The sequence below is a fragment of the Pteropus vampyrus genome, unplaced genomic scaffold, assembly GCF_000151845.1.
Source record: "Pteropus vampyrus isolate Shadow unplaced genomic scaffold, Pvam_2.0 Scaffold548, whole genome shotgun sequence".
Lineage (NCBI taxonomy): Eukaryota > Metazoa > Chordata > Mammalia > Chiroptera > Pteropodidae > Pteropus > Pteropus vampyrus.
Genome location: NW_011889329.1, coordinates 364,231 through 436,319, shown reverse-complemented (window position 1 = coordinate 436,319; position 72,089 = coordinate 364,231). Strand labels below are relative to the sequence as shown.

The following is a 72,089-nucleotide window of genomic DNA, read 5'->3' as shown; positions in this document are numbered from 1 at the left end:
CTTGAAGTACATCTGAAAGCAAAATGCATTTATGTACATAAATATATACATATAATTCCTGTTTCGTAGAAAAAATAAAACTTAAGGCATAGGCCTACTTATAAAACCTATGAAAATCACCAGAAGTGTGACGGTGAGACCAAAAGCTGGGGAATTTTAGTCAAAATCTCAAGCCCCATATCTAGATGGAGTCAGGCAGCAGAGAGCTGGAAAATAGCCACATGGTAGCATTGTGAGGTGGATAAACTAGGTCTTTATGGTCTGAAAGTCCTCCATTTGATTCCTAGTTTTGCCACACTAGTAAACATTAACTCTTGAGCAAGGTCTCCTCTCTCAGCCTCAGCCCCCACCCTATCTGTCAAAATGAGGATAATAACCCTTAAACCACCAGGTTTTCTTAAAGAGCAAATGAGATAAAGTGATTTTAAGGGAAATTAGATGGTTCATGGTAGATAACAGTGCTTTTTATTCTTTTTTTTTTTAGAAAAGTAATAACTTCCCTTTCCCACACAGTGATCCTGCAGATATAAAAACAAAACTATCTTGTCACTTTAAAAAGTTTTTAAAATATTTTCATTATTCAGAGTTGATGGTCATTATACCAAAATTAGAAAATACAGATAGGTAAAAATAAAAATTTTAAATCTCTCATAATCCTACAAATCGTAGGTCACAATTATATCTTCTGTAAATTCTTCAAAGGTTTCTAAGCATATATGTAAATTGTATAAAATGGCTTATACCTAATAAGTTGTATTCTTTTTTTTTTCATTTAAAAATTGGAATATCTTCAAGTCAGTAAATATATTCTATCATCCTTATTCGTTACATAATGTTCCATTTTGTGGCTGTACTATAGTTTCTTTAACCATTTCCTTATCATTAGACAGTTAAGATGTTTCTGGGGTTTTTTGTTGCTGTTTTGCTTTTGCAAACAGTTCTGATCTAATCATGAAGAAACAGCAGAGAACCCCAGATTGGAGACTGTTCTACAAAACAACTGACCTGTAGTCTTCCAAAAATGTCTGTGTCTTAAAAAACAAAGACTGAAGAACTGTTCCAGATTAAAGGTGACTAATGAGACATGACAACTAAAAGTAATGCACAATCCTGAACTGGATACTGGTTCAGAAAAATTCTTGCTATGAAGGACATTTGGGGGACTTTTAACTAAATATAAATTTGTATTGTGTATTAGATGATATTGTGTCAATGTTAATTTTCTGATTTTGATCATTGTAGTTATATAAGAGAATATCCTTATTCTTAGAAAAAACATACCGAAGTGTTTAGGTGTAAAAGGTGTTAGGTCTACATTTTAACTGGTTCAGAAAAAAGAGTGTATGTGCGTATAAAAAGAGATAAAATGGGCAAAATGTTGCAAGTTGGTAAATTTTAGTGAAGGAATACAGGAGTTCTTTATACTGTCCTTGGAATGTTACTATAATTTTGAACTTATCATTGTTTTTTAAAAAGTTAAACACACCAGGAGAAACAGCAGCTCTTAACTAAGGGAGCTTGAAGAAGGTCAATGACCTGGAGATAAGTCTTAGGGAGTCATCAGGATATTTTCTAAGGCACCACATCTGAACAAAAAGAGTATAAACTATAATTGGCTTAGGTAGTCTAGAGAGAACTCTGTCCTTCCCCATTCAGGAATTAGGGGATTTGGAATCAGAGTGATTCCCAACCTTTTCCACTGAAGTACACCCCAAATAGGAAATTGAGCTTTTGAGTGGTTTTAACCATTCAGCTGTCACTGTTTTGTTTCGTTTGTATCTCATGTCCTCATCTACCTTAGCTTCTTTTTAAATTTCATTAATGTAACATTCTTTTCTTAAAGGATGCATGGGAAACAAAAGTCTGAAAAGAAAATACTGAGATGACATTCTTATACATATAGTTTTCTGCCCTTTTCTGATTATCTCAAGATAAATTTCTAAACAGAAATTTTCAAGTCAAAGTTCTGTGCACATTTTTTAAAAGTCCATTAATTCATATTGCTAAATGCCCTGTAGAAATATTCTTACCATGAACATATAATCCAGCTTCATGAATAATCAACTAATTTCCAATCTTGTTTCATATATACCCCTACCTATCTATTCTTTTCCCACACCATGATTTATTTTGAAGCAAATTCCAGACATCACATCATATCATTATATATAAAATATATATATATTTATATTTATATATATAAATTTATATATATATATTATATATAATAAAACACGAAGCCTTTTAAAAAATACAATCACAATACAGGCATACCTCAGAGATTTTGAGGGTTTTGTTCCAGAAAACCACAATAAAGCAAATATCCCAATCAAGTGAGTCATGAATTTTTTGGTTTCCCAGTGCATATAAAAGTTATATTTATAATGTAGTCTATTAAGTGTGTAATAGCATTGTGTCTAAAAAGACAATGTACATACCTTAATTTAAAAATGCATTATGCTAAATAAAATGCTAACCATCATCTGAGCCTTCAGCAAGTTGTAATCTTTTTGTTGGTGGAGGGTCTTGCCTTGAAGTTGATGGCCGCTGACTGATCACAGATCATAACAAATATAAATGAATTGTTTGAAATATTGCAAGAATTACCAAAATATGGCACAAAGTAAGCAAATGCTGTTAGAAAATGGAGCCGATAGATTTGGCTCAATGCAGGGTTGCCACAAACCTTAAATTTGTAAAAAACGCAACATATGCAAAGCACAATAAAATAAAGTATGTCTGCACTATTATTGAACCCCCTTGATTTTTAACACCAATTCTCTATTGTCTTCAAACATCCAGTGTTTAAATTTCTCCAATGGTAAGTGCTATTTAAATGTTTGCTATTCTTACTTAAATTTCTACAGATTTGGGGAGCTAGAGGGAGAAGCAAACACAAGTTCTCGAGATTTTGCTTGAAGTCGTCTTAAGGTCAAAATTTACTTTATGTAATTACTTTCCCTATATTATATGTGATACAGGCAATTCTAATAGACTGTAATTAGATGCTTATTAATCTAGTTTTATACTAATTTCATCTCCCCAAATGCATTTAGGAATATGAAGACATACAATGAAAATAATAGAGATAAAATACAATTGCTAAATAATATCACATTTGTCAGCTGGTATGCCTTTATAAGTCAACACACAAAGTTGAGTAGAAATGTTTCTCTACATGTAAGTTTTAGAATTTTACCTGGATTCAGCTAAACATTATGAAGTAGCTGCCAGTGCAAATGAGTTATTAAATTTCTAACAAATGGTGGAAATTAGATGTAGTCTTAATTATATAGTAACAGTCATTATTAACATTATTTATATTCATGCTGATAATATTCCTCCAAAGTAGTTTCCTACATTAGGAAAGTGTTTCCCAAGAAAATCCCATGATACCACATTTTCACTGGTAGCTATTTCATGTAGCCTATGGACCTGGGTGTGGTAGATGCTGTTGATGCTGTGCCCAAGCCCCTTTACACCTGTGACATCTGGTTTCTTACCTTGCCTGATGGGAGCCTAGGAGACTACATTCCCCTTCTTCCTAGGTAGCCAATGATACCAGGATACAAAATCCTTGTTCGTGTCTCAAGGTAGAACTACTGCAGTTTTTTTTTTTCCCCATGTGGATCAGGCCAGGGCTAGATGTTGCCTGAAGCCATATCCTTCCTCAGCTCTCTTCCTTTCTCTATCCTGCTTCTATTCCTCCCTTAGAAGTTTTTCCTTAAGAGCACCCCCTCTACAAATCAGATCATCGAAATAACATACCAGTCAGGGAAAGTTTGCTTTTAGTTTAGAAATTTAGGTTTAGGTTGGAAGTCCACTGGTAATGAATTTCGGAGCAAATGTGTTTATCCCAATGGCACTGATACAGCCTGCTATACTGAGGGTTGAAATGGAGCAAAAAAGTAAGGGGCTTTGTCTATGCCTGTTGGAAAATAGAACATTAAGAACAATTCCTGTAAGATTCTAAGATAGCTGCAACTAAATTTCTCATCACTTTAACTCAGCCCTATTTCATTTTCCACTTTTGCGAAGTCATCTGCCTCTAGGCTAAAATTGTCCTAGAAATCCTGAGTCTTAGGTGCACTGGCACAGCCTTTCAGTTTTATGCACCTGATAGCAATATCAGCTGACACCAAGAAGCCTGCTTCTAATAGAGTCCTTCCTACAGAGGCTCTGAGACTGTTCTTTGTCATTCCTTCCAGAACAGCCACTTCTAGTCCAGAGCTGTCCTACAGAACTTTGTACAGTGATGGAAATGTTCTATGTGTGTGCTGTCTAATACAGTAGTCACTAGCCACAAGTGGCTATTGAGCATTTGAAATGTGGCTGGTAGGGCTGAGGAATCAAATTTTTTATTTTATTTCACTTTAATTCATTTAAGCTTAGATTTAAATAATTGCATGTGGTTAGTGGCTATTATATTGAACAGCACAGCTCTATCTAATAGCAGGGACGTTTAGACAAACGTGAAGGGAGAGCGGAGACCACCTGTTGGAAGACCAAATGGTTGTTTCATTTATTATAGTAACCAAAAGTGTCAGAATGGAGGAAAATGGAATACTTTATTAGAAATAGTACACAAGTGAATGGACCTACCTGTAATTATTTACTTGCTGTATGGTAACCCTGAAGTAAGAACATTGTGAACAGAAAAGGCCTTGGTAAATCTTCGAGATATTAAAATCTGTCCTGTACAGTATGTGCTATAATCATTATCAAGCAACAGAGCTATTTTAAACTCAGCAATAAAATCTTTGGGAGTCAAATTGTTAACAGTCACCTTGTTAGCCCGTACACATGAATATAAATATGTCATTACCCTGCTTGGAAAGACATACAATTTCCTGTAGTCATACTTGACCTATACAAAATTAACCTAAAGTAACTGGAGCTTCTTGTCTTTGACTTACAACTTTCCCAGCACTGTGAGCCTGAACTATAAGACATTTTACTGTTGAGCACATTAAAATATATGAAGCATATTTATCATACATAATTATTTCTAACACATCCCTCCCTCACCCCTTCTGCTTATGATGTCACAGATGTCAGGTTGTGAGTCAGGAGATGAGGGAGCAAGCCTCTGGTGCTAGCTGCCATCTAGGAAAGTGCTAAAGATGGTTTGAGTGTAAGCTACCTTGTCAGTTTTATTCTGAATTTGGGACCTGATCCTAGAGAAGAGTGACATTGTTAGAAAGAGATGTCCTGTTGGCATACGGGTACCTGAGAACCCCAAGTAGCTACAGCCTTAGCTATATTAATAACAAAAGAAGCAATGCTTTCTGAAAACCTCAACAGAAGGTAACATAACCTTAGGGATTTTAGCTTCTCTAGAAGTGAGGAACTCTTACTCTTTATTTGCTGATTTTGCTGATTTTTCTACATTTGTCTGTAGTAGAAACATTCAAATGTAGCATATAAGCAGGAAAGTTGGTAGACCTTTTTTGAGTTGGATAAGGCAACACCTCTGCTTTCTTTGTAGAAAGTAATTCTTTGTTGCCTCACATTGTGAACAAATTGTACACTCAGTGCACAGTTTTTATGAGCTATTAATTCTGTCATACATAAGGTTTTCTTTTCAAAAAGGAATTTAACATACCTCAATATATACATATTTTAATATTTAAATATACAAATGTAAACGTACATAGACATACTAAATAATGATAGATGGGATTATTTAAAATTTAAACCTTAGTTTTAAAAATATCATTACTCTTAAAAAGCTTTACAAGACATTGTTGATTTTTACCATTATGATTTAAATAATATAACCTAGTGCCCAGAGCTCGTTTCTAATACCGGTCTCCAATAAAAGGAATCTGGGCTCTTTGGAAAAACGGCAGATTCCAAGGCTAGGGCAAGGAAAGTACAAGATGAGCCTAGAGTATCATGTGGTGCCAGAAATTAAGGAAATGCACGAAGAATGATAGGCAAAATCTAAGACACAGGAGCCAACATAGAAAGACTCTTAGCCAAAACTTAGGCAATTTGAGCAACAAAGCAGTAATGCTACTAATGGTTCATTACCTATAGGATAAAATTGTAATCTCTGACTCCATGATGATGTGAATAATTTAATAAATAATGGCTAGAAGGGAAAGCTCTTCATTACAGTAACATGCCAACTAATAAATTAAGAAGGAATGATGTTAATGGAAAATCAGCATTAGACAAATGTCTCAGTAAAAGTTATTTCATCGAGAATCATCAATGGATGCTAAAATTAGTGGGTGAGAGGTTGATGAGGAACAGAATATTTACATAGTCTCGAAGTATCATTCCTCATAATCCTTATTAAATTACAAAGGGAAAAATTATTTCTTTATAGTGAAGAAACCTGGCAGACTCTGCCTTAACTAAGTAATCCAAATTAACATCAATAATGAGACTAATCAATAGCATGTGCCTCCTTTGAAGCCCTGTGAAGGACACACCATCACTTACTGTTGTATTTCTGATCCTAAATGGAACCCTTAAAATTTAATGATGTCATAATCTCAGTCAACCCCAAATTCAGGGAAATTCTACAGAATAACTGGCTAGTGCCCTTCAAAAATGTCAAAGTCACGACAGACAAAGACTAAAGAACTTCCAAAATGAAGGAGATGTAAGGAAATGCAACATATACTCCTTGATCGGATCCTGATCCAGGAAAAGAACATTAATGAGACATTTGGTGAAATTTAAATAAGGGTTCCAGATTAGTTAATACTGTTACATCAGTGTTAATTTCTTGATTGCTATCATCATACCAGGTGTGGTTATATTGAATTTTAACACTGGGAAAAGGTATTCTGAAAAGTACTAGAAAGCAAGAAGAAATAGGGAAGTAGGAGAATCAGGAGGGTGGTGTCTCGGAAGTCAAAGAAATAGATTAAAGAACAAAGTGATAAATAGTACCAGATGCAATAGAAAGGACAGTAATGTAAGGCCCCAAATCATGTCTATTGGATTTGGCAAGATAGCAGTCAATGGTGTTCTTTGTTAAAGATGTTTCGGTACAATAGTGGGTGCAGAAGACAGACTGAAATGAGTTTGTTGAGGAGGAAATGAGAGTGATACAATGGATAGAGGAAGTATGGAGGGACTCCTCACCTCTAGGCCCGGAGGAAAGAGGGGAAGATGCAGTATAGATGTGAATAGAAAGAAAATGATGTGATTTATGCCTGATTCCTTCCACCTCTTCATAAGTTAGTGAATCTATCTTTCTAGAGTGAGGATGATAAGTATTAATGAGGACAAATGTTCAAAATGTTAACTGAGGGAAATAAGACGGAAAATTGACCAAGGACTTGTAAAGAATTGTAGAGGTGTTTTTAGGGCCCCGTTGAGGTTTGAGACCATGAGTTTACAGAGGAACCAATCTCCATAGCAGTGGGACTTTTCTCTAGCAGCACTCTGCAGCCTAGTAGGGATAAGACAAAACAAGCCATGGGCATGAACCAGACTGTGGCTTTGCCATCTTGGCAGAGCAGGATTAGAAGAGTACAAAGGACGTCCGGCAGCTGGTGAGAGCGTGGTTCTGGTAGGATCCAAACTGAACTGGGAAATAAGGGAAATAAGAGAAGCCAGGAGCAGGGTGATATAGACTGGAGATTTAGAGGTCTCCCATGAGTCTGAAGCACAATTAGGCTAGGCAGGGTTTGGTCAAAGAGAACTGGAGAGGAAGACAATTGTGGCCAGAGATTAGGATACTGCATTTTAAGAGCAGCCATCAGCAGCATTGAAAACATTCCCCACCCCAGCCCTATAGCATTGTAAGGGAACTATACATTCCAGTTGGCCCAGGACAGTCCCAATTTATGCCTGTTATCCCAGCATCCTCTCCAGTATAGCATTTGTCCCAGATTTTTCATTCTCCCATGAAGTATAAGTATTAACAGTTGAACCGAAATAAACCAGGATGGATCTGTTAAACCACCACTTAAAAAAAAAATATTTCGTATTAGTTTTAGGTATATAGTACATTGGTTAGACATATAGTTTATGAAGTGATCCCCCTGATTACTCTAGCACCCACCTGGCACTACACACAGCCATTACAATAATATCGACTATATTCCCTATGCTGTACTCTCCGTTCCCATGACTATTTTGTAACTACTAATTTGTACTTCTTCATTCCTTCACCTTTTCACCCAGCCTCCCAATTCCCCTCCCCTCTGGCTATCACCAGATTGTCCTCTGTATCTGTAAACCACCACTCTTTAATCCCGGTTTCTGCCTTGGTCACATCTACTAGTTTGTGAGATGCATATACAGAAAACCAAGTTCTCACTTTAGCACAGAGTTAAACCTAACCAACAACCATTGATAACCCTTCTCCCTTTTCCTAATCTTTTCCACTACTATGTAACTAACACATCCCTCTCAAGGACAGCATGCTGGGCGTTCACCGATAAAGCAAGAATACTCAGAAGCTAGGAATTAGAGACTACTGACTCATTCTTGTCCAGGGCGGGGGGAGGGGAAGACTATTCATCATCCTGTTTCTTGCTGGACACTGGATATGCTAGCAGGGTATGCCTATGCCAAAGCTTGCAAGATACATGAAGGTGCCAGGCCATCCGTCACTATGCCAGTGGATGTAGGAAACTACGTAAATTTACATGTACATAAAATATATTCAGGAAATAGAGGCTGAGGAGTCCTGCCATAGAACACACAGCAAGTAGTCTGAATGCTCTTGGTACAGTGGTTATGCCATTCATTATATGGTGCAAATCTACAATCCTTTATTTTTTTAATTTGCAATCCATCCTTTCAGCATGTGAATTCAAAAATTAAAGTGCAAAATTAATGAAAAAAATAAATGCCGAATTTGTCACTCAAGAAAATTGGTCATGAATGTGCAACGTGAACGAAACATTTGATGACATTTATTATCCACACACGTGAGGACATCGATATCACTGACCACACAAAAACCAGAAGACATGAATCTGCGGAGACAGCATCAGCATCTACCTCAAAGATTTGTATTTATTTTACGAAGATTGTACCCAAAGATGATAATTTAACAAGGTGCAGCTGCAAAGAGGGTATATATACATTGCTCTGAGGGACTTTTCTTGCTCGTTTTTGATTTCAAGTTTCTTTGTACACAAGTGAAGTGATAGCTTTTAATAAGTAGCTATATTAGCAGAAGTTCACAAACACTGTTCAATGATGCCAGTTTTATATTGATGTCATTAGATGCTTAAAATAGAAAATCATTTGTATTAGTCAGGGTTCTTCTGAGAAACAGAACTAACATTGTGGGTGGGGCGGAGAGAGAGAGAAATTTATTTTAAGGAATTGGCTCATGCAATTGTGGAGGCTTAGCGAGTCCAAAATTTGATGGGGTAGGCTGGCTGGCTGGCTGGAGACTCTGGGAGAGTTGCAGTTCCAGTCCAAAGGCAATCTGCTGGCAGAATTCCTTTAGAATGCCTTCTTGCTCCAGGGGAGGTTGGCGTTTGTTCTACTCAAGCCTTCAAATGATTGGATGAGGCTCACCCAGATTAGGCAGGTGATCTGCTTTACTCAAGGTCTACTGATATAAATGTTAATCTCCAAAAAAACACCTTCACAGAAACAATCTGAATGAGGTTTGATCAAATATCTGGGCACTGTGGCCCAACCAAGCTGACATAAAATTAACCATCACATTAGTTACTTCCAATACTGGTTCAACTTTTAATCCACTTCATGGAATCAATGTAAAGGTTATGGAAATTTATTCTGATGAAAGTGAAACATCTGACTTTATTGAGAAAGCTACTATAAATTCAATTCAGCATTTAGGATAAGTGTTTTTTTGCAGTGATAATATTTTCTATACAAATACAAGTTTTGGTGGAGCACAGCACCAGGGTAAAAACAAGGTTCTTATAAATGAATAAACACGTGGAGAAGAAATATACTCAGAATTGATTGTGGTGCACAAATAAGTCCTTTTGCGTCCAAACAAGTAAACTACAAAATTGTTTCTGGAAAGACAGGAATGAGAAGGGAATTTTGGGTCGTACTCTTGCTTTCCTTATTTCTTCCTAAATGCAGTAAAGAACAATGGCATACCTATCATATTTGACACCCAGAGTAGATTATTTTTTAACAAAAAATGTCCAAATTAAATGACAAAATTATTTTGTCTAAATGACAAATTTTTTCTGTAACATTTAGTAATAAACTATTTTATTTATTTCATCTTTAACTTTAAAACAAAGCTTTAAAATAATACATTTCCATTTTAAATATATTTAGTAAAATATTTCATATACGAACCAGATTTTCACTTACCAAACAGAATTACTATGCCTTGCAGGTTGCACTCCTTTTGTTGTTTTAAATTTTAAATACAAATAAAAGCTCCAAGTTGTCACACAGAATGACAAGATTGAAATAATAGCACTGATTCTTTGTCTTTACAATTACTGAGCTATTACTGTTTATTTCAAATCTCTGTTAAAATACAGAAGTGTGTGGTACCACAGGGGTTGGAAAAAGAAACTTCAAGCCAGAAGGAAGCTGGAAGGGTTCTGAAGTGTTGGGTACCTAATTTAGAAACAAATATGGGTTGCTGAGTTTGCATGTATCACAGGCCGAATGTATAACTGGAAGTTCTCTGAATTAATTTCCCAGTGGAACACATGCGTGTTCAAAGAATAAGTCATAAAAATATGCCGATATGAACTTCAAAGTCTCTACCCAAATAGAAATGCATTCATATATTCATCAAAAGATATGTAAAACGTGTTCATAGCAGCACTATTTGTAATAACCCAAACCTGGAAACTGCCCATATGTCCATCAACAGGAGGATGGATAAGAGCTCTTAGAGTCCAGAAGGCTAAATAGTGTGAAGAATTGTTTAAGTCAAATTATGGAACACATAACATTGGTATTATCATTTATAGAAACAAGCACTGTGCTAGGCACTTTTGCATTATTTTGTTTAACCTCATCTGTGATGGAGATATTATCCTCATTTGACATGTGAGGAAACTGAGGCACACAGATGTCAAGGATCCTGCCCAAGGCCATAACACCAGTTAGTGGTGAATCCGGAATCTGAACTCAGATCTCAGCCTAAAGCCCACATGTACCTCTTCCATTATAGTCTGTTGCCTCTCCACGATAGATAGGGAAGGCAGAGAAATTAAGGAAGTATGGAGTTCACACATTCATACATGCTAAAATTGGTTACTACTATTTATTGAGCACCTAATATGTGGCAAAGTACTATGCCAGGTGCTTTACATAAAATTTTTACCATTCTCATACTAACCCTTCACAGCAAGAATTATTATTCTCATTTTTTAGAAGAAACTGAGGTTCAGAGAAGTTTGATGACTTGCTCAATTTCACAAATCTTCTACCATCCCATATTCCTCAATGGCTTTCATGGAGACCACCAACTATGTGCTAGGCACTGTGGTAGGTGCTGGAGCTATACAGATGAGTACATTAGCAATGGAACAACTGTTATTTGCTTACCTGACCTATTTGAGAGTAGGAGATTTTTTTCTGGTTCCATGTAGGGAATTTTGGAGGCAAAAATAAAGATCAGTAATAGTGATTTACTGATTGTGCACTGTCCTAATGTTGTATCATATAAATTGTTTTTAAAAAGTGCTGTATCATATATATTGTAAACAACAAGCCAAAATGGAGTCACTTTTGCTAAGCCACACCATCAAACCAAAACTGAATAAATTAACCCAATTGCGGTTTCAGCCTCTACCAAGAATGAAACTTTAAACCAATCAGTCTGGAAATTCCTGATCACTAGGGAGGTAAACTGCCCGATTAGACCCACTGCCTTCCTCTAAGTGACGGTGACGTTACCTGAAATAATCCACTCCTAACTTCGTAGCCTCACCCTCTTTCAGCCTATAAAATCCTTCCATTTTACACAACTCATTGGAGTGCCCTTCTAGTTGCTAGTAGGATCAGTCCCAATTCATGAATTGCTTAATAAAGCCAATTAGATCTTCAAATGTGCTCAGTTGAATTTTGTTCAACAATATATACATATGCACACACATATACATATATTATGTCCTTTAATCCTAACCAGGATCCCATTAATACCTTCATTTTACTGAGACGAAAATAGAGGCTTAGAAAGTCTGCATAAAGTTACAGAGCAGTTTAGAGTTCCCCTCCAATTTGTACTCTGGTCTGGTGGACTCTAGGGCTCTAGGTTTCAACTCTGCCAACCAGTTAAAGATTTTTGTTAGAATTGGGCCACATGTCAGGAAAATGGAAGCCGCAGTGCAGTCCACGGTCTTGGGAAGGGGACGCCGGCGAGTAGATCTACGTGGGGACTGGACCCTAAAGAGCTGGCACCCAGTTTAGGGCCACTAGGAAGAAACGCAGGCAGCGGTAGGTTTGGGATTTGGGAGCCCTCCCGATGAGAAACTGAGGGAAAGAAGTTGCATGGGAGTCTTCTTAGCTTCTTCCGCAAGAAAATTCCCACGGCCGCCTCGTGAACGTGGAAACTCTGGCGGAGGCCCCCAACCGTGTGGGCGGAGCCTCAGGGCGGGGCGGGGCGCCGGGGGGCGGAGCCTGTTTCTCAGCTCCGAGCACCGGCATTTACCGTGAAGAGAGCGCACCACGAACCTCCAGGCTTTCCCGCGCGGCGCCACCTCCTGCCGCGCCTCGGCCTCGCGCCGGCTTCTTCCTCTTCAGACTGCCCTCAGCCCTCGTGCCTGCCAGTTCCGTTATGGCGACTCGCAGCCCCAGCGTCGTGGTGAGCAACTTGGCCCGGGGCGACAGCGGCCGGCCCGCGAGGCGCGGCACCCGCAATGCGGGCTCGGGCCAGGCGTGGCCCGGGAAATCGCCAGGGCTGGTGGCGGCCACAGTTCCCGGGGTTCGGCTTTACGTCACATCAGGGCGGCGGGGGGACGGAATGGCGAGGCGGGAGTGGGTGCCTCTTCTGGAGAACCCTGGGAAAGCGTGTGAGAGGAACGGGGAGAAATGGCGTGTTGGTCGACTTGTGTGCCGCTTGCGAGCGCACTGTGGGGAGCGGCCGTGGGCCAATTTGGGAATGATCTGGCGAGGTGAGGGAGAGGCCCTTCTCGGTACATTTTGGGGATGGTGGTAGGGCCTCTGGGCACCTCTGTAGAAGGCCCAGGCACGGAAACGACAAAGGAGGGCACGTGGGGACTGGCATTTTCATCTAGCTCTACAAATATGATGAATATTTGTTCCTCATTGACTCCGCAACGCAGCCGCGGTAGCGGTAATCATACCTATCTTTTTACATGCGAAAGAAATACCAAAATGAGATTAGCTGATTTTTCTGGCCCCAAAATAGCAGGCCTCGAATTTAGATGCGCTTGAATCCACATCTCTTGCTGTTTGATGCTGCAGGGGACAAAAAATGCGAATCTGATCCTTACCTTCAAGGACATTCATACTCTAACCAGCCTCTCATATCCTGTCTGCAACCTCATTGGTCCTTTTTGGTTGTGGAACAAGCTAAGTTGCTCTCCCTTCCTCCTCACCTTTCTGATCATGCTTGCTGAAGTAGCCAACTCCCTCCCAACAGTTAAATGCCTTAGCCTGAAACATTGCCGTCATTATTATTATTTTAGCAGTTACCTTATTACCTGTTGATTGTCTACTACTAAAATATAAACTTTATAAGGGCAGGGATCACCACTGTAACCCCACCTCATAGTAGTTTCTGGCATGTAAAGAAATTCACAATAATGGTTTGTTGAACGAATAAATAATTAACCACATGAGCTCCCCAAAAGAAAGGATTCTATTTATTAGGCATTGTGACTTAAAGAGCAGTGTTCTAAATAGAGTCTGGCCTGGAATCCTGTGGTGTGGCCTCGGGCAACTTCACTTTTCTGGGCTTAAGTGTTACAGGGAGGGAGGATAAATACTTTTTCTTCTATCTTTCTGAGTTCTTCTGGCTGGACTAATTAAAGTAACATGAAACAGATTTACAGGAGAAAATGACCAAATTTATTATGTATGTACTTAAGGGGTTTCCATAAGAATAGGAATATGAGGACAGGCAGTTGTGGCTTGTGTGTCATCTTGAGCTAAGGAGAAAGAGGAGTTGCGGTTTGGGACTTAAGAGGGTAGGAAGGCAAATCACAGGGAGATGGAAAAGCAAATGTTTTGGTAGATAAACATTTGCTGGGCCGTCTTTAACAGTGGGACACAGCACTGATCAAAGGGGCCTTGACAGCTTCCTCCCTATCACACTTAGTTCATATTAAACTATAGTTATCTATGATGCTAGCTCTTTTCCTGGAACAGGTCCTCTATCTAAATTGTCTTAGACAGTTGGGGGATGGTCAAAGGTTTTTCGTTTCTTGGAAATAACCGGCTTAAAATAATACCCTAAAAGGCATATTCTGAGTCTTTCGTTTCTTGAAAATAACCAGCTTAAAATAATACCCTAAAAGGCATATTCTGAGTCTTTCGTTTCTTGAAAATAACCAGCTTAAAATAATACCCTAAAAGGCATATTTTGGAGTGGCAAACTCTGCTTCACCTGGATGTCCTTAGGTATCAATGAAGTGCTAGCTACCTCATGGTTTTATTGAAAGGGTTATAAGATGGTTTATGTGGATAAACAACCTTTGTGTGGTCCCTGACTAAGAATAGTAATAAGAACTATCATTGCGTCTGCCTACATAGTCCTATTTAGTTCTCAAAACAACCCTTTAACAATAGTATGATTATTACCATTGTACAGTGGAGGAGTCTTTCAAGCATCAGAGAGGTTAAATAATTTAACCTCAACATAGCATACCCACATCACACAGTTATTAGGAGCTCATACTCAAACTCAGGTCTCTCAAGAACCCATGCATTTAACTGTTATGCTAGTAATAGGTACTCCAAAAATGGTAGGGGCTGTTGTTTTTATTCAGATGCTGAGGAAGTTAGATGCTTTTAGCTAGCGGGTATGATGCCTGCCCTAGCATAGGGTGAATTATTGCTAGAGATGGCTGGTGTTAGTTTTGTGTTTTTGGTTTGCAAACTCCTGTTCCTTTTTTTATTTCCTTCCCCAAAATTGCATGTTAGCAATAACAAACTCTTGAACAGTGCTTACTATGTGCTGGTTTCTGTTCTAACTTTACATATATTAACTGGTTTGATATTTTTTTAAAATCGTAGGGTTCAGAGAGGTTCATAAGTAACTTGCCCAAGATCACCAGGCAGTGTTAGGATTTGAAATTAAGTTACGTGGCCCCAGAGTCTGCTCTTAACATCTCCACTTTTAAGTTAGTGGTGACAACAGTTGATAATTATTGAGTACTTACTATGTCTTAGACATCGAGGTAAATATTTTGTAGACTAATTGTCCCAAAGTTACATAATAGGTACACCGTGAGGTAGATAAACACTGGTATGACCTCGGAGGTACAGATTGGTGAAGTAACTTGCCCAATATCACTTAGATGAAATTGGCCCCCAGGTAGGCCTGTTATAACCCATGCTGCTTGTAACTGTCATTGAACTGCCAGGGTAAAACTTGGACACACTTGAACTAAGAACACGCTTCTGGATTTTTGCAAATGAATGTGAAACATCAGATATACATTATTTGGATTTACTATCTTCTAAATTTCAGAATGGTAGTGCTAGAAATGTAATCCTGTACTAACTGGACTTAAATCTTACCCTGCCAATAATTTTCACAGAATTGATAAAATAGTACATTTTTTTTTTGTCCACAACTCTATGATTTTCATCACCAGAGTTCATGCTGACATTAGTCACTGTAGACCAAAATTATTTTTTGTGACCACCAAAAAGTGGTTTGGGGGTTTTATTCTGCAAATTGAGTAATGTGATACATACTATAGATCCGTCTTAATTGTTTTCCACTGTTTGTGTCTGGGTATTGACAGCAGTACCAACAACATCAGTAGATAAGAGGGGTCTTAGAGTTTTCTGTAGTTCATTAGGCAGTAATTGGGCCATGTCATTTTCCCCCATGCGAAGAGATGCTAAAGATGAACTCATGTACTCTTCTTCCTTTCTGTAATTTTGTGTGGATTCAGTAAGATTTATAGGCTCTGGAATTATCGATCACCATTGTTAATGTCAATATTTTCCTGCCAGTAGAGACCAGATTACTAACATTTTGAATAATTTGCTACTAATAAGAATTCAGATACTTCAGATTGCTATGGAACTACCGTCTTCAACATTGATGGGCATATTTTTGTTGTTGTTCAGAATGAGCATGCCTGTTAGTCTACTGTGCACACTAATAAAAAGAAAGATCATAGTGTTGGATAAATTCATGTTCTTGCACATATAGTAGTTATGGGCCCACTTTTACCTAGTAACAGCTAATAATTATCCCTGGGTTAAACAGTCAAGAATGCTGATTTTAATTTTTATAATCCTTACATTGTTGTAAACCTTTTAATTCTTTAACCCTTAGAAGGAAGGGCAAGCAAGCTATATATGTCATTTATTTGTAAGACTGATATAACTTTGGAAGATGGACATACTACTAGCTTAAATTATTTTGACATTTAGGGATATGTATATCAGTAATTCATAATTTTGGTTTTATGCTACCCTAACTTATGACAGATTATTCTAAGGGGATGGCATATTTGCTTTTGGTATTTTTTGAGAATTTTAAAGTATCTGAATATAAAAGGTAAAGGTATGCCACCTAGCAATTTCTGCCCATTCTAGCAGCTTGAGATTGTTGGTTACTAGGAGGAATAAAATAAAATGTGTTCTATCTATTATTATACATCTTTTAATTCACATAGCTCATTTTAAGACTCACTTCCTCACTTCCATGTAGTCTTGTTTGGACCCACAAACGTTGTCATTTTTTGACCACAGAGATTTAAGCAATCCTGGTCACAGGTGATGAATTGATGTTGCAAGTATTGTCTTAACTCGAGTTAAATTCCTTAATTTTAGATAATATATCTTTGTAATTAGAAATTTTATGTATAAACCACATTTTCACATGCGAGAACCATTGTTGACTTTGTCTAGACAAAAGGTAGATATTAATGTTATATTTTTCACTGATCTTTTATGTTAGTAAAAGTGCCTGTATGGATTTTTATCATTAACAAGTATATTACAGGTAGGTTAGAATTCGAGAACTGTGTTTTAAAGCTCTGAGGAGATGCAGTCACATTTCTGAACTGTCTGGGTAAGTGGTAAGTAACTCAGAGCTATTAATAACCCATCCTTTGATTTCCAGTTCAGCCATAAATGGCCTTAATGGGAAAGATGGATCTAGAGAGAAACCATACTTTCTTTTGTTACCACTTCTGGCACCTCCAGAGCTCTCTCCCCAAATATTTTAGGGTTGGGCCCTCCCCAGAGCCATCCAGGACCTTCTTTGTGATCTTCTCTAGCCATTTTATGTTAAGTTCTTGTTACAAACTAAATATTTGCTCCCCACAAAATATCTTGAATCTCTAACACCTCCCCCACCGGCACACACACAATGTGATGATATTTTGGAGATGGGGCCTTTGGGAGGTAATTAGGATTAGATAAGGTCATGAGGTTTGGGCCCTTGTCTTAAGAGAGAGCTCCATCCCCCATCCCCACCCTCCACTCAGCTAGGAGAAGGTAGCCCTGAAGATAGAAGGTATACACTTAAAAGCAAGCAAAGAGATTTCAGAATGAAATCTACTTTGCTGGCACCTTGATCTTGGACTTCCTAGCCTCTGGAACTGTGAGAAATAAATTACTGTTGTTTGAGCTACCCAGTCTATGGTATTTCGTTATGGCAGCCCAAGTAGAGTAATACAGTTCTTTTAAAAGGTGTCAGTAATAACCACATTTGTAACACTAAGTCACAAATAATAAACCAGATGTGACTTATATTCATATAGAAAGTTGGATATTGCTAGGCAACTTAGAAGGCTGTGCTAATTCAGTATCAGAGACGTGCCAGTCTACTTTCCTCAATTTACAGCCTAAGCAACAGAATGTAATGACCACTTTAAGCTTGGTACTGTTTTAGGTGGGAGTCACTGGTGCTGGGTGACCTTGGGTTTCAGGTTTTTCTTTAGTGTATATGTAACCGCTTCTGATAATCAAAAGTTTGTGGAATTGTCAAATTAGATTTGGGTACAAATTATATGCTTTATTGTGCTGTATAGTTCTATGTATGAATGTATGTATGTATGTGTCCTTTCCACTACATTGCAAGCTCTTTGAGGACTGTAAATTTACAATCATCTTTGTATCCCCTTACAAATTATTATGCAGTGCTTTAATCAAGGTAGATGCCGAAAGCATTTTGATGTAATTGAATATATCGCAGTCCCTATGAAAGCAGCCACTGATTGTTAACTAATCCATGTCAGATATAGTTAATTAATGTCAGATATTTACCAATATTAGATGAGACAAATAAAGGCTAATAAAATTAAAGACCACCAAATATACTTCTGTCTAGCTTTTGTAGAGATTGAGGTTATTGGACTTGTTAATATGAAGCTTTTGGTGTTTGGGATGATTGAAACAAGTTCCTGTTTATTGGCTTGTGAATTATTTTGTTATTTCTTCTCTTTGGTCCAGATGCAAAAGAGGCTCTGTGTGAGTTTGAGTGCCCTCTTAAACTCCCATAATACTTTACTTGTATCTTTTTTTCTTTGCAGTTTAACACTCTGTCTTATGGTTATTCATGTACGTGTCATGTCTTTTACTCCACTGTGACCTCTTTGAAGGTAGTTATGTTAATGTTTACCTAATCCTCCCTAGTGTATACACCATAGTACTCAAATATTTGAGTATTAGTAATAAAAATGCAGATTCTGAATAAGGTCCTCACTCTTTTAAAATTAGTATTCTAACTTTGATCATTAACTGTGAATTTAAAAGATTTGGATTTTTCATAAAATGTAAAATTGGAAAAGTTGATGTAGACGCCTTGTCATCATTTAAATAAGTTGATCCTTATTAAACTTTATATTTGAAACATCCACAAGTAGACATAATAGTATAATGAACCCTCATGTACCCATTGCCCAGTTCAGACAACTCTCTGTCCATGGCCAATTATGTTTCTTAAATTAGGACCTCCATAAATATATCCCATTTATTTATAGTGAATTATAACAAAGTTGTGAATTCATGCCTAAAGTGCTTCGAGTAATGCAAATTTTATGAATTCTTATTTTTACCTTTTGGGAAGAGTTATAGTAACGTATTTTTTATGTTTGACATAATAAACCAACCCTTTGGCATTGAATGTGATATATGAATCTAATAGTATTGATTGAAAATAAAAAAATTGAATTGGAAATTAATTGGGTGTGTTGACAGAGGTAGAATTCCTATTTTGAGGTACATCACTTCTGATCTGTCTGTATAAGACTGATATCTGGGGTGGACTCTGGGCAGAATTCACATTGGATTTGATTGAGAGAAACAAGACTGGAAGTTCTTAGGCCATCTTCAAAACCTGTAGCCAGGCACTGACCTATTTTCACAGAAGCAGTTTTTACAAGTGTTGCATATTTTAGAGCCCTGGGTGGGTCCTGGTGTGTGTTTGTGGCAGAAGCAGTGAGTAACTGGGAGGAAGAGGTAAGTGGGTTTCAGGGAGGCCATTTGGGAGCTCTGGCTCTTCCTGATTTTACAGCACTATGAATTGGTGCATTTTCATTCACATCAAGTAGTAGCAGATATATTCTGACGAGTCTGACATGAGTGTTTATTCTCTCATCTTAATAGAATATAGCAAGGTCTTTCTTCTTTTCCCAAAACTTAAACTAAATTTCAGTTTATAAAGTTTATAAAAGATGTACTTGCTTGGTATAAAGTACTCTTGAAATGCTCTTGTAAGTGACAGAAATGCTGCATTTCCACTATTTTTGTAGTAAACGTTCTGAAATAAGCATGATGTGAATGTTTAGCAGATACATTAGCATTTGGTCTTAGAGGATCTGGCATAATCTCCACTCCCCATAGAATTTTTTTCTGCTTATGAAAGTAATAAAGGTTTGTTTAAAAATAAAATCAATATTGACTTCTGACTGCCCTCAGACCAACTGCCAAGCGAGCACCTGTGCTCTGCTGCCGGCCCATACCCATGGGCATGTCCTGGTTTATCTACTTGAATCCCCGCCAGCCTCCTGGCCGTGTGTGCTGACTAAGGTGGTGTGCAGGTACTACCAGCCTGACACGACAGTACCTAAAATTCCCCAAAGTCTGGAGAACTCAAAACAGCTTTAGAGACTAAAGAGAGACAACATCAACCTCAAATTTCTCAGAATATAATTTCATAATTTCTGTGAATAATATTATAAATCTTAAATATATATATTTTTTAAAAAATTATTGAAAGCCAAGCTTCTTGTCCTTAAGCACTGACTGAAAGAGGAGGTGCTCAGTAGATATTAACAGATGCACTGAGATTTAATTATCATTTAACAATATTTCTTGAAAACTGCCAAAGCTCCTGTCATCAGCTTCTTGAATGTGATTTGGAAGATATTTAGTCTTGAATATCATGTGAGGTAGAATATTATAGTTCTGGTTTATTTTTTTGAATAAGCTTTAAATATAATGGTAAGTGGGAATTATAAATCAACTATAGTAAAAAAAAAAAGTGAGATCGACAGTGAAAAATACCAAGTCAATACTAAACTGTGGAAAGTGGCAAGTCCCCACTTCTTATAGTTGACCATTGTTTGGTATATTCTTCCATACCCACCCTTCCTTCCTTCCTTCCTTCCTCTCTCCCTCTCTCCCTCCCTCCCTCCTCTTTTATATTTTGTATTACAGTTTTTATAGATTTTAATATATCTTTAAAATTTTTTCCATACTTTTGCATATATGTATAAAAATACTACCAAAAATGATTTATAAGAAAGACTTACATTTTTTTTAAAAGCAACATATACTCAATGAAGAAAATTTGGAATATATAATGTAAAGAACTCCGTAAAATCTGTATAACTCCTCTCCCCAAGCTAATAGTTTTCATGATTTTGTTATGTTTTTTCTGTGAGTGTACCTGTACATATATTTATAATACTGTAATCATTGTATATTTTACCACCACAGGAGCCACATCATTAATATTATTAAATATTTCGTATGTCAGGGACTGGGCATACCAATATCAAGACAACTAATATGCGGTCCTACTCAAACAGTCTTGGAGTTTCTACTATGAAGGCACCTCATGAGTAGATTATAACAATCTCAGAATTCTAGGAGTTTAGGTTTTTAAGAAATCACTTAGCTTTAAAAGTTTTTTTTTCCCTACTGTGAGATGAGAGAGGGTATTTGGATTTGGGGTGGAGAATACCAGTTTTTCTTGTTCAGAGTGATATTTTAATTTGATAGACTACAGTGTATTAAAATTTTTTTTAGATTTTGTTTTATTTTTTTAAATTCATTTTTAATTAAGTAATTATTTTTTTTAGTGACATTGGTTAATGAAATCCAGTAAGTTTCAGGCGTACAAATTAACAGTATGACATATATATATATTGCATTGTATGTTCCCCTACCATAGTTAGATTTCCTTCTGTCACCACATATTTGACCCCTTTTACTCTATCAACCTCCCGCTGCCCTCCTATCCCCTACCCTCTGGTGACCACTAGTCTATTGTCCATGTTCATGAATCTCTGTCCTGTTCGTTTGTTGCTTTTAGGTTTATATCACACATATAATTGATAGCGTGTGCTTTTCAACTTTTTCAGTCTGGCTTATTTCGCTTAGCATGATTGTCTCGAGGTCCATCCATGGTGTCACAAATGGCAGTATTTCATCTCTTCTTATGGCCGAGTAATATTCCATTGTATATATGTATCACCGCTGCTTTAGCCAATCATCTATCGTAGGACACTTAGGTTGCTTCCATGTCCTGGTCACTGTGAATAATGCTGCTATGAACATCGGTGTGCAAATACCTTTTTGGATATGGGTTTTCAAGTCTTTGGGGGTAAATACCCAGTAAAGGGATTGCTAGATCATATGGTAGATCAATTCTTAGTTTTTTGAGGAGCCTCTATACTGTTTTCCATAGTGGTTATACCAATTTGCATTCCCACCAGCGGTGTACGAGGGTTCTTGTTTCTCCTTATCCTCTCCAACATTTGTTATTACTTGTCCTGTTGATTATAGCTATTCTAAGGTGTGAGATGGTGTCTCATTGTGGTTTTGATTTGCATTTCCCTAATAGCTAGCAATGTTGAGCATTTTTTCATATGTTTGTTGGCCATTTGTATGTCTCGTTGGGAGAAGTGTCTGTTAAAGTCCTCTGTCCAGTTTTTAATTGGACTGTTTGTATTTTTTTGTTATTGAGTCGTATGAGTTCTTTGTATATTTTGAATATTATTAGGGCCTTATCAGAGATGTTGCTTGCAAATATATTTTCCCATTCGGATGGTTGTCTCTTTACCTTGTTGATGGTTTCTTTTGTTGTGCAGAACCTTTTTAGTTTGATGTAGTCCCATTTGTTTATTTTTGCTTTTACTTCCCTTGCCTTTAGAGTCAAATTCACAAAATCCTCTTTAAGTCCAAGGTCCTTGAGTTTCATTCCTATGTTTTCTTCTATGTAATTTATTGTATCAGGTCTTATATTCAGGTTCTTAATCCATTTTGAGTTAATTTTGGTGTGTGGTGATAGGCAATAGTCTAGTTTCTTTTGCAGGTGGTTTTCCAGTTTTCCCAGCATCATTTATTGAAGATGCTTTCCTTTCTCCACTGTATGATTTTGGCTTTTTTGTCGAAAATTATTTCCTCATATAAACATGGGTTTATTTGTGGACTCTCAATTCTTTTCCACTGGTCTGTGTCTCTGTTTTTGTTTTTGTTTTCTGTCAATACCATGCCATTTTGATTATTGTTGCTTTGTAGTATAATGTGAAGTCGGGCAGAGTGATGCCTACAGCCTTGTTTGTTTTCCTCAGGATGGTTTTGGCAATTTGGAGGTCTTTTGTGCTTCCATACAAATCTGATGACTTTTTGTTCTATTTCTTTAAAAAAAAATGCCAATGGAATTTTGATGGGGATTGCATTAAATCTGTATAATGCTTGTGGTAATAAGGTCATTTTAACTATGTTGATTCTTCCAACCCAAGAACACGGGGTATCTTTCCATTTCTTTGTATCTTCTTCAATTTCTTTTAATAGGGTCATATAGTTTTCATTATATAGGTATTTCACATGTTTCGTTAGATTTATTCCTAGATATTTTATTCTTTTTGTTGCAATTGCAAAAGGAATTATTTTTTCCACTTCTTTTTCTGACACTTCATTATTAGAGTATAGGAATGCTATGGATTTTTGAACATTGATTTTTGTATCAAGAAACTTTACTGTACTTGCTTTTTGTTTCTAGTAGAGTTTTTATGAAGCCTTTAGGGCTCTCTATATAGAGAATCATGTCATCCTCAAATAGTGACAGTTTGACTTCTTCATTTCCTATTTGGATGCCTTTTATATCTTTCTCTTGCCTGATTGCACTTGCTAGGACCTCCTAGCAAATGTTATGTTGAATAACAGTGGTGATAGCAGACAGCATTTTCTTGTTTCTGATCTTGGAAGGTTTTTAGTTTTCCACCATTAAGTAGAATGTTGGCTGAGGGGTTGTCATATATGGCCTTTATTACGTTAAGGTATTTTCCTTCTATACCGATTTTGTTAAGTGTTTTGATCATAAATTGGTGCTGTATCTTGTCAAAGGCTTTTTCTGCATCTATTGATAAGATCATATGATTCTTATTTTTTAATTTGTTTATGTGGTGTATCACATGAATTGATTTGCATATGTTGAACCATCTCTGTGCTCCTGGGATAAAGTCCATTTGATCGTGGTGTATAATCTTTTAAATATGTTGCTGTATTTGGGTCGCTAGTATCTTATTTAGGATTTTTGCATCTGTGTTCATGAGAGATATCGGTCTGTAGTTTTCGTTTTTGTGTGTTATCTTTACAAGATTTGGGTATCAGGGTAATACTGGCTTCATAAATTGAGTTGGGAAGTCTTGCCTCCTCTTCTATTTTTTGGAAGAGTTTGAGGAGAATAGGTATTAAATCTTCTTTGAATATTTGGTAGAATCACTGGTGAAGCCATCTGGTCCTGGACTTTTACCTTTTGGTAGATTTTTGATGATTGATTCAATTGCCATAATGCTGATCAGTCTATTTAGATTTTCCAGTTCTTCTTGATTCAGTCTAAGAAGGTTGTATTTTTCTAAGTACTGGTCCATTTCTTCTAGGTTATTAAATTTGGTATTATATACTTTTTCATAGTATTCTTGTATGATCCTTTGTATTCCTGCAGTTTCTGTCATCATTTCTCCTCTGTCATCCCTGATTTTATATATTTGTGTCCTTTCTCTTTTTTCTTTAATGAGTCTAGCCAGGGGTTTGCCAATTTTACCTTCTCAAAGAACCAGCTCTTTGTTGCATTGATTTTTTTCTATTGTTTTTTGTTTGTTTTCAATTTTATTTAATTCTTCTCAAAATAATCGAAATAATAATTTTGATTATTTCTTTCCTTCTGCTGACTTTAGGCTTCATTTGTTTTTTCCTTTTCTAGTTTTTTAAGATGAAACATTAGGTTGTTTATTTGGGCTCGTTCTTGTTTTTGGAGATAGACCGGTAATGGTATGAACTTTCCTCTTATCACTTTTGCCGTGCTGTGTTCCAAAAGATTTTATATGTTGTACTATCATTATCATTCATTTCTATGTATCTTTTGATCTTTCTTTTTGTTTCTTCTATGACCCAGTCATTCTTCAGTAGCATGTTGTTTAATCTCTATGTATTTGTTCTTCTCTTTTTCTTTTTACGATTGATCTCTAGTTTCAAAACATTATGATCAGAGAATGTGGTTGGTATGATTTCAACCTTCTTATGTTTATTGAGGCTATCTCTGTGTCCCAGTATGTGGTCAATCCTTGAAAACGTTACATGTACACTAGAGAAGAATGAATAAGCAGCTGTTTTGTGATGAAAGGCTCTGTAAATGTCCAGTTGGTGAAATGTATCATTTATGGATTTTATTTCCTTATTGATTTTCGGTTTGGATGATCTGTCCATATCTGACAGGGGTATTTAGGTCCCCTACTATGATAATGTTTTGTTCTGTTTCTCCCTTTAGTTCTGTTAGTAAGCGTTTTATATATTCGGGGCTCCCTGATTGGGAGCATAGATATTAATAAGTGTTATGTCTTCTTGGTTTATGCTCCCCTCTATCATTATGAAGTGTCCCTCAGTATCTTTCTTTACCTTTTTTATTTTGAAGTCTATTTTGTCTGATATTAGTGCCGTTACTCTTGCTTTTTTTTCTCTGAATGACATTTGCTTGAAATATCATTTTCCACCCTATCACTTTGAGTCTATAATTGTCTTTGGAACTGAGATGTGTCTCCTGGAGGCAGCATATGGTTGGGTTTTGTTTTGTGATCCATTCTGCAACTCTGCGCCTTTTTTATTGGTGAGTTCAGTCCATTTAATTTTAGGGTGATTATTGAAATATTAGGTCTTCTTAGAGACATTTTATCTTTTGCTTTCTGGTAGCTCGGTGTTTACATTGCTTCCTTGTCCTTGTGTGTCTTTTTTTTTTTAATTTTAGTTCGGTTTTGTGGATTTCCCTCTGGTCCTTCTTGTTTTATGTTATATACTTCAGTTCTGAATCTTTGGCCAAGTGGTTACCATTACAAATATGTAGAGGATAGATATATCCTCTACATATATGTGTATACATATATATACACACACATACACACACACACACACACACACACACACACACACATATATTCATTTTCTTCTGTGTGTGCTTTATCTCCATTCATTTGAGAATTTGGATGTTTGTATCCTCCCCTTGTCTGTTATTGTCTCAATTTGTCCCTATGTATGCTGAATGTTCATTACTATCTTGCAGTAGCAATCCTATTCTTAGTAAGGGTTGTACTCCTGTTTCTATCTGTCTGCTAGTCACCTTTCACCTAATTATGTATTTTTTTTTTGTCATTTTGTTTTAGGTGAGCTGACCACTTTCAATATTTCCTGTAATGCAGGCTTCATGGTGGAGAATTCCCTCAATTTTTGTATGTCTAGAACGGTCTTTATTTCTCCTTCATATCTAAAGGAGAGCTTGCTGGATACATTATTCTTGCCTGGTAGTTCCTTTCATTGAATAGTTTGAATATTTTGAATATTTCATTCCACTCCATTTTGGCTTGTAAGGTTTGTGCTGAGAAGTCCAGTGATAATCTAATGGGTTTTTCTTTATTGGTTACCGTCATCTTTTCCCTGGCTGCCCTGAGAATTATTTTTTTGTCGTTGATTTTTGATAATTTTAATACAATGTGTCTTGGAGAAGGCTATTTTGGGTTGAGATAATTGGGTGTTTTGTTGACTTCTTGAATTCCAAGCTCCAGCTCATTCCATAAATTTGAGAAATTCTTGTCAACTATTTGTCCGCTCCTTTTCTTCCCCTTCAAGAATTCCCATTATTCTTATGTTTCTTCTGATGGTATCAGCTAGTTCTTGTATTTCTCTTTCATTATTTTTCATTCTTTGATTTCTCTCTTCTTCCTTCTGATTTATTTCTAGATTTCTCTCTTTGATATCACCGATCCTCTCCTCCATTTGGTCTACTATATTTCCTAAGCTTGCTATTTGATTTTTTATCTCTCGCAGTATGTTCTTCATCTCCAGAATTATTATTTGGCTCTTTTTGAGGGTTTCATTCTCCTTGCTAAAGAAGTCATTCTCCTCATCTAGTTGTTTTTTCAATTCCTGAAATTGTCAATATGAGTTGTTTTGGATCTCATTGAGTTTATTTCAGAAGTACCATCCTGAATTCTCTGTCATTTAAGTCTTATATTTCTATGTCTTTAATCTTATTTTCTGGATATTTTTCTTTTTCTTTCTGAGCTGCCTTGTCACCTTGGTTGTTCATGATGTTTAATGGACTGTTTCTCTGCCTGGGCATTAATGGACGTGTATTTTACTTTTTTCCCCAGAAAGATTTATTATATAAAGGTTTCTCTTTAGCCTGTTGCAAATAAGGTGTTTTTCTTTTGACTCTCAGTAGGTGGTGTCTAAGCCTCTTGGATCCCTGCTTTATATAAAGTCTTAATAATGCCTTTCTTTTTTTCTTATAGATATTCAATCATACTCGCTACCCTCAGTCTCAGTCCCTGTCAGTGTTAATGACAGTTTCGGTAGCATTTGCTCACATTCCCCTGGGGCTCTGCGATTTTCAGTCTCAGAGGATATGGGGGGAGGGGCCCTCTGGGTTGGGGGATGGGGACTGCAGCTCAGCCTCCCGTTTTGCAGTCGTGGCTAGTAATAATCAACTGTTGCTTCTCTGCCATCTCCACTTCTCTGCTTTCTGCTCTGGTCCCTGGGCACTGCCGCCAGCTGCATGGAACTCATAGCACTTCCAGGCAGGGCTGCTCAGGGAACTCGTTGCATCTTCACTCCTCCCCCTCCTCTTGCAGGGAGCTCCCGCAGCTGCGAGAAGCCGCTTCTTTATTTCTTCTAGTCCACTGCCTGACACCCGGGGTTCTGACCTGTGGTAGCTCTTATGCGCAGATCCCACACTCAGACATGCTGGCGTGCAGTTTGGCAATTTTTTGTTGAGTTTTAGATGTTCAGCTTATTGTTTCAAGGGGAGTTCCAGGGACTTCTCTCACTCCGCCATGTTTATGATGTCACTCGAGTTTTTCAAACTAAATTTTCAAATATACTCAAAAGTAGAATATTATAATGAATCCTTATGTACTCATTACCCATGTTTAAATATTATCAAATTTTGCCACATTTGTCTTAGCTCTTTAAGGTTTTTCTTTCTTTGCTAAATTAATGGATATTTTACATGTCATTTTACTTCTGCAATCTTAACAATTCATTTCTAAAACATGGTTGACTTATATAAGTGTAATTCGTTATCATACCTACAAAGTTACTGAAAGTTCTTGATATCTCATACCCAAATTTCTCTGATAGGGTAAGGTTTTTAACATCTAAATTCAATCAAATGTTTGTATCCTGTAATGCTCTCACTGAAACAGCCATATTTCTTTTTCAGATTAGCGATGATGAACCAGGTTATGACCTAGATTTATTTTGTATACCTAATCATTATGCTGAGGATTTGGAAAAGGTGTTTATTCCTCATGGACTAATTATGGACAGGTTAGTAAGATGTTAATTTGAATTTTTTTATATTAATTTCAGGTGTCAGCAATGTTCTAAGTAGTTGATATTTGATCATAAACTAGGCCAGCTTGTCTAATAATGAATGGTTTCTATTTTAAAAACTCTCTTTGCAAAAAATTAGGGGAGAGCTTACTAATTATCCAGTGTAAGTCGTGGTATACTGGGAACCTGTAGGGAGTAGAATAAAGTAAACACTGAAGGGAAATTGGAAGCATGAGCTCTAGTCGTAGTCTTTGATTTCTTAACCCTGAATAGAGTAATGGGCTGGGGCTGAATCACATGAAGGCAAGGTCAGATTTTGATTATTAGGCACATCTAACTCAACATTTTCCCCTTAAATGAATCACAGTGAAAAACTTGGTATTTAAATGCTTGCCTTGTGTGTCAGGTTATTTCAGTTTTGATTTTAAAATTATAATGTCAATTCCATGCATATTATGAAATATTCTGATTTTTAAGGCTATACATAAGAGTTCTCTCCTCAGAGCCTCCTGTGCACATTTCCTCCCTACCCATTGGCTGTGCACATATGCTATGTGAAAATATAAATATATATTTTAACACATGGGTATAGACTATCATATAGGTCTAAAATTTATTGGACATTTTTTCATATTATTATATCCAGAGCTATCCTATATATTTTAAGAGTTGCATAGCATTCCATTTTCTGGCTGTACCATAATTAATCAGTCCCTTATTGATGGACATGTAAGATCTCTCCATTATTTTGCTTTTACAGACCATACTAGAAGGAGACATCCTTTTACACACATTTAGGTGGTTGCTCAACTTAATCTATGTGGAAATTCTGGGGCAAGGGGAAGGTACTTATTGAATGTTTCGATACTACCAAATTATGCTCCAGAAAGTTATGTTAATTTATAAGAGTATTGTTTTCTTCACAGTCTCTTTTAATAATGTATATTATCAGGGAAATTTCATTTAATCAGAATTTTACAATCAATAGGTGACATGGTATCTTATTTTAAATTGCGTTTAAAAAATTTATGATAGATGTAGTGTACTCATAGTGTACTTAGCTTTTGAAGGTTTTTGTAATTTTTATCTTCACTTTATGAAGCAAAGATATACTTCATGGGGGCAAAGGATATGTTTTGTGGATGTTTAATGCTTAAAAGATGTTTTTATAAAGTTCAAATATATTTCTAATCTAATATAAATTAATTTCTATTAAATTCCTGATTTTTATTTCTGTAGGACCGAACGACTTGCTCGAGATGTGATGAAGGAGATGGGAGGCCATCACATTGTGGCCCTCTGTGTGCTCAAGGGGGGCTATAAATTCTTTGCTGACCTACTGGATTACATTAAAGCACTGAACAGAAATAGTGACAGATCCATTCCTATGACTGTAGATTTTATCAGACTGAAGAGCTACTGTGTAAGTATATTTAATATATGTTCAAAAAACATGGCAACTATAGGTTTTCCTATATGTTTTTGAAGCTCTGCAAACTATTCTGATATGTTTATTTCACTTGGTTACAGTGAGATTTTCCAATATATTCACCAGAACTTTATATCCAAGTGAATGTTGTCTTTGTCCAACTAGTCACATTGGAGGTTATATACTTATTTTATAGGTTTTTTATTATTATTATTTTTAAGAATTGCTGGTGGGATGCGTTTTACTTTTTTCTCTCTACCTACTGGTGGCAGATATTTTCTTTGGAACTAGATTGGTTTGCGTGGGAGTTATAAGGCACATGGAGCTGGTCTAATAAATAAATAAGGTGGGTCAACAGTTATTTCCTAGAAAGCACATATGGAGCGAGAGCATTGGCACATTGGAGAAACCACATTTGATACACAGTCACTCTGCTTACGTCACATGATCTCAAATGCTTCAGAATATTGATACTGGGCTGAACCAAAATCATCATTGTGATGTTTACACCGGAATTTCATCATACACAATTTCTTTGGTGATGTGAATATTTGATTTTTGTTACTTCATACTGTTACTTTGTTTCTGGTTGCAAGTTGGCAGTATAGTTCCCGTGAATTACAGTTTTCCTTAAAAATGGGATTTCTCCTAGTTTCTTCAAAGGTTAGAATAAATGTCTGGTCTTTGCTGTTTCGTGAATCTGTATTGTACTGAATCTTTGTAGAAACTTGCCTTATGTTTACATTTTCATTGAAAATAAGACCACTTATCTACATTTAACTTTCAACCTTCATTCTCTTCATTAATCATCTATTTGACCCAAGTCTTTGACTTCTTTCACATTTTCCTCAGGCCTATGATTAGACAAATCCTTTCAGTATTGTTAACATTTTTCCTATCCTGTTAAAATCTTTTATGCTCATACATCATGACATTACTTCATACTTATAAGCTCCTTTTAACTTGTCCAAGTCTTGTTTGGATTAAAGACTTGTTTAAATACAGAATTTGGATTTTTACTCAACAGAAGGTTTTCATTTTTTTCCTTCCTTCCTCCCTCCCTCCCTGCCTCCCTCCCTTCTTTTCTTCCTTCCTTCCTTCTTCCTTCCTTCCTCCCTTCCTCCTTCCTTCCCTCCCTCCCTCCCTCCCTCCCTCCCTTCCTTCCTTCCTTCCTTCCTTCCTTCCTTCCTTCCTTCCTTCCTTCCTTCCTTCCACTGGTTTACACTGTTTAGTCAGTACAGCTGCTAAGGGTATAGCTGCCTAGTTTTTAATATATTGTTGCTTAGAATCAAAACATACTTACAGTCCATGGTATGATTTCTCTTTTTGATCTTCTTAAGCACCCCCTCCCACACACACATAAAAAAAATCAATCTTGTTACTTTATGACTGATACTCCATTTCTCTGGGAATTTGAGCAGAATGTTCTTTTTTTGCAAAAAATACTCGTAAAAACAAATGAGGGGACTATAATTTTTATAGTATTTTATAGTTGTAAGCGCAATTTAAAGCAAAGGAACATTTGGACAATTTAATTCTATTTTCTACTTTTAGTTTTTATCTTGTTTCAGATCTTAGATTATTAAGCTGAACTCAACTGATAAAAAGTGTGAAATCTTAAACATAAGCAAAGCAGAATTTTAGGTTAATTTTCACATAGAGAAAAATAATATCTATATTATCTGTTCTATTTTATCTGAACTTCGGTATAGATTTACTGCTCAACAATAGGAAATTAATAATCTACATACTTTTGTGTTGATGGGAAGAGATCTAATTGTGGGCAGTAAACACACGATGCAAATGTGGAATTGTACACTTGAAACCTATTGAATTTTGCTAATGTCACCCCAATTAAAAAAAATAAAAATTATCCAAATTATAAAAAAATCCACATATATTAATTTTTAAGCTTGTCGTAAAAGGTAGTCACATATATATATATATAAAGCCAGGCAACTTAATTTGATAAAGTCATAAAATGGAAATTTAAAATTATTTACAGTATTGGTAACATTGATGTTACTATAATTTTACATGCTGATCTTAACCAGTTTGAAATAGTGCATTAAACATTGACTGATCTGTACTAATTCATAAGAAATGATCCATGAACTATTAAATGTTACTGGGATATATTAAGAGCCATAACAATGTGAACACACCCCATCTAGTTTTTCTTCAAAATAAAAATTACATTTTTCTGATTAAAAAACATGTTTTTTATAATGAAAGAAAACATACAACCACAGAAAATTATAAAGGAATTAAGTCAACCTTAATTCCACTACCACTTTTATTTCTAATATTTTAAAGAATTTTCTCTCTGTGAATACATATACATACATATTATAGTTTACCTACTCAGAGTAGCTAGGCAGAATTTTATTTGATCAGTGCCTAGATGAGAAATTGGGGATTCCAAATGCTATATTTTATGAAATCGAAGATACCACTGATTTTAAGACTACTATTTTTTGTACTACTAAGAAATAAAACACTGTTTTGATCAGTTGTAATATGTCGATTTAGAGCAATGAAATGTAGTACTATATATAATGACCTTTTATATCTCTGAAGCTCTGTGATATTCAGAAAAATGAAACAATTGACAAGTATACAAATATGTTTTCTTTATTGTGAGTTCAATTTTGTGATTTTTTTCTAAAATAGTTTAACTAAAAAAATGATGAAGCCTCAGGAGAAAAAGTTGACAGACAAATATTTTGTGGGACTATTTTTGTGTGGGCCTCAAGCAAAGGGAAAATTAGCCTGATTTTCTGAGTTATGAATTGTTATCTACATGTATATTTGAGAACAATGAGGTGTGGAGGGATTAAGCGACTTGCCCGAGATCATACAGGTCTTTGATTTGAACCCAGGCCTTTTACTCTGTACAGAACTCAGTCTTATTTGGGAACACTTTTAACTGACTTGGATCCTCTAATATAGACTTCCTACTATTTATTCTCTACTACTCAGAACAGTTGCATGCAAACAAAATTGTCAATTATGGAATTTTTCCTTCAGTCGTAGTCAAGGTTCATATAGCTGTAACTTTCAATCTTGATCTTAGAAGTTGCTTCATTAGTACCTTGATTAGGCTATCTGTTTAATATTTCAAAGATGCAAATTAGTTTATATTAATTTGTAAGAAGGTGACTATTTGAGCTTGTTAAAGAAAAATGCAGAAAATATTGCAGTAGTTTCTTAAAGTGTGTCTTATAAGAAGAGGTCAGTAGCTTTCAATCTGACCTTCTTCTGAATATTTAGTCATTTTTAAGATATGCTTTTTTCTCCAGAGCAGTTGAAGTTAAATGAGTTTACCACTTTGGTATTGACACTAGATAATCTAAAGCTTATCTTCTCTAAATCTATTTTTTTTTCTATTTATATGTATATAAAGCTAGTGAAGTGATTTATACCTTTCTCCTACTTCCTGAATTAAGACCATAGACATGGGTGGGGGAAAGAATTTATTCAGTTTAAAATGGCAGGAATGGAGATATATGCTGTCTGTGGTATAAAGACACTTTAACAGAACTAGGGTCAAAACTACATTTTCTAGCCCTTTCCTATGGATTTTCACTTTGATGAAGTCCTTGTCAGACAACTGCAGTTTTATATAAGCAACCTGATTCTTAGGCCATAAAGGTAGTGTTCAGGTTTGGTCCTGTGAAACTATAAGTTTTGTAAAAAATTAAGGAAATTGATTAATTCACTCAGCAAACACATATTGATTATCTATTGTATGCAAGGTATTGTCTTCAGCCATGAAAAGAAGTTCTATTGAACATGCTGATTTTATCAGATCCTAGTCCCAAACTAGACAAGGAATGAAAAGCATAAAGACAGGATGCAATAACTTTTGAAAGTTTGAAAATGGTATATTTGAAAATATCAGATATTAAATATCAGTACTAACGCTTCAATCTTTTCTAGTATTATGTTGTATTAAGTGTATTCTTCGATTTGATTAGAGCAGTGCTGACCAATAGAACTTTCTGTGATGATAGAAATATGCTGTATCAGTTCTGTCTAATACAGAGCCACTAGCCACATGTGGTTATTGAGCACTTGAAATATCTCTTGTGCAACAGAGGAACTGAATTTTTAATTTTATTTAATTTTAAGTAATTGCCACATATGCTTAAGTGGCTACTGTATTGAATAGTGTAGCATTAGGTGATCTATAAGGACCCTACTTCATCAGCATGTTTTTTACATTTATAAAAGCTTTTTAAAATTAAATTTATTGGGGTGACACTGGTTAATAAAATTATATAGGTTTCAAGTGTACAGGTTAGTAATACCTCATCTGTATATTGCATTGCATGTTCACCACCCAAAGTCAAATCTCCTATCACCATATATTTGACCCTCTTTACCCTTATCTGCCTCCCCCTCCCTCTTTTTCCTCTGGTAATCACTAAACTGTTGTCTGTCTATGAGTTTTCGTTTATCTTGTTCATTTGTTGCTGTCAGTTTTATATCCCACATATGGGTGAAATCATATGGTTCTCAAATTTTTCTGTTTAACTTATTTTGCTTAGTATGATCATCTCGAGGTCCATCCATGTTGTTGCAAACGGCAGTGTTTCATCTCTTCTTATGGCTGAGTAATATTCCATTGTATATATGTACCACCTCTTTTTTATCTAATCATCTATTCAAGGACACTTTGGTTGTTTCCATGTCCTGGCCACCATGAATAATGCTGCAGTGAACATCAGGGGTACCTATATCTTTTTGGATAAGTGTTTTCAAATTTGGGGGGTATATAGAAGAGGGATTACTGAGTCATATGGTGAATCTATTCCTAATTTTTTGAGGAACCTCTATTCTGTTTTCCATAGTGGTTGTATCAATTTGCATTCCCATCAGCAGTGTATGAGGGTTCCTTTCCCCCCACAACCTCTCCAACACTTGTTATTACTTGTCCTGTTGATGATAGTCATTCTAAGAGGTGTGAAGTGGTCTCTAATTGTGATTTTGACTTGCATTTTTCTAATAGCTACTGAAATTAAACATCTTTTCATATGTCAGTTGGCTGTTTGAATGCCTTCTTGGGAGAAATATCTGTTCACATCCTATGCTCATTTCTCAATTGGATCGTTTTGTTGTTGTTGAGTTGTATCAATTCTTTATACATTTTGAATATTAGCTTCTTATTGGAGGTGTTTGCAAATATCTTCTCCCATTCAATTGGTTCCCTCTTAGTTTTGTTGATGTTGTCTTTTTCTGTACAGTAGCTTTTTAGTTTGATATCGTCCCATTCATTTATTTTTGCTTTTACTTCTCTTGCCTTTGAGGTCTAATTCATAAAATCCTCCATAGGACCAAGATCCATGAGTTATTCTGCTATGCAATTTGTTGTTTTGGGTCTTCTATTTAGGTTTTTAAAATTTATTTTGAGTTATTATTGGTGTATGGTGACAGATAACAGTCTAGTTTCATTCTTTTGCATGTGGCTTTCGAGTTTTCCCAGCACCATTTATTGAAGAGGCTTCTTTTTCTCCAGACATATGAAAAGATGCTCATTTTCACAAGTTATTGGGGAAATGCAGATTAAAACCACATTGAGATACCACCTCCCACCTGTAAGAATGGCTACTATCAACAAGACAAGTAATTACAAGTGTTGGAGAGGTTGTGGGGGGAAAGGAACCCTCATACACTGCTGATGGGAATGCAAATTGATACAACCACTATGGAAAACAGAATAGAGGTTCCTCAAAAAATTAGGAATAGATTCACCATACGACTCAGTAATCCCTCTTCTGGATATCTACCCCAAAAATTTGGAAACATTTATCTGTAAAGGTATATGCACCTCAGTGTTCATTGCATCATTATTCATAATAGCTTTTTCTCAAGAATTTCTGTATGAGTTTACTTGAGCTAAACTGATAACATATGCCAGAAAACAAGATCTGAAATGCTCCTAGCTTTTTTTTTTCTTTTAAGCAACATGTTCTTTGAAAAGAACTCATAAAATACAGGTAAATAAATTAACTTATTATCTGGGCATATATCTTTCCAGACTTACTTTTTTTATGCATATCATGTTAGAAAATTGGATATCTGCCACTTTTCAGCTGAGGTACAGTATACCTCTAAAAGTATATGATTCTAATATTCTCACTTGATATTCGATCAAGATAAAGGAAAACAGTTAAAGGACAGAAGATGGTTAAGATTATGATGTGAAGAGAAAACATGATACAGTGTATGGGCTTGGGGCCTAACTGGATGTACAGGGAATGACTTTTTCCCAGTAACTCCATTCTGTGGTCCTGAAAAAATGATCTGAAGTTCATGGCAAAAAGCAAGCTGCATAGTGCTAAACCACTAAACGCCAAGCCTAGACTTTCTGCCTCACTAATACTTCTAGTCTTGCCTTTTTGGGACCCTAGCCTTAGTGATTGACCTCTCTGCACCCTCTCCTTATGGTGTCAACCTGTTTGTTCTAGCAGTTCTTTTGTCAACCCATTCATTATGAGTTTTCACACAGCTTTCTCTCCTCTTTTCCTATACCAAGCTTCAGTTCTTGTTGCTACCTAGAGATTTTCAAAATTCCTAGTGATATAAAAATAAGAATAAACACAGTTCCTTTCTATTCCCCTTCTCATTTTTTCACCTGGACTCAAGAAAGGTAGACAAAATAGAAACACAGGCACTAAGGGTATTTGTATACCCAAATTGCTTCTCTGGTAATTTTATATCATTAACAGTGACCCTCTGAGCTAAGGATAGCTTGGGCTCTCTGGCTGGAAGGAATGAGGAGATAGGATGGTAGAGAAGGATGAAGAGCGACTTGAGCAGGGGGCGCGACTCTCCCTTCTCCTGTGCTAGTTCTGTCATCTCAAGATGAGGCACATAAGAGTCACTCAGTAAAGTAATGAAGTAGGGATACAGTGGGAAGTTAGTACTAGACAGTAAGAGGGGGAAATTCTTCTGGTGGGGTAATTGATCCATAGATGCCATTTGTATGTAATTTAGGCACTTATTACCTGTATGCTAGCACAGTGGACTGCAATATTTTTCTTAAATGAGTCTGTTAGCTTCTGTTTTAAAGATGATTGTGTTTCCGTGAAAAAAAGCCTCAGAAGAGACTTGATTTAAGCTAAAAAACCTTGAGGCAGACAGGAATATGGAGATTTGGATGCTAGTGGAGCAGCAGTGTCTTGAATGCTTGGAGTTCTCTTGTCTCTTACCCTATCACCATAGCCTTTGGATCACAGGGGTTTTTCCGTGTCTCCATACTTTTCAGTTCTCAGACCGTTACTCCTTTCCTCTGTAGAAGAGGGTCAATTGGAGTTAGACTGTAATACCAAATTCCTACAGAAGATGGCACTGTTTAACTTGATTTATAGTATAAATCATTCAGTATGAGCCACTCATTGAAAGCTTCAGGTTTTGTACAATTTTTTTGTTATTAATCAATTCTCTGTATTTGAAACTCTGGGTTTTAAGTTAGTTAGAATAAAGGGTGTACATAATTTCCTCGAGCTGAGAAGTAATATGCAAGATTTTTATATCAGAAGTCATACTTAAATCTCATGCTTAGTTTGCAACAGTGAACAGTATTGACCCATTTATGTTTTTTTTCAAAAATAACACTCCATAAAAAATGGACACATATATAGAAGTATGTGACAAAAATAGAAGTATATAACAGTAAAAAGTCTTTATCCCCAATTCTCACTACTCAGAGGTAATTGCTGTTATAAACTTTTTTTAAATGCTGAACAAAAGTGGTTATAGGCAACGTATTGCTATCTACTAGTTGGTGTTTTTAATTACTATTGTTCCATGTCAGTGTGTCAGTAGCTGCATGGTATTACTTTGTCTGGATGGACTTAATTTATATAGTTCCCTGTTAATAGATACATTGATTGTCTCCAATATTTCTTTTTTATAAACAATTGATACACAGTAAACATCCTTGTATGTACCTTTACTAACTTTTGAGTGTTTTTGTAGCATTGATTCCTGGAAGTGGGTTTGCTGGGGCAAATGACGTGCATGTTTACAATTTTAATAGATATTGCCATATTATTTTCAAAAGAGATTGTGCCGATATAAATTGGTACTCTCACCAACAAAAGTGCATGTTTTCTCTCACTTTTGCCTACCTATATCATTAGGCTTAAGTTTTGCCAGTGTGAATGGGTGAACAGTAAAATAGCACTGTTGTAGTATTTGTTTCTCAGATATTTCATATATCATGGCCTTCTCTTTGTGAATTGCCTATTTGTGTTCATTCTCCATTTTCCTATTAGTTTTTTATTGTTGGAACCCAATGTATAATAGGACTATTTGTTACAGACTTTTATTTTTAGTTTGGGTTCATGTCATGCCTAGGTTTTTAGTCTAAGAATGTGAAAATATTCTGTTTTCTTCCATTCTGTTCATGGCTTTATTTTTTACATTTAGATTTTAATCCATCTGGAATTTATTTTTATGTATGCTGCGAGGTAGGGATCATACTTTATATTTTTCCCAAGTGGATACCTAGTTGATCAAACACCATTTATTGAATAATTAATCTTCTCCTTACTGACTTGAAATACCGTCTTTATCATATACTAAATCCTCATATGTTTCTGGGTCTGTTTCTGGGTTCTATTTTATTCCTTGATCTCGTTGTCTATTACTGTTCTGGTACAGAGCCGTTGTAATTGCTGTAGCTTTGTTATGGTTTGCTCTCCAGTAGGGCAAGTCTAAGCTCTTTTGTTCACCTGCTCTTTCACATTAGTTTTCTGTCTTGAATCCAGTATAGCCAAATTATGATCATTATCACCACTGACTACAGTGGGTGTGGAGCATTCCCCTTTGAAACTCCTATAAGGGTTTCTGCTGGTTTCTGCTGGGTTGATTCCTAGAAAACTAGGAACCTAAGAGGTATGCCTTAAAGAACTACTGCTCAGACTTGGTTTCCCAGACTCGGCTCAAGATGATCTGGGCCTGGACTAGACTTTTCAGGGAAATATCTTTGGAGTTGAGTAGGATATAGATCAGACCCTACAACTTGCTTGACTCATAGGAATGGTCCAGGGCCAGAACCAGACACCTGTCATGCTAATAATGTCCCTCATGGTTCAGAAATTACTGTGATTAAAGATGAGTGGCTGCCCTCTTGAAAATGGGTGCATCATACTTTTTAGGACTTAAAAGCATCAGTAATGGCCAATTAGGACTTTTTTTAATTTTTACTAATCTCTAGTTGAAAGTTACCTGGTCATTCATGTCTAGAAATATAATTCTTAGAATTTATATCATTTCGACTATCATGCTATAACATTAGATAGCTAACTTCTTAAGTCTTCTAGTTCTCATTTGATAATATGAAATGTATATGTGTATGCACAAGGACATACATATATATTTATATATGTATGTGTGTGTATGTATATATATGTGTATGTATATGTGTGTGTGTGTGTGTGTGTGTGTGTGTGTGTGTGTGTGTGTGTGTGTGTGTATGTGTGTGTGTATGGAAAAGATAGTCTTTTTAAAAATAGGTCATATATAATTTCTTAAAAGATAGAGAAACAGTATAATGTAGTGCCTGAAAGTATGGGTTTTGGAGATGGACAGCTTTGATTCAAAGCCTGGCTCAGTACTTCCTATGTGACTTTGGGCAGGTTATTTAACTTCTCTGTCTCCCATATGTAAGGTGGGGATGATAATGGGAGCCACCTCATAGAGTTAAGAAGATTAAGCGAAATAATGCACATGCAGTTCTTACAGCAGTTTCTGGTAGTTAGACCACTCCGTAAATTCAAACATGCTATTATTTCAGGAAATCTCAAAGAGTTTTTTAAATACATCAAAATTCTTTCAGTATAGGCAATTGGTTGAACCAGTAGAGATAATAAGATATTTGAATATTATTCTTCTGATATAATAAATGATTTTTGAATAACCAATGATAAATGATGGAGTGCTATTTTTTACTTATAGACTCTATGCCACATATAAAGGCATAATCTCATAAAAGTTTTACAACAATCCTGTGAGGTAGAGATATTATTATCCCCATTTTACAGATCTGGAAAGTAAGACTCAGTAAGTTTGAAGGACTTGTCCAAAGTCATAACTGTCAGTAAGTGGTAGAGCTTGAATTTGAATGTAGGTCTGTTGGGCTCCAAAGCTCTTTTTTTTTTTCCTCTGGCTTTTACATTTTAATGTTTACAGCTTACTTGACTGAATATAAGGAAACTTCAACATACAGCACTTGTCAAATTCTGTGGTCCTGTGTTAGGGTCACACCAAACTAATGTCCTCTTCAACATTTTTGGACAACTTCAAAGGATAAATGGTAATCTGTTGATTCTTTCCCCTTCCTGTTCATCCTATACACCACTGCCAGACCTATCCTCTTTCCCTTTCAGCATGTTTGGCCTATATTTAGAAGTCATTTGAAGCCTTTTCTTCAATATAGTCAGTTTTTAGTGCTAGAAGGGGCCTAGCCTTCACCTTCTGTGATTTTATTTAACCTTGCCTTTCCCACCTAATGGCCCTGTTCCACTGTGTACCTACCTCTGTGATCTTAAAAGGTCTCTGTTTCTAAAATAATTTCCGTTTCATGATAGTCACAGTAAAGCATATTTATTATGGAAAAAAAATCAAGACATATAAATTGGATGCAGTTATTTCTTGGTGGTTAGATTATGGGTTATTTGGACTTTCTCTTTCAGTTTATCTTTTGGGACACTTTGTGCATGCAAATACATATGTATATAAATATTTCCCTGTTCCTTTTGCAGTTAGTGGATGAGAATATGGGCTTTGGACCCCAAAAACACCTTGTCACATCTCTACCACTTGGCTATTTTTGTGTCTTTAGGCAAGTCATTGACTGACCTCTGAGCCTCATTTTTTTTATTTGTTTAGTAAGGATGTAGCTATTTGACATGAAATAAGCTCTCAATAATGGTAGAGATTCTCATTTTTTAAACAGTATGGAGATTATACTCTAGGGACTACAATTTTGTATTGGACAAATACTTCATGTCTCTGGACTTTGATTTGTATAAACTGCTTCATACCACTAAAAGTCTATAATTATGACTTAATTAAGGTCATGCAGGTACTTAGTATTAGAGCCAAGACTAGAATCCACTTTCTCTGTTTCATAATTCAATACTGTTTTCAAACTGTAACTCCATCCCATGGTATAAATTGCTGCAGCAGTGAGCCACAGTTACTGATGGGAAAATGCTATCCTTCAGGTGTGCCAGCTAGGGTAGAGAAAATGTTGAGAAAGAACCACATAGGCAGTGAAACAATTATTGGTCTGTTACTTGATCATATTCAATTTTACTAAAGATTTAGATTGCAGTATCTTTTGAAAGAGACAAATTAGTTGTGATATGAAGAGAGGAGTAAATTATATATGAACTGTGGTAGTAGTATTATGTATATTGTAAAATACATGCAAAATTATAGATCATACAAAGTGAGATTTTTTTAAAAGTTCTATTATTTATTTCTTGCAACCCAGTAGGTCTTATGTGCCCCACTTTTGGTGACTATTGACTTAGAAGAATACATAGAGCATTAAAATTCTGATGCAATAGGTTTGTGACAGAAATGAGAACTACAAATAAACAAAGCATGGATCATCTTGTGGCAATGATTATAACCAGCATATGAAATGCTACCTCATTCCTATAACTAGAATAAGAAAACAGATAGGACTCTTCTCTGTTTTGGAGGTAGTTGTTAGACAATATTTTCTCTAAGGGTTCTTCTAGCTGTTAAATTCTGAGAGGTAGAAGTTGGGATGAGGGTTTATGGGGGAAGGAAGCAGAGATTGGTATCTTTCTTTAGTTTAGTCCAAGAATATGAACACATCCAGAAAATGCAAATTAATTTCGGCCTAATGAGAAAATGGGTTTTGAATTAGATTCCATATGGTAGGTTTAATGCATGATTTTAGAGTTAGTGTCCAAATTATAGTCTTGAATTTTAGAGTTGGAAGACACATTAGACTAGTTCAGTTCCCTCATTTTATACATGGGAAACTGAGGCTCAGAGTAATTTTATGACTTGCCCAAGATTAGACCTCCTTTTAAGTAATTTAAAACTTTTTTTAAAATGAACATATGGGTCAGATTCTATTTTTAAAAAATCCATTGCAGTGAAAATTTTATATTAAAGAGTTCCAAATCCCCAACAGATGGCCTACTTGTTTAAATCAGCATTTGATATAGTAAAGTATCTTAAAATGAGAATTCCTTAGAGTTTATTATTATGTCATTTGAGTTATAATTAGAAACAGCCTTTCATTACACTAATTTTCATTTTTCTTTTTCTTCTAGAATGTCTTGATTGTTGAAGTAAGTTCTACATACTTTTAGCATAGTATTTATCATTTTCTAACTTAGTATGCACAGCCCTAAAGGTAAGCTAAAAAGGAAATTCCTCTTCATCAGTTTTGATGGTGGGCTTGTGTTATAAGAGAGTGAGAATGTTTTTGTTTTTGTTTTTGTTTTTTTTTGTCAAAAATATTTTGTAATTTATTTTTACTAGGTAATGGAAAATTTGGGGTGTATTTCTTACCCCTCTCTTTTTGGCCTGAGATTTTTTTCTTTCTTTTAAAGTCGATGTGTATTATTCCTATGCATTTTTTTATACTTATATTGCATATGTGTATCCATATACAAAATATATTTTGTGATTTAAAATCTTATATAGTACCACACTATATATATTCTCTCTTGCAATTTGTTATTTTCACTCAAAATTGGTTTTGAGGTTATTCATGTTGACACATAGAGTTAATTGGCCTTAAATTGCCACATAACATTGCAATATATAAATCAACCAATTTAATGCCCTACAAATAAGGAGTTTGCTTCCAATTTTTCCTACTAAAACAGGCTGCTAAGAGCATCCATTTTATTAATTCTACTTCAGATTGATTTATTTCATATGGGGTAATGCTACCTAACAAATTAGCAGCTTGAAACAACACACATTTATTATCTCAAGTTTCTTTGAGTCAGGAGCCCAACTACAGGTTAGCTGGGTCCACTGCTCTGGCTCTCATCACGCTGAATCAAGGCTGGAGCTCCTACCTCACCTGTGGCTTATGGTCCTCTTCCAGGTTAACTCAGGTTATTGGCAGAATTTAGTTCCTGAGTTCACAGGACTGAGGGCTCCGTTTTCTTGCTGGCTGCAGGCCAGGAGTCAGTCACTCAGCTCCTAAAGGCCATCCCCATGTCCTAGCACATGGCCCTCTCACATGGCAGCCGACTTCTTCAAAACCAGCAGAAGCATCTCTCTCCAGTCTGCTACAACTTATCTTGTATAATATTACCTATTCACAGGAGTGACCATCCCCTTATTTTCACAGTTCCCTCTTCACATTCAGAAGGAGAGGATTATTCCTGGTGTGTACACCAGGGGGCAGGAGTGTTTTGGAGTCCATCAGAATTCTGTCAACCACAGCTCAGAAATCTGCGTTTTTCACAAGTCACCAGCCGCAGTTGTTTCTGATGACTCACGGGCCCCACTTGGTGAAGCACTGCTTTATACCATCTGTAGAGAGTATTTTCATTGAAGAGCATTAGGATTATGGTTTAAGAAACATTTTTCCCAGTTAGAGATGGGTTTATTTTGTATCATGTCCTACTTTTGACTAACTAAAATTAACTTTCATGTAAAGACATTTTATATAGTAAAACCTTATTAATTTGGACACTTTTAAGATGGTATAAAGCAGGGTTTTGCATCTGACAGTTGCGGAGGGAGAGCATCTCAATCTTCAATTTATGAAAAAATCTCAAATACCTTTTATAATGAAGGGCGGCATCATAATACACTAATAAAACACATGTGTACATACTCTCATATATATTTAAATTCATTGTCATTGACCTCTTGGTGCCTACAAAATCTGGTCCTGAGGACTGGCATTCCTACAGCCTGCTGAAAGCCAGATGATTTATAGATTCTAGAATATCTAGTGTATGAATGAATTATGCTGAGAATTACTGCACTGAAAAAAAAAACACACTGTTATTCCCATTATACATGGGGTTTAGGTATTTTGTGTTTATATAATGACTGAATTTAAAGCTGTAATGGTTTCATTTAAATGTCTTTTCTTTTTTTAAAGGATATAATTGACACTGGCAAAACAATGCAGACCTTGCTTTCCTTGGTCAAGCAGCATAATCCAAAGATGGTCAAGGTCGCAAGGTATATATGTATATATAACATTTTGTCATAGGATATTTTCTTCATTTGAAAGAGGGTTAAGTAATTACTTCTTTGTAAGGATAAATGCTCTCAATTGTTGTTTTATCTTAAAAAAATGTAATCTCAAATAAGACTCAGTAATATCTTTCGTGAATAATTTTGCATTTGTTTGATAACTACTGAACTTGAGAATCTTTTCATCTGCTTATTGACTATTTGTATTTCTTCTCTGGAGTGGTTACCCATTTAAAGCATTGGAATTGCTTCAGAAATGAGTTACAGTTGTGCCTTATAGATGGAGCTTTAGTGAACATTCAGATCTATAGGCGTATGAGGTGCCGAGTTTCCCTGAAGTCTTAGTACAGCTTGTACTGAGTTTGATGATACCATTTCTGGACTCTTCCTGAGTAAATGCAGGTGGAGGGACATGTTTTGCTGTGAGTGGTTTCTTTGTTTTTCTTTCTAAATGGAAATTGAGTCCAAGCATATCCACTATCTAATTACTAGAAGAGAATCATGAGGAACTTGATTAGATGATCCCTTGGAGGCGGAGGCTTAAGCCAGTGGTTTTCGGCTTCCGCTGCACATTGGAATTACCTGAGAGTTTAAAAAAAAAACAAAAACAAAACCAAAAAGCAATGTATGTCTGTATCCTATCCCCAGCGATTCTGATGTCATTGGTTGGAGTGTGACCTGGGTATCCGAGTTTTGTTTTTTTAAAGTTATCATGTGATTCCGATGTGCAGCTGAAGTTGAGAATCACTTTAGGTCCTTTTCAGCTCTTTAAATATATTTCTCTAGGAAGGTATGAAATCATAGATTTTATTGGGGCCACCTTTAACATGTGTAAAGGCTTTCCAAGCACCATCTATGCTTTTTTTAATGGCTAAAAAATTTCAGCAGGCAGCACTTGAGTTATGAAATCAGCTTTTGTTAGAGTTGAATCATCCTATCTGCAGTTTTTGCTCTCAAAAATAAATACTAGCTCCTTTAGCATGCTAGTTACTTTTTAGCCTGAAGTTCTTCTTTGTAAGCCAAGTATTAAAAGTCTTAAAAGGTGATGTTCACCTCTCCCACACTCTTTGTGGCTCAGGGATTGTGTTTCTAAAGATTCTGGACTGAGAGCCCTTATCTTTTCTTTGCTCATTGGCAGTACCCACCCATTCCTCCTCCTGATTAACTGTCCTTCGAGGGTGCGGGTGCGTGGGTAGTCAGGGTGTAGCTCTCAGAAGAGTCCATTGTGTTCTAGTTGCAGATCAATCAAGGGCCTTGTCTATAGTGTGAACTCATTGCCTCCCCTGCCCGGTGATCCCTGTGATTGATTTATTTAGCTCTCTGTTTCTTAGCTCTCTTCCTTTGTGTACATTAAATCTGACCATAGTATGCTAAATACAGCTGAAACCATGTTTCAGAACATTAATATTCTCTTTTGTAATGCCCCATAGTGTCTCTATATGTTATATGTCACATTTTGTAATTAACAGCTTACTGGTCAAAAGGACCCCTCGAAGTGTTGGATATAGACCAGACTGTAAGTGAATTACTTTTTGTCAATCATTTAAACATCTGTAACTCAAACAAGTTTTATATGAAATGGTTTAGAGTTATGAGAGAATATTTGTAGAGAGGGCACATTTACAAGTATTAGATTTGAAAGTGATGTTTTCTGTATCTAAATAATGAATCATGATTCTTTGTAGTTGTTGGATTTGAAATTCCAGACAAGTTCGTTGTAGGATATGCCCTTGACTATAATGAATACTTCAGGGATTTGAACGTAAGTAAAGCTTCCTTTTCTCACTCTCATTTTTAAGGACCCATGTAAAAATTTACGAAAGAGAAGAATTGTTTGCTCTTTCCAGCACCTCATAATTTGAACAGACTGATGGTTCCCATTAGTCACATAAAGCTGTAGTCAAGTACAGCCGTCCTTAGAGCTGGAACTTGGCCAGGCTAGGGTGACACTTCTTGCTGGCTGAAACAGTTGAACAGCTTTAATACACACTAACTGTCCCATTATTATTTCAGATGATAGATGTGATCATAAGTAAGAAATAAATGAACTAATTTAAGTCTTTTAATTCACTCTTTTTTCAAATATTCTCTTTCTACTCTGGAGGCAGGAATCCTGAGAATGCATTTATGAACATGGGTGAGGAAGATTAGGAAGTCTATACAAACCTCTGTTTGTTTAGTAAAAACACCCAGCAGCATACTATTTATATTTATATAAGATATGCAAAATACTGTTCTTGCCTTTCATTTCAGAATACACTTTTCTAATGTGAATTTCTTGATTTTTATTTTTTTTTTAGCACGTCTGTGTTATTAGTGAAACTGGAAAAGCAAAATACAAAGCCTGAGATGAGAGTTTAAGTTGAGTTTGGAAATATTTGGAATCCCATTGACATCACCAGTAAAGTTATCAAATGTTCTAGTTCTGTGGCCAGCTGCTTAGTAGAGCTTATTGCATGTATCTTCTAAGAGTTTTATCTGTTTTGTATTTTAGAAATGTCAGTTGCTGCATTCCTGAACACTTTATTTGCACTATGAGCCTATAGACTATCAGTTCCCTTTGGGTGAATTGTTGTTTGACTTGTGAATGAAAAATCTCTTAAACCACACCACTATTGAATGAAAATATTGAAATCGTATCTGTAAGAAACATTTAAAGAGAAGATATATTAGTTTTTTAATTGGTATTTTAATTTTTATATATTCAGGAAAGAACAGAAGCAATTTAATATTGTTTATTATACTACTGTGTGTTTAGAAAAGTAAGAAGCAGTTTTAGTATCAATGACAGCATCCAAGAGATATTGTTATGTCAGATAAATCATATGTCCTGGAATTATTTTAGTAGTGTTTCAGTACTAGTAACTGTATTTTCCCACTTGTTCAGATTATTTCTGGTGAATCTTTGTTAACAGTTCCTTTTAAATACAAATCAATAAATTCCAAAAAAACTTTACCACTTTTTGAATTCTTCAAAATAAAAACCCTTAGAATAAAAGCTGTCTCTTTAAAAGAAACTATGCATACCTATCATTTCTCTAAAAATTAACCTAGTGTAGTTTTCTTTTGGTTACTTTTTTCTTGTCTGTTAAGTTTTAGAAGCTAGTTTAATTGTAATCTTTACCAAGCACAAAAAAATGATTATTAGGTAGAATGGATTGGTGGAGCTAGGGAAATTCTTACCTACTTCAGAGACATGATATACTTTCATGTCTTTTAAGTTTCAGACACATGATATACTTTATTACATTTTACTGTGCTAAAATAGCAGGATTTTCTTGGGATTCTGTTGGAAATTCTTTGGATTGCAATTTCATCTGCATTGCGACAATGTTTTCAGACATGTACTGTTACCTTCTTTGTGTAGATAATTATTGACTAAAGAACAACAAAACCTTTTGTTTTCCGGGAGCAGGAAGAAAAGTTTTAAACCAAAACAACTCTTCATTGCTTCTCTTCTCCAGATAAGGTATGCACTAACGACCTTGTGAGCCATTGAACTATGTTTATGCCTTTAAAAGATTGCCATAATTCTCAGCAGCAAATTAGGGAACTTAAAAGTAATAATTTGTTATAGCCCTAGAACGTCCTAGTTTACAAAACTTTTTCACTTTTGATATCTCATATGATCTTCATAACCCTCTGAGGTTGAGGTCGGTGTTACCACATGTGAGTGTAGTATCCGAGATAACTCCTGATTCCTCTTCCCTCACATGCCACCTCACGGAGGTCTACTGGGCTACCACCCTATTTTCTGCAACCTGCCTCCCACTGCTCATCCTCCTTTACCTCCTCTTTTCATGTGCACTTACCACCGTCTATTAGGTTAAACAATATGAAATTACCACTTTTGTAGGTAAAAGTAGTTGGCTATTGGCAATTTTGTGTGGTTTAACCTAATAACATGCTGTGTCATTTACATTTGTATTTATTGCTCACTGTTTCCCCCTTCCACATCTTAGAATATAAGCTCCATAAGGAGGGCAAGAATTTTTATCTATCTTGTTCACTGACATGTGTTTACCTAGTGCCTCAAAGATAGTAGAAGCTCAGATTGTTGTTGAATAATGAATAGCTAAGAGCTCTGGGTTAGACTGTCCCGACCTTTGCTTATTAGCTATGTGACATCGAGTTACTTAACTTTAGAACTAGTTTACTCAACTGCTTAATGGAGATAACACCATCTCCTTCACAGGCTTATTGTAAGAATTAATTAGATGCGATAGTGCAGGTAAAATAGGACAATGTCCTGGGACATGCCAAGTGTTCCATAAACATTAGCTTCTGCTAAAAAATGAATATTTTGAGAAGTTAGGTGCACGGCTAGTAAATGGCAAAGATTTAAACTGAAATCTGTCTGATTCTTGCTACAATATCATAAAGAAGTCGAACTAGTTCCCCTTCCAATTCACTGAAACTCTTTAGTTTGTGGTTAAGTAATGTTTTAGCTGGTTGACAAACCCAACAAGAAACCCAGCTAACAGCCAGGAAGGAACTTCCTGAAGCTCATGTACTTTTCTCTTAAGAATCCTCCTCAGACCTTACTTAGCCTGCTTTTTGGGCATACGATTCTAATAATTTTATTTGTTTAACTAATTTTCAACAGATTACACATAGTCTATTTATAAGATTGGGAAAGGGAGATACTAATGGGAATAGCAGTAATTTTCAGGATAACAGTCTGTCAAGATAGAGAAAAAGTATTAACAAGAAAAAAGCTATAACCTCCTGGGGCCATTTAGTTATTTATGGGCAAATGGCCATAGGTGTCACACCTCAGTAATTCCTAGGGGTTGCACTTTCATACAACCCTGTATAATAAGAGGAGTTCATAAGGAGAGAAAAATGAGATTTCATTTGCTTGATTTTAGAAGATAGGGAAGCATGGAATCTGTTTTAGAAATATTACCATACAAGAGAATATTGGTGCTTAAAGAAGAGGTGAGCCTAGAGTCCTAGAAAATTCATATGTTCCCATACTGTGACTGCTTAGAATATTATGTGTATCATACCTGTAAATATAAGTAAGTACCCATTTTAATTCCATGTATAAAAATTTATAGATAATTTGGGATCCTGATCTAATTCATTAGCTGGGTAGGTTAATCAATTCATGTCCTTCCCTACATTTCAAATTTTAGAAATGCATTGAGCACCTTCTTTGTGCCAGGTACTGAGGAAGACAGGCAAGTTTCCTGGTTTCCTGAAGATTTCATTCTAATTGGACAAAGGGACAGTAAACAAGATAATTTCAGATAGTGGCAGACTGTGAAGGACCTAAAACAGCAACATGCTGGGGACTGGGGGATGAATATGCACCATATGTTAGATAAGGTATTTAAGGGAGGTCTTTGTTGAACTTCCACTGAATGGAAAGGAAACCAGCCACATGAAGAGCTAGGAGTAGAGAGTTATTTGCAGTAGGAATAACGAAATGAATACAAAAAGTGCTGAAATGGTGACCATTAATCTAAAAATAAGAGGCATTTCAAAATGAGAGGCAATGAGCATTTAATGGAGATTGAAGAATAGCTATTTGGAAAGTATTGGTTCAGGCAGAAGCCCAAATAAAGTTCTATTAGGAGACGAAAATCACGAATATTTATGAGAAAGGGAAGGGGAACAATTACATCAATAGAACGAAGGCATTTCTATAGGTACAGACAATGTAACAGAATGATGTTAATTCTAAACAATGTTTTTAGTTTTCAGTCTAGTAGTCTTAAACCCTGTAAGTCATATCTGCTTTCTTGTTATCTTTGCAAACAGTTCTTTGGGACACAGGGTTGCTTTAGGCCCAGTCCAAAGGTTATTTTGCCCTGTTTTTAACATTCCAAAGATTTGAGGCATAAGACATGCAAGGCAATTCCCCTGGGACAGCAGCCCTGGCTCCATTTTAAAGTGGCTCCATTTATTATTTTCTGGCCCGAGAAACCATCTGGGGTGTTGGAGTGAGAGAAGGAAGGCCAGCGTGTCTGTGATTAAGAAGAGTAGTAGGACCTAAGACTGGAGAGCAAAGCCAGGGCCAGACCACTGACAACCTGATAGACTGTGGCAAGGAGTATGGATTTTCTGTATTCTACAGTGGGAAGTTACTTGAAGGTTTTTAAGTAGGGAGTGAGAAGATTTTATTTGCATTTTAAAGGCACAAGAACCTCTAAGAGCTGTTCTACAAGTAGGTGCAGGGGCTTGGGGAATAAAACTGGCAATGCCAGTAGTAACTACTATTTGATACATTTAATGTGTGTCAGATGCTGTGCTAAGTGCTTTATGTACATTATTTTTGTTTATTCACAACACATTTCACAGAAGAGCCCATCTCAGAGGTTCATTTGCCAGATTAGTGGAGGGAAGGTTGCCACGGACAAATTGGCCAGCATTTGTTGTCTGGGTTATTGCAGTAGGCTCCAACCTGATCTTCATCCTTGGCCCCACCCCCTTCCCTGACTGACAAACACACTGTCTCTCAACACAGCAGCCAAAGTGATCCTGACTAAAACATTAATCAGATTGAGTCACTTTGGCTCAAATCCTTCCCATGGCTCTCCATTTTGGGGTGAAAGCCAAAAATCATTACAATGGCAGATCAACTCTTCTCCACCTCTCCGCTCCAAGCACCCTGGCTGCCACAAGCATGCTGAGTGAGCAAGCTCCGGAATCACTCCCCTTCTGTCTCTGCCACCATCTTAGCTAGAGCACTCGGACTGCTGCCCGAGCCTCCGCACTGCTTTCTCTGCCTCCACTCTCGCCCGCTTCCTGTTCAGCCCCCACACTTCAATTAAGTCATCTTTTTTTCCTCGTTTCCTTTTCTTTTTTTTCAGATGATGATCTTTGAAAAATGTATTTCAAATTATATCATTTGTCTGCTTAACGCTTGAAAAGTCACGCTATCCTTTAGCCTGTGTGTAAACTAGCCACTGCCCACTTGTCTAACTTCATTTATCCTTCTCTGCCTTGCACACTTCATTTCAACCACACTGCTATTCTTTAAATTCTTCAAGCCTGCTACTCTTCCCCCTTGCTTTAGGGCCTCTGTAATGGTTGTTCCTTTTGCCTGTCACTTGATTCCCCCAGGTCAACCTGGCCGGCTCAGTATCACCTTGGTGAACCCCTCCCTGATCTCTCTCTCTAACTGCCTCAGATTCACCCTCCATTACATTACCTCTGTTGTAGTTTCCTCATGGTCCTTAGCACTGTCAAGAAGTTCCTAAATGGCAACTACTACTGCCGCTAGTTTGGACTTGCCACTCTGCCATAGATTCGGCTGAGCAGGAAACAAAGCCCGTGAATGCACATAGTTTATTACTTATTACTTTCCATAAGCAAGATCATTATGTCAGTCTCTCATCCTTAGTCTCATAGAATGACACTAAACCAGACATGACACAAGTGGTGGGTTGTCCTGCTGTGGAGGAGCTGGCTCCATACTCTAGCTAAATGATTTTTGTCGCCTGCAGCTCTACCCTATGTGTGGAGGCAAGGTTGATAGTCCAATGCCTTACCGAAACTAGGGACGCGAATGAGAAACTGCCTTATGGCAGCCCCCACAAGATTGAGAAGTGGGTGACAAATGGCTTTGGGACAGCTCCTCAAAACACTGCTTACCTTACCATGTTCCTGGGAGGGTCATAGGGCATTCCTCTGAGATTTGAGTCAGACTGATGTTGACCTTGTCTACATGGCCTATGTGGAGATGCCCATGGCAGAGCTGTTCCTTTATAAGCACTTGCCAAATTGATCTTTTCCTTTATTTCTCTACTTATTATCTTTTTTTCCCTAGTAAACCATCAGCCCCATGAAGGCAGGACCTTGCCAGTCTTGTTCACTGCTATATCCCCAGCACCTATAAGAGTGCCTGACAAATTATAGTGCTTAATAAATATTTGTTGGATCAATGATAGAAAGTTAAAAAGCAAATAAATATTTTAAAATTATATTTGAATTACCTACAATTAGAAGCAAAACTTAGATTTTTCAGGTTGAGCAAAGAAACCCCTATTTATTAATAATAACTAACATTGAATTATTACCATATGTAATGGTAATAAGCACTTTTGAATCCTTATAACCCCAGTGAGGTAGTTTTTTTAAAAAAAAAAACAAAAAAAAACAAAAAACAAACATCCCAATTTTAACACAGGAGGAAATGGAGGCCAATAGAGGTTGCATAATTTGCCCAGGATCACACAGCTTGAAGTGGTAGGTGAGGAATTTGAACCCAGGCAGTCTTATTCCAGAACCTGCCCTCTTAGTTTATTGTCACTTAACCTTTAGTGTCCAGCTCTTATGCGGAAACTAATACACTGATAGCATAGAAGAAAATATCAAGTTCGTTGAAGGTAATAATTCCAAATGACTTGTACATTAAACAGCTTTTTGAAGGCACAGCTGATCTTTAAGAATGTAAACTTCTTCTGGCATTAGGAAATATTTTCAAAGATAATTACAAAGTTCCTCCTATGTGATCTTCAGATTTTTCTGCCGGCTTATTTTACAATCCCGTGGGCAGCTTCAGACAAAATAACTTTCTGGCATGAAGGATTGTGTGTGCTCTTTGCCATTTTTAAATGTGAATTTTATAGATACTTCAAACCACTTGAAAGAGTAATGATTTTTTAATGGTTATTCATTATTATTTGTAACTTCAAGCTTTAACTGATAAAAACTGCCAAATTAAGTTTCAAGTTTTCTCTTTACACAATATGGGTGTAGTTCATAATGAGCTTCCTCATTATGATTCATGACTGAAGTGACTTTCAGACTCGGTAGCTTTTCAGTAGAACTTCCTTTCCTAAAAATTTTTTTCTATTCCTTTCATTATGACAGTATTTGAGAGCTCTGAACATAAATCAAAGATTCAGTTATATTGCACATGGCCTCTTCTGGAACACTTGCTGTGCATATTCCCATAGCTCCTGTGTCCTCACATCATGCCTCCACCCCTTTTTAAGCACTTCCCTATTTCCTGGCACCATGAGACATTATAGGTTCACCTTGTATTTGTCCTACACTGGTCCGTAAACAGCCATTACTCTGTGGAGCCCTGGTTCCTTTATTGAAGGATGGTATCAGAAACAAAGATCTGAGAGTAAGGTGTGCTTATTATTGGGATGTCCTTGCTTCTAGATTCTCCCAGTGGACAGAGCTAGGCAATACAATCAAACATTTTGACCCACGTACACACGCATCTATATATCTATTTCAGTATCTGTCTCTCTGTATACATAAGAAAATAATCATGTAGATTTTCCACTCTAATCCACACCACCAGATTCTAACTAGCTTTCCCCTTTTCCTTATTTTTTAACTTTTTCTTTGACAGCAAGAATGTGTCTCTAGTCACTTATTTGTTCAACCCTAGTATAAAATAATTACATATGCTTGTAACAGATGTACTAAATAGAGTCTAGTATTTGTGGACAGATCTTTTTGTCAGAAGCCTTATTACTTAGTTATATTCTTCTCTATTCCTTTCAGTATGGCTGTGTTATTCATCTGTAATGCGTTTTAATTCTTTTCTTAGTGTTTGTATTCCATTTAGGCCTCTGGCTTTCATATCCCAGTTGTAATCGATTAGTTATTATGGTGAAGCATACTAAGAGCCAGAGCTGTATAAAAAGGTCTACTCTGGGATATTTTGTTCCCTCCCAATTCCCACTATCCTCCTTCCACCACCCCTACTTTCTACTCCTTTTCCCACTTACCCTGTGAGTGCCATCTTCTTCGTTTTTAATGGCAGTTACCACTCATATAGAGTGCATACTACCGATAGGCTCTTCGCACACATTGCTTCATCCTGAATTCACAGCCCCTTGAGCTAGGTACTATTACCACCTGTATTTTTCTTAGATGAGGGAGCTAAGCCCCAGAGAGTGTAAGGAACTTGTCCAAGGTGACATATCTAAACATAACCAGTACTCAGACTGGGATCTGTCTCACATCAGGGCCAGCATTCAAACCAGTCCTTTCTCAAAATTGTCCGGTTCCTCCTCAGCCTGGGTCTTCCTGAAGCTCAGCACTTTGGAAGTCACCTTTCTGAATACATTCTGTTAGGTGTTAGGATCCTTGTTCTAGTTATTCAGGTGTGTTTAAACAAGGTCTGCTAAGGGCCACCTGGCCTTTAGTTGGAACCTTGAGGAAAATGTCACCTTCAGTTGATTCCACCCTCCCCGTTATCAAAATATATTTACATGTGTTAACTTGTAAATTTAGAGGCATAAAAATTTCTTTAAAAGATCACAGAGCCTTCATTGAAAAGGATTGTCTGGGGCCACATAGATTAAAGTAGCAACCACATTTGTCATTGTTGCTCTTCCAATCAATAGATAACTTTGGGGCTTTCCTGTGTCTCAGGCTCTGTGCTAGGTTCTCGGGGATAAGATGAATGCCAATTGTCCTTGCCCTCTAGGGGCTTAAGGTCTAGTAGGGGAGAGAGGTCAAGTATACAAGTGGTTCTAATGCAAGGTAAGGTTTCCTTCAGTGCTAGAAGAGGAGGTCACACCTAATGCAATGGGAATTTGAAGAGAAAACTCGAGACGGGGCGAGGGGCGTTCTGGGAGAAGCTTCAGGGAGAAACAGCATTGAAAATAGGACTTTGGAGAATGGGAAAGGTTTGAACAGGTAAATATAGAGGAAGAAAGGCTGGGGGAAAACTTTCAGCCAAAAGGTCTGTTTGAGCAAAGGTATAGAGAAAGAAAAAATTGCAGGGCAGTGGCGGAAATGGTGAGTAGTCTATTTTGGGTGTGGCAGAGAGGATATAGAGGGGACCGATTACAGAAAAGCCAGACAGGTAGATTGGGGTCATCTTAAGGGCCTTTGTATCAGTTAAGTTGTTCTAGGCTCCCAGCAGATTGCCCAGCTTAAACTGGCTTAAACAATAAGGAGGTTTATTAACTGCGTATTTGGGAAGTCCAGAGGTAGCTCAGGTCTGATCAGTTTGATTCTCTGCTCCATTATGACCGAAAAGATCCACATGGTTTCTATCCCAGTACCGTGCTGTCTATAGTGTGCCAGCTTTATCCTCCTTGTGGTCCTCCTTGTGGTCAGGTGAAGGCTGCCAACAGTTATCTGAGCGCAGGCTTCCTTAGAAAGGCTTTCTGTGTAAATTCTCTCTTAAAAGTGGTGGAAAATCTCTCTGTTAATCTCACTAGCCAGAATGAGCTCAAATGTCTTTTTCTTAATTAGTCATTGGCAATTGGTGGGATCGCCCTTTGCCCAATCGGGCCCACTTCGGGAGCTCAGATTAGAGTCCATTTCCCTTGGGACACATTGAACAAAATTGAGATTCGATGAAGAAAGAAGAAGCAGGGAATTGTTTCCCTGCTTCTTCTTTCTTCATCGAATCTCAATTTTGGGAAGCTAGGGAGGCAAGCAACAATGACCTCTGTGGCCTCAAGTGCCAAAAAAGTGGAGTATTGTGCTTATTAAGTGAAAAATTGGAAATGTGGAAATTTTTAGGTTTAATAAACTAAAGATATTCCTGTGTTTCATTGAATCTAAGACAGGACAAACAACCCAGTTTCTTCAGCAATAAATTACAAGGAAAAAAGACATGAAAGAGGAATCTATAGATTAAAAGACTTAAAGAAATCAGTAGTGATGTATGGATCTCATTTGCATCCCAATTCAAATAAACTTTAAAATACACACACAATTTATGACACTTATAAAGACAATTGAAAATTTGAACACTGACAAGTATACATTGATATCAAGGAATTATTGTGGTTTTTAAAATATGCAATAATATATTACAGCTATGTTAAAAATAGACCTATCTTTTAGAAATACAAACTAAATTATTTACAGATGCAAATGGCTGATGTCTTGGACTTGTTTTAAAATAGTACAAGAATGAGGAGAAATAGGTGGGGATATTGGCTGCAAGATTGGCCATCACCGAAACTGGGTGATGGGTATATGTGGAGTTCATGATACTATCCTACCTTTTTATGTGTTTGAAATTTCCTATAATAAAAAAAAAATAGGAAAGGGTGAAAAACAAGATATCAGGATAAGCCTAACTGAGAAGGTGACATTCGCTGTGGAATGCTCAGCATGCATAGGGCCCCTGCTGCCATCTGGCATAAAAATACTAAAAAAACATTATCTAGGGGCCGTGATAGATTAAAGATGGCCAAAAATTCTTTTCTAATACTCCCAGTAAAAGACAGAACAAATTCCCCTCCCCTTGAATCCAGTCTGGCCTTAGAGACTCGCTTGACCAATAGAATGCAGCAGAAGTGACATTCCAGGACTTCCAAGGCTAAGTCATAAGAAGCCTTATAGCTTTGGCTCTCTTGAAACACTCTGGAAGTCTTGAGCTACCATATGAGAAGTTTGACTACCCAGAGTCAGTCATTCTGGAGGCTATGCTCCAGTAAACAGTCTCAGCTATCTCAATCTTCTACACATTCCCACCAAGGCTCCAAATGAGCGAAGCCCACTTGGACCTTCCAGACTAGTCCATCTGCTACGTGAAATAGAAGAATCATCCAGCTGAACGCTGCCTGAATTCCTGACCCACAGAATCATGAGATGTAATTAATGATTGATGCTCTAAGTCACTAAGTTTTGAGATAGTTTTTCAGGCAGCAATAGGAGGCCAGAACAGAGATGTGTTTGTATGTATTTGTGTGTGTGTGTGTGTGTGTGTGTGCGCGCGCGCGCGCGTGTGTGTGCATCAACTTTCTTTTTAAGCAAAGGAATAACAAACACAAAACGCAGGATAGTGTTTTTGTGAGGAGGTAGGAAGAAGCAGGGGTATGAGACCGGGAAGAACACAGGCAGAGTCAAAGATATTCATAAGGGCCTAGTTCTGAGGTTGGGTGTTGTGGTAGGTTCTCAAGTATGCACTCTTATTTTATGTCCACATTAAATATATATTATAGATACTGAATATTACATAATGAAAAGACATAAAAGATTTCAAGCAAACTTGGGAAAATATAAAAATTTCTTAAAGCTGTGTGGTAGTTACACGGGTATCTGCATTATGATTCTCTATACTTTATGTTTGAAATATAAAAACAAATTAATTAATGAATAGGATTTCTACAAGGACAAAAAGAAAAAAATACCTAAGTGTAGAAAAATGCAAGAAAAGACGAGTCTCTAAAATTTTAATTATTATATCAGGGAGGTTCTTGTACTTTTTTTGTGGTAACATACATAAAATTTACTATTTTAACCATTGTTAAATATACAATTCAGTTGCATTAGGTATATTCACACCATTGTTCAACCATCACCACCATCTATCTCCAGAATTGTTTTATCTTCCAAAAATGAAACTCCATATCCATTAATAAATAATTTCCCTGTCACCTTTTCCCCCAGCCCCTAACAACCACCTCATATAAGTCAAATTATACAAAATGTGTCCTTCTGTGACTAGCTTATTTCACTTAGCATAATGTCTGCAAGGTTTATCCTTATGTATCATGTGTCAGAATTTCTTTCCTTTTTAAGTCTGAATCATATTCCATTGTATGTATATATCACATTTTGTTTAGCCATTTATCCATTGATGGACATTTAGTGTTATGGACTGAATTATGTCCTTCCCCAAATTCATGTCAAAACCCTACCCCCCAAAATGACTATATTTGGAGATAGGACCTTTGAAGGAGTAATTAAGTTTAAATGAGGCCATAAGGATGGGGTCTTAGTGTGATAGGACTGGTGTACTTATAAGACAAGGAAGAGACACCAAAAAAAAGCCTAATGAGGACACAGCAAGAAGGCGGCCATCTGCAATCCAAGGAGAGAGGTCTCAGGAGAAACCAACCCTGCTGGCACCTTGATCTTGGACTTTCAGCCTCCAGAACTGTAAGAAAATAAATTTCTGTTGTTTAAGCCATCCAGTCTGTAGTATTTTTTTATGGCAGCATGAGCAAATTAATGCACAGTTGCTTCCACCTTTTGGCTATTGTGAATATTGCTGCTATGAACATGGGCATACAAATATCTGTTTAAGTCTCTGCTTTAATTCTTTTGGGTATATATTCAGAAGTGGAAATGCTGGGTCATATGATAATTCTAAGTTGTTTTTTTTTTTTTGAGGTACTGCCATACAATTTTCCATACTGACTGCACCAGTTTACATTCCCACCAGCAGTGCATAAGGATTTCAATATTTCCACATCCTCACCAACTCTTCTTATTGTTTATTTTCTTGATAATGGCCATCCTGATGGGTATGAAGTAGTAGCTATTTGTGGTTTTACTTTGCATTTCCCTAATGATTAGTGATGTTGAGCATCTTTTCATGTGCTTTATGTATTTGTACATCGTCTTTGGAGAAATGTCTATTCAAGTCTTTAGTCCACTTTTTAATCAGTGTGCTTGTTTGGTTCTTGAACTTTTATGTATATTTAAATGTATATAATCAGAAAAAATGAAACTATTTTTCTTGCAGTTAAAATAGAAGAAAGGAATTTTTTTTTAAATTAGACTAATGCTTTCTGACTTTTTTCTCTTTTCAGTTATTTTTAAATCATTCTGATTTCATCAAGAAGAAAACCTGTTTATGTTCCTATGGTTTTTAATGTTCTCTGACTTGTAAAAATGTGGAAAATAGAGAAGCCTAGGAAGTCATCCAAACACAATCATAAGTACACAGTGTTTCTTACCCTAATTATAATCATACTTTATGTATAGCCATTTTTTTTTACTTAGCTTTATGTGTCACACACATTTCTATAGCTATTGCCTGAGAAGCCAACATGTGTCTACTGATGGATTTGGATTCCTGTGCCCACCTTTGCTTCCTCCCTGCCCATGGAGTCTGAGGAAGGCTCTTAACTTCTTTGAACCTTAGTTTCCACTGGGGGGCCATTTCTAATAACATGCCGTATGTAGTCAACAAATGAAAGTTTCACGTTCCAGGCATGAAGTGTGAGAGATGTGATATTGACTCTAAATAGACTCTTTAAGTTCAGGGTGCATATTGTTAACCTTAGAGCAACTGCTAAAAAATAAAAAGGTATAGCTAAGCAGACAATAGAGGAAATAACATGTATCACTAAAAAAATATTATATTAATCTTAAAGAAGGCAGAAAATTCCCAAATACTAGTAAATTAATATATTTCTAAATAACCCATGTGTCGAAGTTATGTGAGAAATTAGATTTGCAAATAAATAAAATGCTGTTCTTATGCCACTATTTCTTGATTTCACAATTATAAATATATTTTCTATTGACTACCATTAAAGATGAGCATTATACTCTATACGCACACATTCATTTAAGTTCTCTCTGTCCTGCCGATGGAATTTTGACAAATTTTGTTTAATTCATATTTGTTTTCATTATTATGATTGTAAATATTGCTCACTGCTGAGCAAGATTGTGTACTGTGATTACATATCCTTTCTTGTACAACATTTTATTTCTCTTGTCCCCCCACCCTTCTTCTTAAGCTTCTTCAAATCCTTGGCTAAGTTTTTTTTTCATAATGTCCAATAAATTTGTCCAATAAAATAACTTTTAAACCTATTTTTCATGTGGAAAACAAATAAGCTAATCTATCAGTTCTGCTTTTTTTTCCTCCTGGAAAACAACCTTCTAAGGCCTTCCATCCGCTGCTCCAATCTGCACTGATAGCTCTCAAGGTCTAGGGCACAGATGTCATCCTGGCATCCTCCTTTCTCTGTCATCTTGGGAATTTCCTTTGTATCTCTCTTGTGCTGTATTCTCTATTTGATGGATCCCATATCTTCCTCTTAATTGGTTTACTCTGAAGTTTTGGTTTATTATTTTTTTTTTCTTTCAAAACTTCTATGTCTTGTTTTATAGTTTTCAGCTTCCTGCCACAATTGAAAAGCTCAGGATTTTATCCTTGAAAAAAAAAATCGTTGTTCCACAATCATGCTTGAAAATTTGGGTGTTTATTTTTCTGCATTTATTTCTATTGGTTCTTGCTCATAGTGTCTTAAATATTTATGTATTTGATCATCTTTGATTATGTATTGGACAGTAGATTTTAATTTAAAGAAATAATTTGAAGCCTAGGATATTGTTATATTCCTAGGAAGATTTTGGTTTATTTTCCTCAGGTGCCTGGGGCTGCTAGCTATCTAAAAGGAACAATACAATTTCAAGGTATGGCATTTTCTGGGTCACTCAGATGAATGGAAGGCAGGCTGCAATGCATGGGAACAGTCTTTATTTTGAACTGGCCCTGGACTCTGACTTTTGTTCCCTGTTCCTGGGAGGCCACTAGAAGCACTAGATCTCTCAGCTTCCTCTTCCTGATTGGAAAAATCTCCCTGAGCCAAAATGACCTGAATAGCTGGGCTCATCTCTTTGGACTCTTGTCCTCTCCTAGATCTTGGCTCACTTCTTTCTCATTATCTTGTTAATTATTTTATGCTTTTAAGAATATTTTTTAAATTATTTTGTTCACCTTTTTGATGTCTTCAGCAAGTGTATTGGTCCAAATTACCTAGTCTTCCACTCACAGAAGCTGAAGTGTCTCTTCCTCATTTTGGTGGCATACATCCTCTAGCAGCTTCCTGAGAAAGGATGAATAAGCAGTAATTTTTTGAGACCTTGCATGTCTGAAAATATTTACATTCTTTCCTCACACTTAATTGTTGGTTTGACTGGATATAGAATTTGAGGTTGGATATTAATTTTCTTTCAGAACATTGAAGGCACTGCTTCCCTGTCTTCTAGCTGCCAGTATGTCTCTTGGAAAATTCAAAGCCATTCTGATTTTTGATCTATTATGTCTAGTCAATTTTTTTTTTTCTACTGGAAGTTCTTAGAATCCTCTCTTTAACCTGATGTTTGAAATTTTCATGATGAGATAACTTTATGTGAGCTTTTTTTCATTCACTAAGCTCAGCACACAGTATATTCTTTCAAACTGGAAATTCATGTCCTTTTGCTCTGTGCAATTTCAAGTATTATTTCTTTGATAAAGTTGTTTTCTGCTGTGTGCATTATTTCCTTTTCATTTGCGTTTCTTTTTTATTTGTTTGTTTTAATCTTAGAGGCTTTTCACTAATGTCTTGGCAAGAGCCAAGAGAAGAGGGAGGCAAATAGGACACCCAGGGAGGTGCTCGGTTCTCAGGCTCATGCAAGTAGAGGGTCAGCACCTAAGAATGAGTGCTTCCTTAAATTTTGCACCCTGGGCACCTCACTTGCCTCACTCTAGTACCAGCCCTGGACCTTGATCTATATTCAGGGCTGAGACACTAAAATGCTGACTGGAAGCTCTGTGGCATAGGTGGAGCCTGTCCACTGGCTTCACTCTAGAATGATTGGACCAGGACACAGACATTTCATTGCGGCCTCTCCACACGGAGAGTATCTTATTTTGGGTTCCCTCAAAAGTAGAGACTGAGAAAAGGATTCGAGAGCAGGTATTCAGGAGTCGATCCTGGTAATTTGGAGCAATGGAGCTGAGTGACATAGTAAACGAGGAAAAGCCAGTATAAAAGTGCATTATTGTGGTCACCCCTGTGGGAAACCTGGGTTTTATTCCACTCAGGGCCTCCTTGAAAGCATTCAGAGCCTGCCTAAAATTGACCACTGAAGAACAAGAAGCTAGAGCATTTAAACACCAGCTCCTATCTCCCCATCAGTTGAGGGTTAACCCTGGGGTGTTATTTGACCACATTTAGAGGCTGCTCTTAAAAGTGAGCCAGGTAGGCTCTTACAGTGTCTTATTCCATTCAGGCTCCTATAACCATATACCACAGATTGAGTGTCTTTTCAACAACAGAGATTTACTTCTCATAGTTCTGGGGGCTAGAAATCCAGGATCATGGCGCTAGCAGATTCGGTGTCTGGTGACAACTCACTTGCTGGTTCATAGACTGCTATCTTTTTGCTGTGTTCTCGCATCGCAGAAAGGGCAAGGGATCTTTTTGGAGTCTCTTTCACAAGGTCACTAGTCTTATTCATGATGGCTCTACCCTCATTACCTAATCACCGCCCTAAGACTCCATCTTCTAATACCATCACCTTAGGGGTTAAGTTTCAGCACATGAATTTGAGGGTACAGATGTTCAGACCATGGCATACAGCATCAGATATGGTCTTGAAACTGAAAGGTCAAAGGCTGCCAGCATGAAGTCAGTCTGATTTTGTATGAAAGGGTGCACTTATGTAGCTGAAATCAGAGGTGGCCCAAAGGGATGGGACAAAAGGCACCAAAGGTGTCTACTACATAGAGTAAAATCCAATCTCTTGCCTGGGGCATATAAACAAGGTTGCCAGAATTCTGGGAGCTCAGTGGTGAGAGGAGGCTGGGAGTGAGGGTGGTAGAGTTATTCATTTAGACTTGCACTTAATCATTCTGATTTAGGTTTGGCAAATAACTCCCATCCTCAACTGTGTTGTTATCAAGAACAGATCTATAATTCACTCCCACCCCATTCTGATGCCTGCCTTAACCCTTTTGGGTCCAGGCACCCCATGTTAAGCAGCCCTTCCATATGTATGCCCCATCACAGCAGGCTGAGGGCTGCTTCCCTAGGGCCTGCCACAGGCACGTGAGCATACAGGTAGTACTCTTCCAGCTCTTCCCTCGCCCATCCCACCCTGTCCAGGTACCCGGCACATCAAGGCATGGAGGTTTTGTGACAGACTGTTGGCCCTTCTCCCCCAGACCACACCCCACCAGGCCCTGGCCTGAAACAAGCCACCCAGCTATTTCTGAGACCATCAGGAGGGGCTACCCAGGGGTACTTGAGACCTGCACAAGCACGGGCTCCTCATTTCGGTGGAGGCGGGAACCCCTGGGTGCCTGTGAGGTGTCCCAGCTCACCCCCAAGGATGTGCAGATGCCTTGTCGTCAAACCTTCTGACCTCTTTTTGGTGTCTGGTCTAGTCTCTCATTGGCTGTGCTGTGCTGGGGGTACTGCCCCTCCTACAACTCAGAGGACTATTAGCAGTGGATCGCAATGCTTATGGGTAGCTGATGAATGCAAGCAGCTCTCAGAATTAATGTCTCTATGAGTCTGACTACTCATATAAGTGATATAACTCATGTACATGTAATCACAATGTTTGTCCTGTGACTGGCTTCTTTTACTTAGCATGTCTTCAAGGTTCATCCATGTTGTAGCATGTGTCAGAATTTCTTTTCTTTTTTTTTTTTTTTTTAGAATTTCCTTCTTTTTAAGGCTGAATAACAGTCCATTGTATGGATACACCACATTTTCTTTATTCATTCATCTGTTGATGGACATTTGGGTTATTTCCACCTTTTGGCTATTGTGAATAATGCTGCAATGAACACTGGTGTATGAATATCTATTTGCACCTCTGCTTTTAATTCTTTTGTGTATATACCCAGAAGTGATATTGCTAGATCATATGGTAATTCCATGTTTAATTTTTTGATGTTCCGCCATGCGGTTTTCCACAGCATCTATACCATTTACAAGAACTGAAAGGGTTCCAATTTCTCCATATCCTTGCCAACACTTATTTTACATTTTTTTTTTCAGAGTTAGCCATCAGAGTGGGTGTGTCATAAATTTCTTTTAAGTATAATTGATTTCACTATGATAAACACAAAACCATTTTCACTTGCCATAAATGAAAGGAAACTAAAAATAAACACATAGTACTAAATTTTTAAAAAATTTTCTCCTTTACCCTCTAACCATTCCTTCACCTACCACCAGTAGTGCCCATACGTTACTGTACTAGGAATGCAACAGTATGAGGTTCTAGGTTACCTTTGCCCGCTATGTCCTTCCCCATCCTCACTTTTGGTCATAGAGCTTAATAGCACATCAGACCTATGCTACAAGAAGTGATAAATCAGTACTGGAAAGGAGTGTCCCGCTTATTGTTTGATTGCTACATAAGAACCACCCCAAGACTTTGTCTCTTAAAACAACAACAATCATTTATTTTGCTCAGGAATCTGCAATTTGGCAGGGATGACTTATGATATCCAGACACTCAGTTGGGGATGACCTGAACCACTGGGGGCTGGAAGAGTTAGAGGCTGCCTGGCATCTCTTTCTCTCCTTACTGGAGTCTCAGAGCTTCTCTGCAGCATCTCTCCATGGTTTCTGTAGCACGATTCTCTCAGAGTTGCTGGACTCTTACATGGAAGCTCAAGGCTCCACAAGACCCAGATGGAAGCTGCAAGGCCACTTCTGCCACATGGTGAAGGCAGCCTAGATTTGAGTGGAGAGGACATAGACCCCAGGGCCCAGTGGGAGGTATGTCAAAGAATTTGTAGGCATCTTCAACCCATCAAAGAGAGACCTGTCTTACAGGTACTCCACTTTGAAAAATGTGAGTATCCTAGGCAAACAGAATGTCCAAATTTGAGTGTGAGGAGAAGTGGCAGGATGAAGCCATGACTAGGGAGACAGCAGTAAAGAGAATAGGAGGATTATAGGATGAGGGTGCTTTTTCCTTCTGGTTGCCCCTGTGAGACCGATTTTCACAAGCTAAGGGCTTAAAAGAATCATCAAGCAGCAGTTTGTCTTATCTGTTGGACTTGCAGCTTCTTCATGATTGCCTCTGAATTCTTTCTGGTCCTGAACTGGGCCTGTGTGCCTTTCCAGTCTTTGTGGGGTATAACAGTATTATTTGACATGCCCATGGTGTGAAATAAATGGAGGCAAAAATCTGAATCTTGTGACACGCTGGACTGTGGCTTTTAATGTCTCATGTGCTAGAGAGCGTGTGGGAGCCAGATGCAGTCAAGCAAGCAAGACTTTCTGGAGCTCTGGAAGGAGCATGTTTGGTTCCAAGTGACAGAGCATGGAATTGCAATATAGTGCTGTTTTGATTTTATAAATATTTTGTCCTATATCAGGAGCCCTTCAACTTGGCTGTGACAACAGCACATTTGGTACTCTCCAGATGAGTAGGTGATAATATAATTTATCATAGGACACTTTTGAGAGTGAAAGAGGATGCTATGAATAATTATGACAATAAAATAGGCCAAAACCAGGACTGTCCCAGGAAAAAGACTTTGGATGTCTTTATCCCTAAGCCATTTCCTATTAACCAACCTAGGTTGAGCACCCCATCTGCTATGTCAGGCACGGGGGTAGGCTCCATGCAGGAGATGGTGAGAGATAGTCTGTTTCTTGCTCTCATGGAGCTTCCTACTGAATTTCAGGAGGCACACCTGAAAAAGTCCACATCTGCTCTGAGCAAGTGCCTGGACAAAGGTGTGGCAGGAATTCAAAGGAGGTTCAGCATGGTGGAGGGCAATAGAGGAAGTCCTCCAGAGACAGAAGCACTTAGAATGGGTCTCAGAAGTGCAGTGGGTTAGGGCAGGGAGAGGCACGAGCCTACGCACGAGCTCCTATGGCCCTTCCCTTCAGCTAACATGTTCTGGTCAGTGACATATGCTCTCCGCATGCAGGTAGACTTCTGGGCAGTACACGGGCAAAGGACAGGGAAATGGAGCAGGCTGAGAAAGCCTGAACCAGCCAATCAAGAAAGGTGTGGGAATGCCAGAAGAGTTAGGCCTGGAGTACTTCCTGGAAGTACTTTATTTTTCTTCAAAGTTGAGTTTCATTCCAGGGATCTTGATTTGGGCATGACATACTTTTTATGAGGGTATTTCAAAAATAAAGCAAATTGAAGTCCCAGCCACTCTAGCTTTTCCACAGTCACTTTTTTCAACCTGGCCTGCCTCAAATCTAGACTCCTGCGAAAGAGCATATGACTCCTCTGCTCAAGAATTTTCAAAGACTTCCCCTTGTTTATAGTATAAACTCCCTCTGGTCTTTAGCCTAGCATGTAAAGTCTTCCATAATCTGGCAGGCAGCACTGTTTCAGTTGCAAGTGACAGAAACACAAATCAATCTAGAATGTAAACTCTGTGAGATCAGGGTCATTGTGTCTTTTGTTTACAGCTCTATTTCCAGACCCTAAAATGGTGCCTGGCACCAGAAGGCACTCAATAAGTATTTGTTAAATGAATAAATGAAACAAGCTTAAACAAAAAGGGATAATACATGCTCAAGTAACTAAGAAAGACAAGAGTGGAGCTGGCCTCAGAATTACATGAGACCAGGGACAGAAGCATCATCATTTCTCTATCTCTATCTCTATCTATCTCTATCTATCTCTATCTCTCTCTCACACCCTCTCCCTCCCTCTTCCCTCTCTCCTATGTGTTTCTGTGCGTGGGCCGTTCTCATTCTTTTTTTTTTTTTTTTTACACCTACAGCACCCGGTATACCTAGGTGGTCTCCCATCCAAGTACTAACCAGGCCTGACCCTGCTTAGCTGCCAAGATCAGATGAGATCGAGCATGTTCAGGGTGGCATGGCCATAGACCTATTCTTTCCTGCTCAACCTGACCTTCCTCCAGGTGATGGACATGGTAGAGTAAGTGAGTGAGGGCAAAGCCACATATAGCTCCAGGCTTAGAAACTGCAGAAGAAAGAGAGACTGTCTCCATTAACAATTTTCAAAAAATCCTAGGGAAGTACTCTCATTGGTTAGTCTAGGGTCACATGAACTTTCTGTACCACAATCAGTGTGAAAAGGGGCATGAAAAATGACTTGGGTCATGTGCCTGGTGGGAGGCTCAAGCAGTTTACTATGATTGGGGCCCAGGAGGAGCAGTTCATCAAAGGAAAGAGCTGTTATCAGAAGTCAAGGTCCCTGGTAGTGGCAGGAGAAACAAACAAAAAGCCAAACGTCTAGACAGTGCACAAACACTCCCTCAGAATGAGGCTGGAATGGGAGTCCTGGGACAGTCCGCAGGGCCCTGTGACAAACTTGAAATTATCTTGAGTTCTCAGTTTTATCGGTTTGAATTTGTGCTTGTTTTTGATAGAAAAATAGTGCTTTCAAGGACCCATTATTGAATCAAATCTGTGTTCTAGGAAGTTGTGACATAAATATTGTGGCGATTTTTTGCACTTCTTACAACACTGTCTTATACTCTGAAGGGTCTGCTTAGCCCACGTTGAAAAGCCAGATTTAACCTTAACAATTTCCTTCAGACCTATCTGTTGACTGCCCTGGTGTCATGCCACATCTGTCCTCTCCTTCCCTCTCTACCTCTTCTCGCCCCACCCACCTTCAAGGTGCTCATCAAGTCTCACATCCTTTAGAGCATCTTTCTGGGTCACTCCCTCTGTCCTTTAGACACAGTGCATTACATTGGAAAGAGCACTGAAGATCAAGGTTCAAGTTCTAACGTTGTTACCAATTCTCTGCATGACTTCTCTGCAAGTTATTTCCTCTCTCTGCAACTCAGTTTCCTCTTCTGTAAAATGAGGGATTGCACTGACCTGATTGGTTAGCAAAGGGCGGCTTCCGGCTCCTTCTGCGCCTGCCCCCACATCCCCCATCATCCCATCCCCTCTTGGCATTCTCTCGGACTAGGAGGAGTGCTCTCTGTATTAGCCAAATTCTAGGACACTGTTGGTTCAGCAGGGGCTGGAGCTTTTTTCACTGGTAAATGAAAAGAGTTTAAGGTCAGTGCTTATATTAAAGATCTCTCTCCCTTTTTCTCTCTGTGTCTCTCTGTCTCTGTGTCTGTCTCTGTCTGTCTCTGTCTCTCTGTCTCTCTGTCTGTTTCTCTCTCTCTCTCTCTCTCTCTCTCTCTCTCTCTCTCTCTCTCTCTCTCGTTTAGGAAGAGGACCCTCCCACACTCTTCCCCTTTCCCAACTTTGTGTATAGCAGAGACCAGAGCGAAGCCTGGGGGAAAGGAGGACACCAGATAATTCAGCTGAGCAAAGCAGATTCTGTGTGGTCCGACCTGGCTCAGAAGAAGGTCAAAGCCCCAGCTGATCCCAGCTCTGTACCCGGTAGCAGCCAGAGAAAAGGATTCCTGTGTTCAAGGCTGCTCTGGCTCAGTATCACTTTAACCCCCACTTCTCTCCAGTCCTATCCTCTCCCTACAAGTGAGTAGCACAGAGCTAGGCACTCGGAAAATGTGTTCTGATTGATCGAATGCAGCAGAGAAAACTGTTTATGAAAGACTTAAAGAGGAGCACACATTTCGCAAAAGGACACGTTTGGTTCTTAAGCAGAACAAGGAAGGGCCCGGCATCAGGAAATTGAAAGAATGTTCTCAAAATATATTTTGGCCTCACAAATACAGTTTCTTTCAGGAATAGGATGGACATATTTTGAAGTAATGTCTACTAATATGGGCTTGCTACAGAGTGCAAATAAGTCTTTGGGAGAAAAAGTTTCCCCACAGTGATTCTAAAAGCATGGAAAGGACTGTAGGTCCTCTTCTAATGTGGTGTCTCTGTTCAAATCAGTGCAATCGAGAAACGTTCAAAGCCTTGGTAGGTGTCTTGTCAGGCCATGGGCCTGATATGTTTCTGAATGGTTGTCTCTCTCTTAACAGAACATAGAAAACCTAAATTCAAATGTCACATGTTTGTCAACACCAGGGTTGTCATGGAGCTCAGCAGACTTGGGAGGAAAATGCAAGGGGCTTTATCTGCATCTGCAGAAAGTTAGCTAAGTGGAATTAGACTTTCTATAAGGTGTTTTCCTGACTCAGGCATGGCCAACAGGTCTTGAGGCCCTGGGCAAGCATCAAAGTCCCACCGTCCTGAATTGCTCCTAGAGCAGCAGTCCCAACCTTTTTGGCACCAGGGACCAGTGCTCCCATGAGAATCTAATGTCTGATGATCTGAGGTGGAGCTGAGGCGGTGATACTAGCGCTGGGGAGCGGCTGCAAATACAGATGAAGCTTCGCTCACTCGCCACCGCTCACTTGCTGCAGGCCACAGATCGGTACTGGTCCATGGACCGGGGGTTGGGAACCCTTGTCATAGAGGAAAAGCAATCTGTTTCAATTTTCTGGATAGGAGAGAGCAAGCAGTCTGTTTAGCAATATTACTATTATTATTCTGTCATGGTTACATTTTAAAATTATACTTTCTCTTTCCTTTGGCAAGAGCAAATGATAACACACACTTGCACTGCAGAGCCAACCAAAGCTATGTAGGGTTTGCCCAGATGGGTTTGAAAATGTATTCTAGGCCCGCTGCTGCCCAAATAGGAAGTGTTTCCCCATCTTCCCATCCTCAGGTCAGGGGCCCATGCCTTTAAAGAAAAAAAAAATCTTTTAAAAAATAAAATGTTTTATTATGGCTATAAAAGTAATACATTTTGTTGTTTATACAAGTATTACTCAGAAAATACATAAAAGTATAAAGAAAAAAACACATTATCATCTATAATACCAGAACCCAGAAATAACCAGTATTAAATTTTGGTATATTTCCTCCTAGCCTTTTCTCTAAATATTGTTACAAAACTATGGATGCAAAATGTTCCCAATATACTTATATTACATATTCAGGAACATATTGCAAAAATAATTTTGTACCTTACTTTTATCACGTTATCATATCATAACCCACAAATAACTGTTATAAAATTTTTAGTTTACTCCCTCCAGCCTTTTATTTGTACATTGATACTGAACCATGCATGCAAAATGCTCCCAATATATTTATACAGCATATTAGGAACACATCGCAAAAATAGTTTAGCATCTTTCTTTGATAGACTTGGTATATTTCCTTCTAGCTGTCTTTCCATATTATTGATACAAAACTATGAATGCAAAATGTTCCCAATACATTTATATTACATATTAGGAACACATCGCAAAAATAGTTCAGCATCTTTCTTTGATCACTTAATATTCCACAATTCAGAAATAACCGCTATTAAAGTTTTAGTATATTTCCTCCTAGCCTTTTATCTGTATATTGAAACAAAGCTGCATACAGAATGCTCCCTATATACTTAGATTGCATAGATGGAAACAGTGCAAAAAATTTGCACATTTGTTTTATCACCAAATATTTCATAGGAGCACATTCTCATGTCACGTATTAGAGGTACCACATTTTATTTACCCAATTCTTTGTTGTTGGTCAGGATGTTCCTAATTCCCATCCTTAAAAATACTGAAATGAACATTTTTATATATCCTTTTTTGTGATTTTTTTTGTTCATTTAATTTTTTTTCTTGACTACTTAAATGAACTCAACATTTTAAAGATGACCGACCCTGTGTCTCCAATACTTATAGCTAATGTTTTTCCAGTTGTTTGAGCATAAATTCTTTAACATTCTAGCATGAATATAAAATCTTATTCATTAAATTCATTAAAAGGAAACTTAAAATAATAGTGAAGGACACAAAGTCTGACACCTAACTCCCATTAAACTATTAACATACAGCTCGTTCCCCTCTTCCCACCATGGCAACCACTTTCTTCCTTGCTCAGGGCCCACTTTTCTTCTGATCTTGTCATCAATTTGTCTTGTAATACTTACCAATTGTACTGCTATGGAGATAAGTGGCTCCCAGACCTTTCAGTTATCAATCTGTCACAAGTGCACAATGGTCTCTCGTGACATGATGATCCCCGAGATGTCTGAGGTCTAGGCATCCTTGACCCAAAATTTCTGTCACCCATGACCCCTAAAGACTTTTTAGAGAATTATGTTTGACAACATAACAAGAAACAGGGCATAGCAAAAACACATGGAAAAGTAGAGAAAGAAAAAACTTTAGCGCAAATCCCACCACATTAAGTAAAAGTATATCTGTTGCATGTTCTTTCCAGTTTTTGCTCCTATACAGACCCACTTTTAAATCATGGTGTCCATGTGATTTTATGTCCCTGATTTTTAAAATTTCCAGGTTTCTAGATAGTCTTAATAATTATTATTTGTAATGGCTGAAAAAGGTTCCATTGAGTGAGTGACTAAATTAAGTTAACCCCTATGGTTGGACATTCTATTTGGTTGAAACTATAGAAAGTACCAAATATAAGACAGATTTTAAATGAACTTAAATTATGCTTTTTTTTTTTTTTGGCTCGAGTATGTCTACTTCTACACAGCTGGGTAATTTACAGTCACTATTTAGTCATCCTGGAGCCAATCTTGGGCTTCACCCGGGAAGTGTCCAGTGTGTTGGGAAAAGTTCATCATAAAACAAATCAGTTTCATGTTGAATATTTCTAACCAAACTAATTCACCTCCATTTCCTGCTCTAGTCACTACTGTGCAGTCAGTTCCTCCAGCATGAGTTCTAGAGGAAGAGGCCCCAAACTAGCCTTGAACAAATTCTTAGCCTCCAGAAGCCCCAGTTTTCTTGTCTATATATAAATATATATATATATATATTGGTGGCCTTATTCTATTTATCTCTCGAGGTTGTTACAAGTAGAAAATGTGAAAACATTTGGAAAAGCATGTAAATGCATGATACAAAAGCAAGATATTGAGATTATTGTGATTTTGAATATTGTATTTTTTGTGGCCAAGCCTTAAAAAGGTCTGGTCTTGGGATAACAGGTGGGGGTGTGGATGGGGGAACAGGTGAGGGAGCTGCCTGGGGAGATCACACTACAAAACAATCAGACTCTCAATACCTTGGTTCTCAGTTCCCAGGGCCACCTCCCACAGTCCCACTGTTGCTCAGATTATAGAGCTCACTAGTGTAAGGGGAGTGTTCCAGAGCCTGAGCAACCAGAAATGAAAGTCTTCTCAGGGCTCCTCCCTAATGGCTCAATTTATTATCCCCAGAGGGGTCTCAGCCTTTGGAGGATGGAGGCAAAGGTGGCAGATAGGTGAAATACTAGGAGAGAACTAGCAAATATTTATTCATTTACTGAGCAATAAGTAACTAATGAGGGAGATGAGTAGTGTATAGAGTGGCAGGGAGATGCACATTTGCTATAACTGGTATATATGTGCTCTTTTTTCAGTTAAGAGTAATGTAATCATTCTAAATACAAATGTATATATAAAGTGTTAGGGTTATAAAGATGTTACACTGCAGGTCAATGGGAAAATAGAGCTCTAAAAATGTATGCCAACTTGGATATAGCCCCTGACTCAAGTCTTCAATTCCTACCAATCAATTTTCATCGATCTTCCAAAAAAATACTTTGGGAACTTATTATTTTCATCTTGCAGTCTCTCAAGAAAGTTGCCTAGACGTTAACTCCCATCCGTGCAGGATCAGGCTTTCTCCAAGTGTTGCCCTGAGCTCTGTAGTCCAGAAGAGGGTGTGGGTGGGGGAACAAATCCAGCCCCCTGCTACCCTATCCGCCTTGATGACTTGAAAGGTATGGTGCTTTAAAACAATCCACAAAATAATATGCACTGCAGAGTCCTTATTAGGTCCTTTTAATTGGATGGCTGCCCATATTAACAGAAATCAAAAGCAGCATACAATCATTCAATCTCCCAGCACTGGAGTATATCCAACTGTTTTCCTGTTTTGGGTTCCACTTTAGTCCTTGTCTGTATGTACACATAAATTTTT

General features: G+C 37.3%; 1 protein-coding gene, 1 long non-coding RNA gene and 1 pseudogene across 5 annotated transcripts in view; 1 reads left to right on the top strand and 2 right to left on the bottom strand.

The window, feature by feature from the left end:
• The first annotated feature begins 12,554 nt into the window (after positions 1-12,554).
• On the top strand, positions 12,555-46,763 carry HPRT1 (hypoxanthine phosphoribosyltransferase 1). Its single transcript, XM_023525299.1, has 8 exons — positions 12,555-12,742; positions 28,034-28,140; positions 29,386-29,602; positions 41,908-41,925; positions 43,710-43,792; positions 45,277-45,323; positions 45,493-45,569; positions 46,108-46,763. The coding sequence occupies exons 1-8, from the start codon at positions 12,716-12,718 to the stop codon at positions 46,153-46,155; spliced, it is 624 nt and encodes a 207-aa protein (XP_023381067.1). The 5' UTR covers positions 12,555-12,715; the 3' UTR covers positions 46,156-46,763.
• Positions 46,764-65,975: 19,212 nt separating this feature from the next.
• Positions 65,976-66,094, bottom strand: LOC111733307 (annotated as a pseudogene).
• Positions 66,095-71,922: 5,828 nt separating this feature from the next.
• Positions 71,923-72,089, bottom strand: part of LOC105308095 — a 6,439-nt gene continuing 6,272 nt past the window's right edge. For all 4 annotated transcript variants that reach the window (XR_002777929.1, XR_002777926.1, XR_002777927.1 and 1 more), the window contains one exon: positions 71,923-72,089. This exon is cut by the window's right edge and continues 1,122 nt beyond it. This is a non-coding gene — a long non-coding RNA (uncharacterized LOC105308095).

Excerpts from the sequence above, each read along its gene's own strand:
- HPRT1 (XM_023525299.1), top strand. The coding sequence starts at position 12,716 with ATGGCGACTCGCAGCCCCAGCGTCGTG. Across the intron at positions 12,743-28,033 it reads CTCGCAGCCCCAGCGTCGTG|ATTAGCGATGATGAACCAGG; the intron begins GTGAGCAACTTG and ends TTTCTTTTTCAG. Across the intron at positions 45,324-45,492 it reads TGTTGGATATAGACCAGACT|TTGTTGGATTTGAAATTCCA; the intron begins GTAAGTGAATTA and ends GATTCTTTGTAG.